Source organism: Sciurus carolinensis, chromosome 6 (assembly GCF_902686445.1).
Source record: "Sciurus carolinensis chromosome 6, mSciCar1.2, whole genome shotgun sequence".
NCBI lineage: Eukaryota > Metazoa > Chordata > Mammalia > Rodentia > Sciuridae > Sciurus > Sciurus carolinensis.
This window is the reverse complement of record NC_062218.1, coordinates 123,990,291-124,062,379: the sequence shown is the minus strand read 5'-3', so window position 1 is coordinate 124,062,379 and position 72,089 is coordinate 123,990,291. Positions and strand designations below refer to the sequence as shown.

The following is a 72,089-nucleotide window of genomic DNA, read 5'->3' as shown; positions in this document are numbered from 1 at the left end:
GACAATAGGACACATAGCTGCTGTTAAAACAAAATGTAAAGAAAACATGTAGGAGTAAGGGCAGCGTGGCTTTGAATGAACAGCCATATCACACCAGTGTCTCTCTGAGAAAGTCTTGGGTACTGATATAGCATTTGAAACCATTTCTAGATCCAAGATGGCAGACTAGAGGGTGACTGCATCTCCTGTCGCCCCAGAACTCAGGATTCAAGAAGGGGAGCTATTGAGAGACTCGGACCAACATAGAGCCGCGTGGTAAGTCTCTCCCACTGAGTGAAGCTAGGCCTGGGCGGCAGGCCCAGACAGGGAGCAGCTTCTCGGAGCAGGGCAGGGCAGCGAGAGTCTTCCCCAAGAAGCCCTGCCAGCTTCTAGGAGCAGGCCGCCCAATGAGAGCTTTTCCGCAGAGAGCCAACCCCAAGCCCTGAACCCAGTGGCGGGCCCCAACCCGCAGGTGGCTTCTGGGACCAAGGCAGGACAGGGAGAGGCTTCCCCAAGCAGCCCTACTCCCTCCGGCGGCAGGCAGGGTCCACACAGCCAGCTTCTTGGAGCAGACCTGCCCAGTGGGAGATTTTCCCCACAGAGCCAACCCCAGGCCCTGGACCCAGCGGCGGGCCCCAGCCCGCAGGCAGCTTCTGGGACCAAGGCAGGACAGGGAGAGGCTTTCTCCGAGCAGCCTGGTTCCCCCAGGTGGGGGCAGGCCCTGTCTATAGCCAGCTTCTAGGAGCAGGCCTACCCAGTGAGAGGATTTCCACACAGAACCAGCCCCAAGCCCTGGACCCAGTAGCATGCTAGGGGCAGCTTTCTTTGGAAGCACTGCATTATCAAGTTCCTCCAAGACTTCAGTCTACTGAAGGCTGGGAGGTGATATACTGGAAATTTACAGGGACACTATAAGCCAACAGAGGAAATCTGCAATATCTCAGAGTCCCACTGATATCTGACCAATATGAGAAAACAAGGGAAGAAAATGTCCCAAACAAACCTAGATACTATATCAACAAAACCAAATGACAGCACAGCAGAAGAAATGTCAGAAAGGGAGTTCAGAATGTACATAATTAAAACAATCAGGGAAGCAAACCAGGAGATGAAAGAGCAAATGCAGGCATTGAAGAAAGAGATTAAAGAGCAAATGCAGGCATTAAATGATCACACCAATCAACAGTTAAAAGAGCAAATACAGGAAACAAAATATTATTTCAATAAAGAGTTAGAGATACTGAAAAAAACAAACAAACAGAAATCCTTGAAATGAAGGAAACAATAAACCAAGTTAAAAACTCCATAGAAAGCATAACCAATAGGATAGAACACCTGGAAGACAGAACTTCAGACATTGAAGACAAAATATTTAATCTTGAAAACAAAATTGACCAAACAGAAGATGGTAAGAAATCATGAACAGAATCTACAAGAATTATGGGATAGCATGAAAAGGCCAAATTTAAGAAATATTGAACTTGAGGAAGGCTTAGAGAAACAAACCAAAGGAATGAACAATCTATTCAATGAAATAATATCAGAAAATTTCCCAAATATGAAGAATGAAATGGAAAACCAGGTACAAGAGGCTTATAGGACTCCAAATATACAAAATTTCAACAGACCCACACCAAGGCACATTATTATGAAAATACCTAACATACAAAATAAAGGCAGAATTTTAAAGGCTGCGAGAGAAAAGAATCAAATTACATTCAGGGGGAAACCAATAAGAATATCAGCAGATTTTTCAATCCACACCCTAAAAGCTAGAAGGGCCTGGAACAACATTTACCAAGCACTGAAAGAAAACAAATGCCAACCAAGAAACTTATACCCAGCAAAACTTACTTTCAGATTTGACGACAAAATAAAATCCTTCCATGATAAACAAAAGCTAAAAGAATTTATGAAAACAAAGCTGGCATTACAGAACACTCTCAGCAAAATATTCCATGAGGAAAAGATGAAAAACAACAATGCAAATCAGCAATGGGAGGAACTAGCCTAAAGGAATAGCCAAATAAAAGAGAAACAAATCATGTCAAAAAACAAAAATGAGTCAAATGACTGGGAATACAAATCATATCACAGTAAAAACCCTGAATGTTAATGGCCTGAATTCATCAATCAAAAGACATAGACTGGCAGATTGGATTAAAAAGAAAAATCCAACAATATGCTGCCTGCAAGAGACGCATCTCATAGAAAGAGACATCCACAGACTAAAGGTGAAAGGATGGGGAAAAACATACCATGCATATGGACATAGCAAAAAAGCTGGAGTATCCATTCTCATTTCAGATAATGTGGACTTCAAGCCAAAACTAGTCAGAAGGGATAAAGAAGAACATTACATACTGCTTAAGGGAAGCATAAATCAGCAAGACATAACAATCATAAATATCTATGTCCCAAACATTGGCTCATTCATGTACGTCAAACAAATTCTTCTCAATTCCAGAAATCAAATAGACCACAACACAATAATACTAGGCAATTTTAACACACCTCTCTCACCACTGGATAGATCTTCCAAACAAAAATTGAATAAAGAAACCATAGATCTCAATAACACAATCAACAATTTAGACTTAACGGACATATATAGAATATACCACCCAACAAAGAACGAATACACTTTCTTCTCAGCAGCACATGGATCCTTCTCTAAAATAGACAATATTTTATGCCACAAAGCTACTGTTAGCAAATACAAGAAGATAGAGATACTACCTTGTATTCTATGAGATCATAATGGATTGAAATTAGAAATAAATGACAGAATAAAAAACAGAAACTTCTCCAACACCTGGAGAGTAAATAATATGCTATTATATGATGAATGGATAACAGAAGACATCAGGAGGGAAATAAAAAAATTCTTAGAAGTAAACGAGAACAAAGACACACCATATCAAAATCTAGGGGACACTATGAAAGCAGTACTTTGGGGCTGGGGATATGGCTCAGTTGGTAGAGTGCTTGCCTTGCAAGCACAAGGCCCTGAGTTCAATCCCCAACACCAAAAAAAAAAAAAAAAAAAAAAGAAAGCAGTACTTAGAGGAAGATTTATTTCAGGGAGTGCATTCAACAAAAGAAGTAAAAATCAACAAATACACGACTTAACACTACAGCTCAAAGCCCTAAATAAAGAAGAGCAGACCAACACCAAAAGTAGTAGAAGACAGGAAATAGTTAAAATCAGAGCTGAAATCAACGAAATTGAAACAAAAGAAACAATCAAAAAAATTAACAAAATAAAGAGTTGGTTCTTTGAAAAAATAAATAAAATTGATAAACCCTTAGCCACACTAACAAAGAGAAAGAGAGAGAAAACTCAAATTACTAAAATTCAGAATGAACAAGGAAATATCACTACAGATAGGAGTGAAATACAAAACATAATTAGAAGCTATTTTGAAAATCTATACTCCAACAAAACAGAAAATCTCAAAGACATCAGCAGGTTTCTAGAGACATATGAATTACCTAAACTGAACGAGGAGGACATACACAACTTAAATAGATCAATTTCAAGCAATGAAATAGAAGAGGTCATCAAAAGCCTACCAACAAAGAAAAGTGCGGGACCAGATGGGTTCTCAGCCGAGTTCTACAAAACCTTTAAAGAAGAGCTCATTCCAAAACTCCTCAAAGTATTCCATGAAATAGAAGCGGAGGAAACCCTCCAAAACTCATTCTATGAAGCCAATATCACCCTGATACCTAACAGAGACACATCAAGGAAAGAAAATTTCAGACCAATATCCTTAATGAACATCAACGCAAAAATTCTCAACAAAATTTTAGCAAATCGCATACAAAAATATATTAAAAAGATAGTGCACCATGATCAAGTGGGTTTTATCCCAGGGATGCAAGGTTGGTTCAACATCTGGAAATCAATAAATGTCATTCACCATATCAACTTAAAGTTAAGAATCACATGATTATTTCAATAGATGCAGAAAAAGCATTCGATAAAATACAGCACCCCTTCATGCTCAAAACACTAGAAAAAATAGGGATAGTGGGAACATTCCTTAACATTGTAAAGGCCATCTATGCTAAGCCCATGGCCAATATCATTCTAAATGGTGAAAAACTGAAAGCATTGCCCCTAAAAACTGGAACAAGGCAGGGATGCCCTCTTTCACCTCTATTCAACATCGTCCTGGAGACTCTAGCCAGAGCAATTAAGACAAACCAAAGAAATTAAAGGGATACGAATAGGAAAAGAAGAACTCAAACTATCCCTGTTCACTGACGACATGATTATATATTTAGAGGAACCCAGAAATTCCACCAGAAAACTTTTAGAACTCATAAGTGAATTCAGTAAAGTAGCAGGTTACAAGATCAATGCTCATAAATCCAATGCATTTTATACATAAGGGATGAATCTTCAGAAAGAGAAGTTAGGAAAACTACCCCACTCACAATAGCCTCGAAAAAAATAAAATACTTGGGAATCAATCTCACAAAAGAGGTGAAAGACCTGTACAATGAGAACTACAGAACACTAAAGAAAGAAATTAAAGAAAATCTTAGAAGATGGAAAGATCTCCCATGTTTTTGGATAGGCAGAATTAATATTGTCAAAATGGCCATACTACCAAAAGTGCTATACAGATTCAATGCAATTCCAATTAAAATCCCAATGATGTACCTTACAGAAATAGAGCAAGCAATTATGAAATTCATCTGGAAGAATAAGAAACCCAGAATAGCTAAAGCAATCCTTAGCAGGAAGAGTGAAGCAGGGGGTATCGCAATACCAGATCTTCAACTCTACTACAAAGCAATAGTAACAAAAACGGCATGGTATTGGTACCAAAATAGACAGGTAGATCAATGGTACAGAATAGAGGACATGGACACAAACCCAAATAAATACAATTTTGTCATACTAGACAAAGGGGCCAAAAATATGCAATGGAGAAAAGATAGCCTCTTCAACAAATGGTGCTGGGATAACTGGAAATCCATATGCAACAGAATGAAATTAAACCCCTATCTCTCACCCTGCACAAAACTCAACTCAAAATGGATCAAGGACCTCGGAATCAGACCAGAGACCCTGCATCTTATAGAAGAAAAAGTAGGTCCAAATATTCAACATGTTGGCTTAGGATCAGACTTCCTTAACAGGACTCCCATAGCACAAGAAATAAAAGCAAGAATCAATAACTGGGATAGATTCAAACTAAAAAGTTTTCTCTTAGCAAAGGAAACTATCAGTAATATGAAGAGAGAGCCTACAGAGTGGGAGAAAATCTTTACCACTCATACCTCAGATAGAGCGCTAATTTCCAGAATATATAAAGAACTCAAAAAACTCTATACCAAGAATACAAATAATCCAATCAACACATGGGCTAAGGAAATGGACACTTCACAGAAGAAGATGTACAAGCAATCAACAGATATATGAAAAAATGTTCAACATCTCTAGTAATAAGAAAAATGCAAATCAAAACCACCCTAAGATTCCATCTCACCCCAATTAGAATGGCGATTAACAAGAACACAAGCAACAATAGGTGTTGGTGAAGATGTGGGGAAAAAGGTACACTCATACATTGCTGGTGGGGTTGCAAATTAGTGCAGCCACTCTGGAAAGCAGTATGGAGATTCCTCAGAAAGCTTGGAATGGAACCACCATTTGACCCAGCTATCCCACTCGTTGGCCTATACCCAAAGGACTTAAAATCAGCATACTACAGAGATACGGCCACATCAATGTTCATAGCTGCTCAATTCACAATAGCAAGATTGTGGAACCGATCTAGATGTCCTTCAATTGATGAATGGAATAAGAAACTGTGATATATATATATATATATATATATATATATATATATATATATCAATAGATATACAATGGAATATTACTCAGCCATAAAGAATGATAAAATTATGGCATTTGCAGGCAAATGGATGAAATTGGAGAATACCATGCTAAGTGAGATAAGCCAATCTCAAAAAACCAAAGGACAAACGATCTCACTGATAAGCGGATGATGACACATAATGGGGAGGTGGGAGGGGTTAGTGTTAGGGTTAGGGTTAGGGAGGGGGACAAGAATGGAGGAAGGAAGGACTGTATAGAGGGAAAAAAGGGGTGGGAAGGGTGAGGGGGAATGGAAAAAATAACAGAATGAATCAAACAACATTACCCTATGTAAATTTATGATTACCCAAATGGTATGCCTTTACTCCATGTACAAACAGAGAAACAACATGTATCCCATTTGTTTACAATTAAAATAATAATAATAATAAATTTCTAAACATATGTGTGCTTAATACAATTACCTATGAAATTGTAGCTACAACTAGACACTTAAAAAGCACAAAGTCTCTTTTGATATTCTTTTACTTAAATAGTCAAATAGATTTTTTTATTAAAACCAGGATTTGACATGAAAAAGATATAATGTGTTAGGATTCTTTGATTATGAGCATAGAAACTAACACCAGCTATTTAGACTGGGGGGAAGAAGTATTTATTAGAATATGGCAACAGACACTTGGTAAAGTTTAGTTGGAGAACCAGGTCTCAGTGGGCATAGGAACTAGGCTGCTCTGGTAATCAGTATAGTTGAAATCAACAGGTGTCTCTTAAAAAATGGCATTGTTGCATTTGAATGAGCGCCAGCCATGTTTTAGTGTATGTATTGAATCCAGATTTGAATCCTGAGGTTGTGGATCTGATGGACCTTCCTTAGTCAGCACTGGCAGGACAATCCCACTAAGACTGAAACCACTGGGACAGTTAGTCTCCAAAACAAAATCATGAATCTGGGCCCAGAAGACAAAAACAGGTGATGCCGGGTGGTGGTAGAGAGAGGGATTAATGCCCACTCTAGACTCTGGTGACTTACTGGTAAAGATATTTTTGTCTTTGTCATGAACTTTCAAGTATCAATTTCATGACAGTGACTAATTAATACATTACCTTAACGCACTGTGGATTGGCTTAGCAACCAGGACAGACACTTGGCATAGTGAATGTCACGAATTTGCACCACAGGGAGTGTCCTGAGTTCCACTGAAGAAACTGTCTCCATTTCCCTCCTGAGCACAGCAAATTCTTTGCATCCACTTCTCACACTGCGTAAGCCATATATTTATTCTTTTATTTATTATTTTACTTACTTATTTGCAGTGGTGGGAATCAAACCCAGGGACTCATGCATGCTAGACCCTACTAGCTAGCAACACCCCCAGCCCTATTTTGTGTTGTATTTTAACACTCAGGTGCGCCTTAGACTCTGTACTCTTAAAAATCATTACTTTTCTTTTCTACTTTAGCACTATTATTTCAGAGAGAAATGTGTATTCCACCTAATGCTTCCTCCTAGGAGTCTCTAAATAGACCAATATTTTTAAATTTGCTTTTTCATTGTGAATTTATTTTTGTGTTCCATGTAAATAAAAAAAATCATACAGAGTTCTTTGGATCTTTAATTTTATGATTCTGACAACTAAGGGAATATTTGTTTTTACTTTTTTACAAAAAATTTAAAATAATAATTTAGAACAGTTTTAAGCTTCAATTTAAAAAATCCCATCATCACTCACTCTGTTAATTTCTCGTGTCAGTCACTGACACTGTGCTTCCAAGAGGGACAGAAATGACCTGGTGCTCATCAGCAAGGCAGGTTTTGTTCTGTAACTATTAAGAACAAGACTAACATTTGTCTAGAGTCCCTGATTCCTCCTCTTCTCACACTCTGCTCATTCGGCCCCTCAGACATTCTTTAAGAGCTGCTGCTAGGCACCAGCCTATGTCCATCTTCTCCCCATTTCCCTAGTGAGTACCCTAGTCCCAACCTCCTTCATCTTTCGTCTGGACTACAGAGAGAGCCTCCTAAAGGTTTCCCAGTTTCAACTCACAGCAATGGATTCTCCAGGCGGCAGCCAGAGTTATTCAATAACACAGAGCATGTCAGTTCCAGGTCAGAACCTTGCATGTCTTCCCAACACACCCAGAATAAAATCCACTCTCCTCCACAGAGCCGGCATGACCTGGTGTAATGCCCCCGTCAGCCGCTCCCACTTGTGTTTCATGTCCTTGCTTTCCCATTCTTTGAATCATAGGCTACAGCCCATGTCAGCAGCTTGTGCATGCTGTTCCCTCTGCCACCCACACTCTGCCTCCAGAAGCCTGTATCCCTGGCTCCTTCCTGCCTCTCAGGTCTTAGTCCCAAAAGTAGGTCCTGGAGACCCATCATCTTTTCTCTACTGTCCCCTCCTATTCTCACTCACTCTCCATCCCTCTGCATTGGGATTTTCTGTAAAGCACCTAATCTGAAATTACTTTCACATATCTCTCTTCCACAGGAAAATAAGCTCCAGGAGAATAAAAGACTTAGTCTTAATCGCTATTGATTCTCTAGCCCCTGAAATGCTGCCTGTCAGGTAGTATGCTTTTGTAATTCTTGTTGAAGGAATGCATTTCCCTATTTCTGAATACAGTGTTCATCTCCACGAGCTACTTATGAACCCAGTTATCATAAGGGAGAAACTGATGTGAATATTGAAAAGGTGAGGGTGAGAATCTAGAAACGAGATGGGATAACAGAAATGAAAATGGAAAAGACTCTGGAGACTCCAGTCACTTCAGGTAGTCTCCTACATGGTATCGGCTTATATGGTCACCAGAAGACTGTAACTTCCTACTCTCGGTCTCTCCCAGATCTTCGGCAAGAGGCAGTCACATGAGGGTGTATTACCTGAACAGATTGAAAAATGACTAGAAAGTGCCGATTTGTTAGCAGACAAGAAATAAAAAAATTCCCCAGAAATCAAGGTCTTCCTAAAACCCCAATACCATGTCTGAACATTTTGGAATTTGCCCCATCACCTTTGCAATGGTGGCCTGGCTTGGACCCTGCTTTAGATTCTGAAATGGGAAGTGGACACAGGGCAAGTGTAGTGGCAAAAATTCAGCATTTAAAGTCACGAGCACTGCTGCTAGCCTTGTGACTTATTTAGGTCACATTTCAGATGAACTCATTTTCTCATCTGTAAAGTGGAAATAATAGAGAGTCTGCAAGATGTGGCTGAGACCCATGTCCAGCCCCATGCTTGTGTGGAAGTGCTGGGTGCATGCTAGCTTCCTTCTATCCTTCAGACTCTGTAGCTCTTTTCCTTTCATTCAAACACAAAAGAATGATCTAGCAAGCCATATATGCTTTTAGAGCATCAATATATAAGCTTTTAAGGTTTGTTTTCTGAGTCTCACATAATCAAATGAGTTACGTCTAATCAACCACAGATGTGGTTTTCTGTGGCTACTTGCAGCCTTCAATTTTGAAAATACATTGCCTTTGCTGCATTTTATTCTCAGTGCATCACTAAAATGACAAGCTGCTTTCCTCAGAGTGTATCAGGAATTCTGTTTCTTAGCAACACCCCTCCCACAGGCAATAAAAGACAGAACATAATTCCCTTTGGGCATTAGGAGTCTGCTCATAATACTGAAAATGGCCAATTTCCCCTTAGATGCAGAATTACTACTCAATTCTCCACTTTTGGAAGACAATACAATGAGACCCTTCAAAGTAAAGCTTTTGAAAAGACTAACACATTTCTCATCCAGGGCCTGCTATTTCATGGCTTAGTTTAAAGGATATTACAGAATCTTGATTTATTATGTCTCATGACTTTGCTTGTCATGATTCAAAATTAAGAATGAAGCTTCTCAAATTCTAAGCCTTTTCCTCCTCCTAGCTCCTAAATTCATCTTTCAAGAAAGTATTTCTGCTTACTTGTTTTGAATACCACCTGTTCTCTTCAGTTTTATGTTCTTGATTTCAGAAAATAAATATTTTACATTTTTGATCAAGTATAAAATAAGCTTATTACAGAGTAAAGTTCATTTAAAGGTCAAAATCCAAATAAATCTAGTATTTAAAATATTTTAATAATCTAATTTTCCACCAAGTAATAATAGATACTCATTTATTAAGACATTATTATGTGCTCTACTTAGCTTACAATGCCTTATTTACTCCTCATAAAAACCTTGTGAGATAAGTATTAATTCTCATCAACCATGAAATTGAAGCTTAGAAAAGTTAATTAATTAGCTCCAGGTCATATAGCTAGTAAATAAAGACCCATGTGCTAAGCCTATATTAATCTTTACTTTCTGATACTTTATTAATTCCTTTTTAAAAAATTGTGTTCTGTACATCACTGCCTTTGAGCCAGTTTGTGGGATATAATTGAGTGAATAAACAAAATCATACATAACTTTACATTTTAAAAAAGGTGTTGTTCAGTAGTTGCCCAAGGAAACTTGAACACATCCAAAATTAATACTTAGTCCTCTAACAGTCTAGTTGTGTGTCGTAAAGAAGGTATGCTAAATGAATTCGGTATAGTAAAAAGAAGCCAATGAGCTGTGAGTTATTTTCTGAACAGATAAGTTTCTTACCACCAAAGCCCAGCTATTTCTCTGCCCTTTGATAATCAGGGTAATTGACCACACCTTCTCTATGTCTGCAATTTTTGTCATGCCCTGTGGGTTACTAGGCAACTAGCAAGCAAAACAAATGTGATCACCATTATTTAAAGTGTGTTCCCATCTGATGGATCTAATTTTTTCTTTGACACCTGACACTTGAATGGCTTGCATTTTCAATGACTAAAAACAGTCTTGCCATAATAAGAAGCCATTCCATAACAAGAGCACTCCAGCAAATACACTCTTACTGCAATTGTCTCAACTAACAATATGCATTATTACTTGGCTAGACACTAAATAGTGCCTTGGGAGGGATCTCTCTCTATTCCTACATATAGAAATGTATGCATGTAAATAAATAAATATATATACATGTATATTAAGTAGATTGTCTTAGAAGTCAATATATAATATACATGTACATTAAATGAAGTGCTTGTGATGAAAGAATATATTAAATTTATGCTTCTTTTAACTACCCTGGGATATGAGTCCATTGGTAGAGGCATGCAATGTTATCTTAAAGGGCTATTTAAACATTAGATGCTTCAAATATGAGTGAATGATAAAAATAAAAGTTGTACACAAAACTAACCAATGAGTGAATTTTCCTAATAAATTATAGGAAATGCTTTGTGCAAGCTCTTACCGTCCTTTCACGTGGACCTCTCAGGAGCGTTTGCCCTACAGTCTGTGACTACAAAATGAAGATACGCTCAATGACTCAAAAGGTTCTCAGCTCCAAATCTTGGCCTCATTACAGGTTGCTTCAAGCAACTGTGGCAGAGGAAAGATAACATTTGCATTCAGAACTGAATTCCATAGGTATATCCATGGTCACATATGATTCTCAGCACAATTATAGTTCTATACTTTTCTGATCCGTTAACAAAGGGTGATTGAATTCTAGGGAGAATATCAATATAAGAATGATCTTGAATCAGTTCTAACTTATAAAACAGTCATTTTGTACTGATAACCCAGGACAAATTTAAAATGAAAATGGTGGACTGGCTTAGTTCAGGCCACTCTCCTGCTTCAGACATAGAAATGCCAGATAAATAATTTTTTAAAATTTGTTTTTGTGGCATTGGGAATTAAACTCAGGGGTACTTTTCCACTGAGCTCCATCCCCAACCCATTTTAATTTTCATTTTGAGACAGGGTCTCACACACAGCTGAGACTGACCTTGAATTTGTCAAGTCTGGTTTTGACCTTGTGATCCTACTGCCTCAGCTTACAGAGTAGCTTGGATTATAGTCATGTACCACCAAGCCTTAAATTACACAGATGAGCTTGAAAGAAAAATCCTTAAGTTTCAACACCAGCATCAATGGGGGCAGGTAAGTCTGATGGCTGACTGAGGGCTTAGTACTTATAGGAGGCAACTCCATGAGTCTGTTAGACAAGGAGCTGGAACAGAAATCCACACATAATGTCAGGAACTTGGAGAGACTTCTTCCTTCATTTTGTTTTTTTGGTACTAGGGATTGAACTCAGGGCCTTGTGCTTGCAAGACAAGCACTCTACCAGCTGAGCTATCTCCCCAGCCTTGGAGAGACTTCTTTAGGTAAACGGGGCCAAAAAACTTTAGCCGTCTAATCCCAGGGGAGCAGCAGGGAACTTACATTGTCTGACCATTACTCTGTGTTGGGTTAGAAAACAAACTGTTCCTTTGAAAAATCAAAACTTTAAGCCTGTACATTATATGGAATCCACATCCCTTTTCTTATAAGGTGCCTAAGCTGGAAATTTAATACAAAAAAACCGATTCTGGAACTCCCAGGGCTCTGGTTCCCCTGTAGGGATACTCCCCAAACCCTGGACTTACAGATTTCATACCTGAGAAATACCAACTGCTGAACACAGCTCGAAAGCAAAGTTATAACTGTCATTTGGAAAGAATTAATCATGAAATGAGCAGTATCACTAACAGGAGGGTCAGCACCCTAAGAACTTGAGATAGGACCACTAAAGAAGATGGTGAAGTGGGGATATTTAAAATGAAAAGATGTGTAAGAAATGAAAAAAAAAAATAACAGGCAACTGGAAAACAATAGAACTTATAGAAATAAAAAAATAAGCACTGAAATTTATAAACTTAGTACATGTGTTAGTAGACTAGATAGGAGAAAACAGAATTTGTTACAGAAAGATTTGAGAAAGTCACATCTAGTACAGAGTGGTGGGAGACATGAGAAAAGTTAACAAAGAATAATTGGAAAATATAGCATTGATATATAATAATAATAATAATAATAATAATAACATAACGGGGGTTTCAGAAGAAAAGAATAAAAAGGAGGAAGAGTCAGCAAAGATAATAACAGGTGATAATTTTCCAGGCCTAAAGAAAAACATGAGTGTATAGAGTAATGGAACATACTGAATTTTAAGCAGGATTAAAAAATCCAAACCTAGTCACATCATAATGCAACTGAAGAATATCAAAAACAGAAAATCTAAAAGAAAATGAGAAAAAAAATTACTACAATGGAACAAAGAATGACAGGACTCAACACGAGTCAGGCTAAAGACAATGGATTAGTGTCTTCAGATTGCTGAGGAGAAGTCGGACCTGGTGGCACATGCCTTTAATCCCAGCAGCTCCGGAGGCTGAAGCAGGACTGCAAGTTCAAAGCCAGCCTCAGCAATTTAGCAAGGCCCTGAGTAATATAGCAAGACGCTGTCTCAAAAAACAAAACAACAACAAAAAACGGTTGAGTATGTGGCTCAGTGCTTAAGTGCCCCTGGGTTCAAAAAAAGCACTCCTTGCTACACGCCCGCCTCCCCGCCAAAAAAAAGAATGCTGAGGAGAAACTGTCAGATACACAGTTTAACAGACAGCACCATCCTTCCCTGCCCTCAAAAGAAGAATATTAAAAGAAGAGTGTAGAGAGAACACCTCCTAAAAAGAAGGAATGGGATGCAAGTAATGAATGGCACCACCAACAAAATTGGTAAGTGCATTTGAGCGCAAACTACAACAGTAACAAAATGACCCATTTGGGTGGAAGCAAGGTTAAAATCAAGATGAAGCAAACAGATTTATGACATTTAAGAAATGAGGACGATGTGGTAAGAGTTAAAATATCCTAACTTGTGTATGTATAGCTCTGTTAAGCCAGCATGCATGCTATATCACTTTCCTAGGACTGTCATAAAAATTTCCCTCAAACTCAAAAGTCTTAAAACTACAAAAATGTATTCTTTCATCATTTTTGAAGCCAGAAGTCCAAAATCATGGTGTTTCTGGGGTTGCTTCCTTTTTTGTGTACTTGTACCACCTATTAGGTCAAACAGGAAGCTCCAAATGAGAAGCTGTTCTGTTCCTCTCTACGAGCTCCTGGTGACTGACAGCAACCGTTGACCTTCCTAACTCATAGCTATATCACTGTGTGTTCATGTAGCCTTGCCCTTTTCTGTGCCTTCTTTTGTTTCTTATAAGGACATTCATAATTGCATTCAAGTCCCGCCTGAACCCAATATGACCTCATCTCAAGATCTTTGCTTTAACTACATATGCACGTATCCTTACTCCAGATAAAGTTGGGTTCTGAAGTTCTGGGTGCACATATCTTTTGGGGACCACAATGCAAGCCAGTACTTGTGTTAAAAAATGTAAAGGTATGGGGAAGGGGGATAACAGAAATCTATTGGATTCGACAAAGAAAAATAAAGGGAAAGGAGAGGGGAGGGGAATAGGAAAGACAATAGAATTGGTCATGACTTTCCTAGCCTTGTATTTGTATACAAGACCAGGATAACTCCACATCATGTATGACCACAAAAATGGGAACATAAATAGAATAAGTTATACTCTATGTATGTATATTCTCCCAAAATACATTCTACTGTCATGTTTAACTAAAAATAAAAAATAAATGTAAAGGTAGCTACTAAAAAGTCTTTCTAGAAAGGTAGAATGTGAAGGTTTATTGAAAATAATATTCCTGCAAGACAGCTCCCTAAGAAAAAACAGAGGGACAATGCAGCTCAGGAGGAGGGAGAGGAAACTAGCCAAGGATTAACCTCTCAGTAAATCCTTTCCTAATAACAATGGGCCCTAAAGGAAAGGGGCAAATACTGAATGCTGGGCCCTAAATTTTCACCTTCCCCCACTGCACATTAGTCCTAAATGGAAGCACAGTAAATATTGAAACTCTGGGAAACAATGAATCCCAGAGAAAGAAAAGCAATGGGCAAGATTTGAGTACTCATTCCTCGGGATCTGGATTCCTCTCTCCCCAGATAATGAGTTTCAACCTTTTTAAAACCACCCTCTTGTTAAAGTTTTAACCTGTTCAACTACCCCAGGCTGTCCAAACTCCACGTGCATGACTTCAATCCTCATCGTACCCTATAGAACCAAAATTCCTCTGTAACTGATGGCCTTTTTCGCATCCAGAAAATGAGCCCCGACAGTGCCCGAATCTGAGAATGAATAAAAGGTTTCTCTGAATCTGTTGAGGTCTGCACTCGTCATTTTGTGCTTACAGATTGCATAAATTCTAAACAAGTGGTAGTGAAAAAGAAAAAGAGAAAACAATCTCCTTGTCTTATTAAGATAGGAAAAAGGAATAAAAATTAAATAAAAACACAGTAAGTTTGAATGGTAGAAGTTCAAATAAATTAGGACTTATTTTACATGTAAACAAGTTAAAATACAATTATTTAAAAAGCCAACTTAGATTAAAAGCAAAACAAAATAAAATACACATACCATAAATAGTTACAGGTTTGAGCTCATTCAGTACTTTCCTCAGTGTCTTAGCAAGGCTGAAAAGCAATTTTCACAGGTGAAAACAGGAAGACAAAACTGCAAAGGCTAGAGAATAAAAAGAAAAGAAAAAAATCCCTTTCAAGACAAATTTCTCCTTTCCATATAGTAAGTAGTTAGGGAGTTAATTTTTCTGAATCAGTTTCAAGATTTTTTGTTTTTAAAAAGGTTTTTAAAAATATTTTTAGCTATAGATGGGCAAAATACCTTTATTTATTTATTTTTATGTGTTGCTGAGGATTGAACCCAGTGCCTCAACGTGCTAGGAAAGCCCTCTACCCCTGAACTACAACCCCAGCCTAGATTTCTTTTTTTTTTTAATAGTACTTCCAAATGACTTAAAAGATTTAAACTGTTAAGATTTATTTTTCATCTCCCACTCATCTTTATTCTTTAGCCAAATCCATGTCTTAATAATAATAATAATACATTCTTTGAAATTTCTGACTACAAAGAATAGATCTTGTTACCAAATCTGGTAGTCTATGACTGATTTTCAATCATGGTGAGCACAATTTCTGAATGCACAGCATGGGCCAGTTTTAATGACTTCAGAATACAAAAAAAAAAAAAAAAAAAGGCACTTGCAAACACATAAAGGATAACTCCTATGATTTTATCAAAGGAAAGAAATATACGTTGCCAAATAAAATATAAAATAAAAGTTTTGAGCACAATAGTGATGTCAAAAAATGAAGAAAACTCAGTCAATAGATTGCACTTTTCTCCTTTTGATAAAAAGATGAGATAGACAGTCCTAAGAGTGTGAACAATGGTGGTGGTTGTTTTTTAAAGTGGACAGTGAAAAATTTTATTTATTGAACCAAAAAATCAGAAAAAAATCCTCTGCCTTTCAGAATATAGTTGAAAATTAACTTGGTTTGCCTCCCCTAATATACTACTCACTCTGGAATGGCAGGATTGTATTATTCATCATTACATCTTTAACTCACTGGATAGTGCTTAATGGTAAATAAATTTTTGAATATTGTGAATTTCAGGATAAATTCCCCCAAAACATTTCTCTTAGGTCATAGACTCTTTCCCCTATATCTTTACATTGTAGACCAGAGGAGGTTATGTTCCAACAGTCTGATCCCAAAATATTCTTTCCTGTCATGTTATATGTAAAAAATGTAGTTAGGGCCTTCAAACAGACAATGCCTTCAATACAGAGCACTATGAGGTATTACAAAGTCTCTTATTTTGACTTTCAGCATAAGTTAAGGTGCTTCCTTATTTAAACATAGGGAGTAATTTCTTTTTAAAAACCACACTTAAAAAGATAATTAAGACTCTTACCTAACCTCACTTCCTCCTATTCCTGATGATGTTTAAATGTCACTTTGTTTTTAAAGCCTTATTCAAAATGGCAAAATCATCAACTGATATTTTTTGTTTTAGTGATCACAATTTTAAAAAACCTAAAAAATCAACAAAAGCAATGAAAAGATACTAGTTAGATTTTTTTGAAAAATCAGTCAAGACAGGAAGAAGAGAACAGTTGTAAGGGGCAACAGGTTTCTACCTTAACTGTCTTTAATATGTTTATTTTGATGAAGTTGAGTAACAGATGGTAATCAGATTTTACATTACCCAGGGTCACTTGATTTAATGCCTATTTAAAATAGTCATTAAAAAAGGTTTGTTGGGAGAAGTTTTTGTTGATGCTGCTTTAGCTTTGTAATATTTTCACTGGGTAATATAAGATTGAAGATATAAAGAAACTATATACACTGTACTTTAATAAGCACATCTGATACTGGTGTGCTAGGTTAGCAATTTTCAAGTTACTTTATATGTGTACCAGGGCTAGAAAAAATAAGTAAATTATACATAATAGGAAGAGAAAGAAGTTACAAAGAAGGAGGAAAGCTAGAATGAATCTTATAATATTGAATTAGGAGTTGGAGAAAACAGTATAAGCTCACATTTATTTCAAATACATACAGATAATACAGAAATCATTATAGATGTGTATATACACGTGTTGGTACACATTCCCAGTTCTGTTCTCTAAGGTCTAGAAGCAACCCAATAGTAGCAACAAGCACATCTAGTACCCAAATCTTAAATTCTAAATATTGTTCTCCAGCGAAAGGAACAGGGATCTTTGGGGAAATGACTTTCTAGAGCTGGGAGGGACAAAATACAAGATGAAACTGGAGTATTTTTATGTGTGTGTCAAGGGGGCAGTGGAAGGGGAGGTACTGAATTTGAAACCAAGCCCTCACTCATGCAAACTGCCATTGAGCTACACTCCCAGCTTGGAACATCTTATGGTTCCAGCAAGTAAGCAAGGATAAGGAGAAAAAAAAAAAAAAAAGTACTCTGATGGTCAAGCCTATAATAACTTGAGCAACAAAACAAATAATTATAGAATTGGGTTGTAACAATAAAATAAAATAAATAAGGGAGGAGGGACAACCCTCATCAGAATTCCAAATATGTGTAGATAGCCCCCTCTCCAGTGGAGCTTAAGTCTTTTCTCCTTGAGTATAGTTTGGACACAGTGACTTGTTTCCGCAGAAAAGAATATGGAAAGGGAAAATCGCTTTACAATAGAAAAATCTGGCAGATACCATTTTAACCAAGTGATTGAGGTTAACATCACCAATGATAAGTCATATTGGTCTCGTGTACCACACCTCTGTGGTATTCTTCCCCAGAAAACTATAATCCCTGTATAATTATGAGAAAATATCAGATTAACCTGAATTGAGGGATGTTCTACAAAATAGTTTTAAGCAGTAATTTAAAATGTCAAGGTCTAGAAAAACAAGGGAAGATTGAGAAACTGATTAAGGAGAGATGATGACTAAGTGAAGTGCAGTGTGTTGGATTGGGTCTAGGAACAGAAAAAAGACATTTGTGGGAAAACTAGCAAAATCCAAATAAAGTCTCCTAGTTAGTATCATCCTGATGTAAACATCTTAGTTTTGACAACTGTATAATGTTTATAGGTGTTAGCATTAGGGGAAGCTGAAAGCAGGGTACATAGTAACTCTGTACTAACTTTGAAGCTTTTCTATTAATCTAAAGTTAATCCAATTTTTTAAAAAGCTTCTACAACTCTTACTAATTTGTATATTTTATCTGCAAAATAAAACATTTCTTAATCCATACATGTATTAAAAAATGTTATCAATGATGCAGAAAGAGAACTAAATGCTACAAAATACCAGCTTATTAAAAATCAGACAAATTAGAAAAGCTTAAATGTATTTTATAAGCTCTATAACTAAAAACTTTTCAGTTTCTTTTAAAATCGCATTTAGATGAATAGAGGATATCCTAATATCAGCTAATGAAAAGAAGGAATTGTTGCCTATAGGCAAAGAATGTGAGACTATTTATAATTTGTGGGTATGAGAAATATTTCTCTGAAAGGGCATGGCAAATATTCCCTCAACATAAACTTGTTTAATTTTTTTCTTAACTCTTTTCAGAATTTACCAAATTTTAGCTACCACTTGCTAATTTAGGATTTTCTATGTCTTGAAAGAACTGAAGATATAAAATGGTATAGGGCAAGGAAGGCAACATATACCTGAACATTAACCGTGTATAACTGGGAAGTGAAACAGGTGGTTTTCTTTCTGTTTTTCTTATTTTCCAGTTTTCTATAGTGGAGGATGTGGCACAGTGCAGATATTCAGGGTTCCTGACTGAATGAATACTTAGCTAGTATCACTTTTATTGAAGAACCAAAGTGAGGATGGCTTCCAGAGGTCTCCACCCAACATCTTCACTGCTGCACTGAAGATGCTGGCCCTGTGGAATGCTGCCCAGGACTCTGGGCACAAGAGGTGACGAATGGAGTTGAAGATGCTCATGATGTTTGGTGACAAAGGAATTTTTGCTTTCCCAGAGTCAGATGGTTCAAACAGATAGGGACCATCTGTGAAACAATGGCAAGAGTATACGAAGACCTGAGGTGAAAGTTCTCCCTGCAGTGCCCCAGTGGCCACAACTGCAAACACACCCACAGCCAAGTTCTTCACACCCTGCTACTATCCCATCATGTCCGCTGGTAACATCTGCTTGGATATACTAAAGAACAAGTGGTCTGCCCCATATTACACCAGGACCATCCCACTATCCAGCATGTACAATACTTTGCACACACATGCTGCGAAACTCTGAACACACCCCAAGGTCTTTAAATACCTGTAAGAAAACTGCTCCAATGTTTCCTGACCTGCCTTGCCCAGCTTTTCTTCCAGTGTTGCTTTCATTTTTTTTCTTAGATGGTTCTTTCTTTGATTTCTGTGTCTTAAGCTAAAGTGTTCTTTTTTTAAATTTTACTTTGAGAAAGGGTCTCATTTGAGTTTTCTGTCTGGCCCTAAACCTGTAATCCTCCCACCTCAATCTTCTGAGTAGCTGGGATGGCAGACCTTAGCCCACTGTGCCAAGCTTATTACTTTTGTTTTGCTTCTGTTTGTCTCCATGCTAAGCCCTTGTGAAAAATATATGAAATACATTTGGCTTAAAAAATGAATCAGGGTGGGTGTTAAGTTTTAGAACAGGTATGTAGGACCAGTAGCCTTTATAATCTACAGTCTGTAAGACAATTATGAAGATGAAAGGATTTAAAAATAAATGCCAATTCTAAAAACAATTATAATTATGTAAACAAGGGGAGAAAACTGCTTTAAGAAATTCTATTTGGTCTTCAGAGAAAAAAAGTAGATAAATAATGAATTAGCTCAAATATGTCTAAAGCAAATGAAGAACTTCACCAAAGATTGATCACTGGGACATTTTATAATTTTCCTATAACAGAGTGAATCATCTTTCCAGTTTTAGTTTTGGCAGTAATAATGTCAAATATTTTAAACCACTCCACTCCTGAACTTACGCTGAAGAATCTACTAACACACACCCTAACTGCACTAATGAAACTACCTCTCATCAAATCCCTCTTGAATGGGAATCTAGGTCCTGATTCCATTTCTTTTTGCTTCTCCCCAAGGCCCCGAGTACTAGGGATTGAACCCAGGGCCTTGAGCATGCTAGGAAAGCCCTATCACGGAGCTGCAGTCTCAGCAAATGTATTTCTTTTACAAGCTTAAGTTTTAAATTTTTTAAAGACAGGGAACTTTATTTTTTAGCTCTTGAAATCAGACATAAATGAAGCGTATAAAGAAAATCAAACTTATATAAAGCTGGAAAAATTACATAAAGCTGTAATTTCTTGAGAAAATCCAACTTAAGAGTCTTTAAACATATAAGGTAACATGGTACCCAGGAACCAATTATTTTACTTAACTCCCAAAGTTACAAAGTTCTCAACAAAGACCATTGTATCTTATAGACATTAAAAGATGAAATACAATACCTCGGAGAAATCAGAGTATCTAGAGAGCATACTAAGACTTTTTCTTATTGAGATCCTTAAAAATATAACATTCTTTCCTTATAAATTTGGCAAGATCTCCTTTTAAGTATTTGTACTGATAGTAGAGACAACCACAGACCAATGTTTAAAAAGGCCCTGTCAAAAGGATGTCAAAGGGATCCATGAATGAGGTACATTAGCGATTCAAAAGAGAAAAACTTGTTATGTTGCATTTCAATTCATGCTTGGAGTTTAGAAATAATGGTCAACACATGTTTGGGATCAATTAAAACTTTTTATATTAGGTAACTTAAGACATAAAGTAAAAGACAAGGACTACTTGAATTTTATGATTTAAGTGATAAACATAAAATTTACCTTTACTGTATCTCTATTACTATATATGCTTCTGATACTTAGTACCAAAACTACTTTTTAAAAAATGAAGAGGTAAAAGCAGTTGTTCTACACATTTCACATCAAAAGACTTCCTGTTCTTTTTTGGTCTTTCCTAGAAAACACTGGAACAAACTATATATAAACCAACTTTTTTACATAGAAGGATTAATAATACATGCTTTCTCTAAAATTCTAACTGATCATAAATTACTAAATACTTTTTGAAAAAGGAATCCAGGATTTAAAAAAAAAAAGAGTCCCAGAGCCTACTATCATATGCTTTAAGATAACACCCATCAAGTATTAAGAGTTAATAAGAAAACACTTAAATTTGGTGCAAATTTAATTTTATTAGACCTTACAATGAATGTTGTGGCATATCGTTTTCCATTGTGTGACAATTTATTGGCTGGCATCTGAATACAGTACTTCTTCTGAAAAATACACAATGGGAACTGACAAAAGGGAAAGAAACTAGTTGTTTTGTGATACATGAGGGTGGGGGGGGGAATGAAAAAGATGATGACCAATTTAGTTTCCTTAGTATCTAATTTTATAGTTCCAAGCAACAGTACTGCTGTTACAATGTACAGAATATGGTATCTCACACAGCTCCCACAATTCTGAGAAAATTAATTACAAGCATTATCATACCTGTAAATTCAGTTTAGGGTTTTTTTCTGGGCAATATGACTTTAAAGAGCTACTTTTCCAAATATAAATAATTTCCCCAAGTCACAGTAAAATGGAAGTTTTTAAAATATTACAAATTAAGGTAGCCACTTTGTAAGTGAGCAATCACCTAACTTCAGAATCACAAGGGCACCAAATTATCTTTGCTGATTTGGACTTACACTTGTCAGATTTAAAGACAAGAAAAATGACTTTGAAAATCTATAATCCATTTGTCTTCAGAAAGTAGACTGGTATCTGAGTAAAATGACCTTTTACAGAAATTATCAAAACCATGGAACATCTAAAATTCAAAAGCCCCAACAGGGTATTTTTTGCAGAAATGCAATCAAACTCAAACATTAACTTCAGCCAATACCACCATGCTACAGTTTATTTTGGCTCAAATGAGTACAATTAGTTCAAATATTTACTTATCTGTTCTTAAAATTTAAGAATTTTATTTTATTCAGTCTTACAATTTTAAGAATACTTTCTGATGAAGGCCTTAACAGTATCTGAGGTCGCATTTATGAACCAGCTTCCTCTAAAATAAAATCATGGACAACTGTGATCCATTCAACTGATTTTTCAAGAGCTCCCAATGGCATTTGTAGAGAGGGAGAATTGTACCCTAATTGAAATAAGACATTACAGTTATAAAGACTGAGGACTAGTTCTAAGTTTATACCTATTTTTAGTGATGGAAAAATGATATTTTAAGAAATCCTTATTTTGCACTGGAGTTGCACAATTCAAGTTCACCTGTAAAACATTAGATGTGCCTTGCTCTAAGAATGTGTAAAACCCAATCCCTCACCCCTGCCAAAAAAAAGGAGGGGAAAATATTAAATCACTGTAAAAAATCCAATTGTCATCTTTCACCTCCAAACTGAGATCACTTAATATAGATTCACTATACTGGTGAAGTTTTCCTTTTTTAAAGAAAGTAGCTCATGCATATAATTTATATTACAAGGTTAGAGGCAGATGATTTAAAAATATTAATGTCTGATATTTCTAGAACATCTAAATCATAGATTATTCTTAATAAATGTGACAATTGAAATATTTCATCAAATTTGCCCAGAGTAGTAAGAGACAGTAAAACCTCTTCATCAAAAAGTTGGAGAGTGGCCATTGACATCTAATCCTTTTCCAGTGGTGAAATTAAATTTACAACCTAGTAAATGAGTAAGGATACCTTTTAAAAAAATCAAACCTCAATTATTTAACCAAAAAGTCTAATGTTCTTTTATTTATTAACTACTCTTCATTACAAGTTTCTACTGAATTAAAATGAAGATAAATCTAATGTGACTGTGCATCGAACCTAATGTGACTGTGTGCATGATGACTCTTTAAATAGCATTACATCAACCCTCAGAATAAAATGTCAACCCCAAATCCAGCTCATTTTAACTCACAGGTAAACTGAATTTTTCTCAAATCAATAAGGAGTTTTTTATTCAGAACAGTTTCATTAAGACATTTTCAGGGCAAATATGCCACCATAAAGTTTATTCTGAATAACAATAAAGTGCTGAATGATAATTACCTGAATCTTTTTTAGTAGTTTTCACTTATCTTTTCTTAAAAGAGCCCTTTCTGTAGAATTAGCAAATCTGTGAAAGGAAACAAAGGGAGGGAGGAAAGGAGGGAGGAAGAGCAGAAGGGAAGGGCTAACTTTCAGTAAAGGAACAGGAAGCACAGCAACCTTTTGTGTTTAACTGGGGTGACAAATAACTGAGACCAAAGTAATTCATGCAAGTTATCTTGAAAGGTATACATAAGCTTGAAGAAAGAAAGAACACTGTTACTGACCTTTGATACTACGGCAGTAAATTGCATAAAATACCTTAATTACCCTAGATGCCTAGATCTGGCTTGGCAAGCATCATGCCACCGACATGCTTTAGCTCTTTTTTGTAACAAAACGTGATTTGCAGTTCAATGACTGAATATCTCAATGTGACTTATTAAGCTGTGTGATAAACTTTGAGGTTAAATTTAAGCAAATTTTCTACACCTAATCACACCATCAGCACAAGCAGGACAACGCTGGAGCAGCATGAAAGGTGGGTCACTTTGGAGTCTTCCTTTTACTGCATGATATATTAAGATGACAGACCTAAATTTCAACTGGGTTAATGAGTTAGAATAGATTTGTTTCCCAAATTTAGCACACAAAAATTTCTGTGGATTAGAGAAAGAAATCTCAGATGTGAAGGAAAAAAAAAAACAAAAAAGCTTGAGCTGAGATAGCAAACCTGCAGCTCTAAAAATTGTCATGCTACAAGAGTATTTTCATAAAATGAACTTTGTAACAAACTTAAGAAAATGGTGTTTTGAGTTGAAGTTGACCAACTGCTGCATAGAAAATATGCTAACATACAACAGTCAAGTTTAAGCCGGTGCATAGAGAAGATAAAGCACTTATGGTAACTGCAAATGGTAACAAGTCCATAAGGTCTGTACTTTGTACTACCTAGCATGGGTCCATAAGGGGAAAAAATGTATTAGAAATGGTTAAGAAAAAATAAATAAAGTGGAAAAGGAAGAGAAGCTTGGAGGAGAGAAGAAAGAAGCAGGAAAGAGACCTTCAATTGTATAAAATTCACAAACCAGTAAAGTATAAAGACACCACTGAAAAACAGTTAACTCTGTCCCGAACAACCAACAGCAAACAAAACCAAAATAGAGAAGCCTTTGGTGGACAACTTTAGAAATTTGAACATGACATTACAATTTCTCAATAATTCACAAACAATATATTATATGGTATATTTATATTAAATACTGGGAAACCAATCCTGTAAATTTGATGCTTACAATGCTTTAGCTGATGAGAGCACAATAATATCAAGCTAAATGAATGCTGGTGTTGTCACAACAGTGCTCATTTATGAAACAACTGTTACCAATTCGTGCTTTAACAGTGCTTAAATACAGTCAAATTATCATCTATGAAGTGAAACAAAGGTCTCTAGCTTTTCTGGAATATGCCCTTTATAATATATTCTATGATTCACGATGACACGAGCAGCCAGACACTGTAATGTGGTATGATTTATGGGCTGGATCAAATTCTTAGCTATTTCCTTCTCGTCCAGCAAGTCACTGGCAGTTTGTTTGTGCAAGTTTGTGGCATCAAAATGTGCACCTGATTTAATAAGGAGATTCATGATGTCTGGATGGTTGTTCAAAGCAGCGATATGTAGGGGGCTGTTGTCATCGGAGTCTCTGACATTCACATCAGCACCACATTCTATCAGTATCGCAGTAACTTGCAGAGATGGAAATTTACAAACAGGGTACCGCCCTACACATGTAGTATTCTTGTCCACAGCCAGATGAAGAGGGCTGAAGTTATTCTTTCCCCTTGGATGCAGCTTAAGAAACCTATAGATAGTCTGCTTTTTGAAATGGTCCTGTTCTAGAGTACAAGGTACTTTCTCTAACAAGCAAATTAAGTGCAAAATGATGGAAAGAGCCTTATTTAATTGTAATGGGTCAGCTGGACATTGAGTTTGTTTGATAGCTCGCTCTATTTCAAGGACGCTCTTGCACAGTATACCCATAAGATCATCAAACGTAACAGTAGTACCCAGCAGGCCTTTAGCCCTATCCTGTAGCATAAAGGAGAATAGTTCTGCAAAAGATAATAAGCTGCTGGCGGTCATGGGACTTAAGGGGTCCAAATTGTTCTGTTGCATATCCAAAGCATACTTCCATAGGTTGATGCATCGTTTGAAATTTCCAGAGTCTGCATAGACAGCGCCTCTATATCTAATATAGTAAGAGGTATCAGGATGAGAGGGACCAAGAATACGTTCTCTAATTAACAATGCCTGCATTCTCATCTCATCAGGATCAGCAATAAGACCTTCTAGCTCTTCTGCACTATTTACCTCCTTGGCATAATCATAAGCCATTATTAGTGTCTGCGGTACTGGTTTACTAATTATATTAGTCCTATCACTGTACCTCATGTTCATTGCCTTTTTCCAGTATTTCAAAGCCCCCAGGAGATCTCTTTTTTTGTCTACAAATGTAGCTCCGAGAAGCTCTAGAGCATTAATACGTTCTGTCTTGCTGGTCTGTGCATGGTGTGTCAGAAAATCCACAATGTTTGTGTGACCAGTCACACTTGCTGAGAGAAGGGGAGTCATTCCATAACCATCTTTTTCCATCTTTGCACAATACATAAGAAGCATCTTCATGATGTCCAAACTTCCAGATTCTGCACAATCATGCAATGCAGTATTACCTTAAAGAGAGGAAAACAGAAAGTAATCTACTTTGAGAGAAAAGGATATCAAGTAATACATATATACACTTTACAATCTAAAGAAAAGCAGACAACACCAAGCCACCCTTAAGTAGGAGACATTTTGATTACAAAGAAAAAAACAATTTTGCTCAGTGCCTCAAATTAAAGTCTGATACACAGCAGTAGCTGAAGAAAATATTTGTTAACCTTACTGAATAAATAACATGACCAAATTAGGTATGAAAAGCTATGCAGAGTCAACAGATAAAAGAAAGTTAATCTAAGGCCTCTTGGTATTTTTCATTAATGCGTTAAGTGAATATTCTATGATTAAAAACAGATGAAATAAAATTAGCTATTCAGTTTTGCTGACAGTCACTTAACTTTCTGGATCAGCTTCCACATTTCTTGAGGAGAAACCTAGTATTTAACATCTAAGATTATTCTGTTTCTTCTAATGGAAGTCAGAAAAAGCCAAGTGAGCTTCAGCTATTTTAGCCAAAACTTGTGGTTACAAAGTACTTTCCCTAAAAACCTCCGGTAAGAAAAACAAATCCACTAAAATTTGAAAAATAATGTGGGTGGTTCAATATGAACTTTAAAAGGAGACATCTGAAGCGTCCTTTCGTAATGAAATATTTCCCATTGTAATTTAATTTTTTAAACGTTCTTTTTAGATGTACTAAATGTTCTAACACTGTCCTGTTCTTCCCACACATGAATTAAAACTGACAACAGGCACTGACACATTAGGAAAAGCCTGTATGAAGCATATTAAGATATAAACATCAGGTATTTTAGCTATGTAAGTCTAATGATAAATATCTTATTAATTATCAAAAGAAATTATCATGCAGATCTTTGATATTTACATACAGTGTTTGCAGAAAATTCAACAGTGAGTCATTCTGGGCATGTCTATAGAAAAACAGTTAATTAACAGGATGCTGAGACTGCCATCCTCAGAAAGACCTATTTACAAGGTTGACCCTTGGCTGGCATCTGAGAATTTTTAACAGTTCTCTACATTCATATAAAATCCTCCCTAAAGGATAAGGGTGGCTCACTGTGCTCCCTGTATCTGTAATGCATGTCAAATACCTGGTTTCTTTCTAGTCTGAAATTTTAGGTGTTAGGCAGAGTGCCTACATGACCAGACTCCCAATAAAACCCTAGAACTAAATGTCATGGATTTCCTTGGGTGTATGTTCACTGCTGGGGAGGAGTATCCTCTGAGTACCTCTTCTTGAAAGGGAGAAAGCACAAAAACCTACACACAGATTCTTCTAGATCTTAGCTGCAGCTTTTCCCCTGATGATCAAGTTCTGCGTCCTTATTACATCATTGTAATAAATCTTGGCCATGAGTACAATTGTATGGTACGTCACCTACAAACATTGGGGTGACTTTTGGGACCCCTGACATAGCACATGTAGCAAGAAGTTGTTCACACCTTAATACTTCAAATAACAAACCTACTTTGTTCCTAAAATTAGAAAAAAGAGTTATTATCCATTAGGACTTAAAACTTTCCATATGCTTGTCCTGTTTTGTCTTCCATGATATCTGTGAAGACAACATAATTATTCCAAATATGTTAATTCTGACACAAAATTTCATGATCTACAATGAAATTTGAAAAAATGTACTGAGTGCCTAGAACTTCTGACTATTGATGTTCATTTGTTTGAAATAATTTCTATTAAACATATCTACTATATCAAATATATTTTTAAACTATTTTGTTTTGTTAAACTATTTTGAATTGAGAATTATAACTATTCCCATTTCCTCCCAAGACACAGGCAATAAGCAAAAAGAAATCTCAATAGAAAAAGAAGGCCTAGATGGCATTCTTCTCTATTCAGAGTAGCATAAAATCAAAATAAGAATGCAGTAAAAGGCGGTTTTTAAATTAACTAAATTTCTGCATTTCTTGAAATAATACAGCCTATGTGTATTTTGAACACAACCTCATACAGAAAGGTGAGGGGGCAGAGGAAGGAATACTTTAGCATCCAGTATTGGTGATAATGTAATGACCCACCCATTAAGAGCTAGGGAAGATGAAGAAGCTCTTATGGTATAATTGGTTAGCAAGTACTATTCCTAAGAACTAGGAAGGATGAAAAATGTAGTTTTAAAAATCTCGGTGGTAGTGCATGCCAGCAGTTTAGGAGGCTAAGGCAGGGGGATGGCAAGTTTGAAGCCAGCCTCAACAACTTAGTGAGAGGCCCATTATATTTTATAATGATATAATGAGTGAGCAACTCAACAAGACCCTGTCTCAAAATAAAAAAAAAAAATTAAAAGGGCTGGTGATGTGGCACAGTGCTTAAGCACCCCTAGGTGCAATCTCTAGGACAAAACAACTTTTTTTTTTTTTTTTTTTTGCTTGATAGCATTTATGAGACAACAAGGGGACAATATCCAGAAGTGAAAAAAACTAGAGAGAATCCAGAATTTAGGATGACTTTCACACAATGGTCTCCACCAATTCTAGAAGAGACATTTGAAAACTGAGCAAAACTTCTGACAGCCTTGCAGGGTCTAGAGGCAAAAACTCAAGTCCACAGTCCTCCAAAAAAAGGAACTCTAAAAATTCCTCATACTTTGGGTTACAGCTCCAAAGGATGGAACCTTAGGGAGTTGAGATAAATTACAAATAGACAAGCCATCACAGGAACTCAAATAGAATTTAATAACAATCCACGATGAGTAGTATATATAATCAAAAGCTATAAGCAAATATAAATACTATTTAAAGGAAGATATTATCATGCTAGGACTCAAATCATTTTTTATGTTGATTATATGTAACAGTTGTTATACCTAATCAAAAAATAATGGACATAAAACACACAACCAGAACACAAAAACTAAGAGAATTAAAGAGCTGAGAGCTAAGTCTATCATGACATCCAATTAATATAGTTATCAACACAGATTTAAAAGTAATTATGCTTAGCATATTCAAGAGTTTTTTTTTTTTTAATTGAGAATTCAACAGAAATTCTGGAAATTACAGAATATAATCAATCAAATGAACATACTAAAAGTGAAAAACTCAGAGGGTAGCTTTTAAAGGAGGTAACACACAGCTGAATAGAAGATAGGTCTGATGAAATTATACAGAAAAATGCAAGAATGGAAAAGCAGGAGACTCTTAAAAGACAGGGAACAATGCCAGAAGCATTAACATACATAAAACCAAAATTCTAGACAAAGAAAATGGGCCAGGGGGCTAGGGAGATAGCTCAGTCGGTAGAGTGCTTGCCTTGCAAGCACAAGGCCCTGGGTTCGATCCCCAGCACCCAAAAAAAAAAAAAAAAAAAAAAGAAAATGGGCCAAAAACAATATTTAAAAAGATAAAGTTGGAGACATTTCTGAGGCTGATGAAAGGTTATACTATTAATTTAATAAGTTTTACAAGCGTCAAGAAGGATAAATAAAAAGAAAACTACACTGAAGCACAGCACAGCAGAATTGCTGAAAACTAAGGAGAAAGGAAACCTTAAAACTAGAGAAAGGGGGGGAAATTGCCTGCAAAAGAACAACAGAAGCCAGGAGATGTAGAATGGTACTTAAAAGCACTAAAGAAAAGTAAACTGCCCACTTAGAATTTTATACCCACATCATGAATAAATGTGAAATTTTAGGTTAGAAAGAAAAACCAGAAACTAAAATATTTACTACTAGCAGACCTATTATCATGGGAGTATTCTTTAGACGATGATGACGATGACAAAGAATGCAAAACAGGTAGCACAAATAAAAATGAAAAAGGTAGCTAGATTTAAATTCAGATATATCAGTAATTACATTAGACAAATGTCTAAAAACACAAAATCCAAAAACTCAAGAGATGCTACATGTAAGACACGTCTTAAATATAAGGGTAAAGAAATGATGGAAGTGAAAAGGTGGTAAAAGTATCCCTGTGTAAAAACTAACCACAAAAATATAACCCATATAAAAAATACCCTATGTAAAAACTAACCATACCTCTCTGATATTAAATTATTCAAGTAGACTTTAAAGCAAAATACATGATTAGACAAAGGAAATATTTTATAATGATAAAATTCAAAATACAAAGATGCAATAACCCTAAATTTGTTTTCACCTAATAATATAGGTTTGAATTATATAAAGCAAGAGTCAAAAGAACTATAAGGAAAATCATACAAATCCACAAACAGTACAACTGAATATACCTTTCACTATAGAAGATCAAAATCGGTAAAGATAAAGAAAATTTAACAATCATTAACATACTTGATTTAAGGACTAAGCAGCTAAAGAATCCCATTTTTTCCAAGGCTATATGAAGTATATACAAACACTGGTCACATTTTGGACCATAAAAGGAGTTTCAACAAATGTAAAAAAAAAGACTGCAACAAAGTTAGATATCAAAAACAAAAAGATAACCAGAATAATCTCTGCATATTTGAAATTTAAAAGTTCACAAAATAACCTGAGTCAAAGGAAGACCAATAGAAATTTTAAAATATTTTGATAGAATGACAACGTGAACATTAAATAACTAATCTTGTGGGATATAAAACCTGAACTTAGAGGAAAATGCACATACTCTTAAGGGCCTATATTAGAAAAGAAGAAAGACAATAAGTATCCATTTCAAGAAGTTATTTGGGGAGTGGGGAGAACAAGCCCAGAAAAAGAAGCAAATAATAAAAATTAGAAATGAATGAAAACGGGAAAAGTATGCTAGTACGGTATTTTTTTACTTTCTTAACATTTTATTAGCTGTTGCTACATACAACATACAAATTCTACATACAAATAAAATACAGATCAGTGGTAAAACATAAATTCATGTCACACAAATGCCACTTTGGTGTAATGATCATTTCTAAGATCATATGTTAAATTCCAATCACACTAAACTCCAGTGAATAAGTTACATATAAGCCAAACCTATCATAAAACTTGAACCAATCACAAAACTTTACAACTGAAAAACTTTCATACAAGAATTCTTCTAAGAAAACACAACAAAATCTTTAAGCTGGCTTTCAAAATTCTACAGCATTGATTCTCAAAGCACTATTTATGTGGAGAAGAGGGCAATGGAAAGAAATTTATAGTTCAGAAAGCATGTTATGTGAAATAAAGATTACATCTTCATTAGCCTAGATACACTTAAGATACGCTTTAGTATGTGGATTTTAAATGACAGATATATTTCCCCATCCCAAAGCCTTCAGCCTCATTTCTCATTACCACTGCTGTGAATGATTCATCATGCATCTAGCCAAGGGGATGGCAAAGGTTAGAGTACTTTAGGAATTTTCAGGCCATAAGATCTCAGTAGAACTTTGCCAAGTAGAATGAAAGTATCCACAGGCAATATGTTAAATTAGTAAACACAACTGATTTTCAACAAAACTTTATTTATGAACTTTGAGATTTTTAAGTATCATGAAATATTTCTCATTCGACTTTTTTTTCAACTACTAAAAACTGTAGAGCTAAAAAATGTAAAAAAAAAAAAAAAAAAAAAGGAAAAAAAAAATCTATTCTTAACTCTCTCAGGTAGTAAGTACTAAGTAGAGTTGACCCATTTGCCAAGACAATATCATCACTTGCTCCACACTTTAACATATTCTACATATGCTTTTATATTACTCCATCCTATTTCTCCCAGCACCAGTTCATTTCTTCCTCCATGCCTCTGCTCTTGATTTTCTATAATGTACTTTTTTTCTTTACCTTTCTAACTTCTTTTATTATTATCAACTTCTTGTTCTTCAAGTGTCACCAGAATTTCAGCTACTCAGAGGCCTTCTTGATTATACCATATCAATTTGTCATTCTGGAAATGCCTGGTGACTAATGCATCTCTCATCCTGGTAGATACTCAATGTTAACATTTACTATTACAACATTACCTTACACTAGTGTAATACTGCTGCTTCACAAATAGATTTTCTTACCTAACTGTCTATTCCTCAAGTATAAGATCCTGTATTGTTTCTATCCCAGGAGCAAGTAGCACACTGCTAAGGCTTAGGTACATTCTAAATTTTTAATACTTGATATCACCCAAAGTGATTCAAATGTAGCTTTTGAGGACAAAATAAGCTCAAGAAGTACAATTAAGAGATCTCAATTACACAACAGATTAAGCAGGTAATACTACACTTTCATGCCCTGAAAGACCCTAACGCTCCCCCTTGTCCCGCCCCCCCGACCCCCAGGGAGTGAACCAAGGGGCACTTAACCACTGAGTCACATTCCAAGTCCTTTATTGCGAGATAAGGTCTCACTAAATTGCTTAGAACCTCACTGGCCTCAAAGTTGCAATCCTCTTGCCTTAGCCTCTCCAGTTGCTGAGACACCACATCTGGCAAGATAAATTTTTAAATTATATCCCTGGTCCACTACTTAAAGTTTGGAAAAGAAAGACTTAATTTTTTTTTTTAAAGCACAGTTTTAAAGCTAATGTAACTTTTGTGTCGTCTCTCCAAGTTGTACTTTAAAAAATAACATTATTATTGTTATTATTACTATTATTATACTGGGAATTGAACCCAGGAGCATTCTACCACTGAGCTACATACCCAGCCCTTATTTTTTCAAGACAGGTTCTCATTAAGATACCTAAACTGGCCTCAAACTTTCAATCCTCTTTTGCCTCAGCTTTTCAGGTAGCTGGGATTACAAGGCATATGCCACCGCACCCAGTAAATTAATTTCAATTTAATTTGATGATTTTATTTATTTTTTTATTTTTGCAGTGACAAGGATTGAACCCAGGACTCTGCATATGTTAGACAAGTGCTCTACCTCTCAGCTACACCCTCCAGCCAAATTGATTTTCAACTAATACACAAAAACAATAAAATTGTACATATTGCCAGGTGTGGTGGCACACACCAGTAATTCCAGCAACATGAGAGGCTTAGGTAAGAAAATCAAAAGTTTGAGGCCAGCCTCAGCAACTCTGGAAGATCCTATCTCAAAATTAAAAAAAAATAAAAAGGGCTGGGGATGTGGCTCAGTAGTTAAGAACCTTTGGTTCAATCCTTGGGGGGAAAAATGTATATCTTAATGAGGCAACATGATGTTTCCATATATGTATACTTTGTATAATGTTTAAATCAGGCTAAAAACCTATCTTTTCAAATATATATCATTTCTTTATGGTAAAAACTTTAAAAATCCTTTCTTCCAATTTTTTGAAACATATTTTATCTACAGTATATTGTTTGTTGACAAAGTCTTAATCTGTACATATACAACTGCTTCCTGCTTTTCACCAGCATCTTGGGCATTTTGTCATATTAATGTTACTACATGGTCTGGATAGGCTCTATAAACTACAAAGATACTACATAATTGTTCTTAAATGTTAATAGTGAAAAATTAAGGGAATGTGCCAAATTTATATAAATATTTTCTTGTCGATGGACATCTGCATTGCTTAGAATTTTCACTATTAAAATTAATGCCTAAGTCGGGCCTGGTGGCACACACCTGTAACCCCAGCGGCTCGGGAGGCTGAGGCAGGAAGATTAAGAGTTCAAAGCCAGCTTCAGCAAAATCGAGGTACTAAGCAATTCAGTGAGACCCTGTCTCTAAATAAAATACAAAATAGGGCTGGGGATGTCGGCTCAGTGGTTGAGTGACCCTGAGTAAAAAAATTAGTGCCTAAAAAACAGTAAGGACAGATAACAGGCCAAAGATGGCCAGAGAATGGGGGAGGAGTTAAACATAAAAGGGGCTAGAAGAAAATTTTTGTTATTGTAGCAGTACAATATTTTGCTCTATCCGTTGTTTCACGTGAAAGTGTTAGATATACTTTAAGTACTGAATACAATTTCTTGTGAAAAATTATTTTAACACCCAAATTTAAAAAGTTACTATGTTCTTGTGATTGATCTGGGTTGTTACACATCAAAGACTGTCAAAGTCATGCTTATTTTTTAAACTTTAGGTTTATAGCAATGTATGCCAATTACTATAGATTCAACTCAGGCATTTCTCAAGTTTTTAAGCCCCTTAAAAATATTCCTTTAATAAAATGACTGTTCTTCCAAAAGAATTGCATTAGCACCTCAGTATGTCTTCCTCTTGTGTTCTAAAAGACAATTAAAAAATTGAATAGAATTCAAATATAAATATTATCAGGTATCCTAGATGAAATCAAGGATTTAATATTTAATAAATTTACCTTTAACTAAGGCAAAAAAGAGTGAAAAATAAAAACACAATATTATACTATTCTCAATACCTGTTCAAGAAAAGGTTCATTTGGAGAAAAAAAATTTAAGGCACTGATTTTACAGTGGAAGTTTTTATGATTTCTCAAAAGACATATTTGTTAAATGGACATCCCTTTAAAATCAAGCTAATGGCACAACATAAACTATCAATTCAATTAAAGCATTTCTGTAGAAAGCTAAAATAAAATTATGTAAATACATTAATTTTCAACTATAAAAGAACACAGAAACTGTACTTAGTACAGCTATTAAGTTTGGAAAAATGAAAAGTAGCCATATTTGTTAGAATGTTTGGGGATGGCTATAAAGCACAGAAAACTATCGGAAAAGCTCATGCATGAAAGCATAGTAATATTCCTCAAGAAGCGTCTTAAGCATGAATCTTCAGTGATGTTCATTTTAAAGACACCTGTTTTTTTGATAGCAGACACATTAAAAGAGAAATCATGCTCAACTGTGAAAAGTTTCCTAAAATGAGGTGAATGTTTTCTCAAAGTAGATAAGCCAGAAACATACCATACATATTTGGATAAGAAATAGTCTGAAGCTTAAGATTCTCTTTATCCATTCTAAATGTTTTGATTTGACTTAATGATAAAGGCATGCACTTGTTACACCACCTAAATTGTATAAGAACTTCTGAAGGGTTATGGAAAATAATATTCCTACAAGACAGCTCCCCCAAGAAAAATGGAGTGACAGTGTGGCGTGGGAGGAGGGAGGGAAATTAGCTAAACATTAAACCTCTCCCAGTACATCCTTTCCTAATAACAATGCGCCTTGAAGGAAAGGGACAGATACTGAAAGCTGGGCCCTGGACTTTGACCTTCCCCCAGTGCAAATTAGTCCTAAATGGAGGCACAGCAAATATTGAAACTCTGGAAAACAATGGATCCCACAGAAAGAAAAGCAATGGGCAAGATTTGATTACTCATCCCTTGGGATCAGGGCTTCTGTCTCCCCAGATTTACAACTACTTTCCTAAATTAAAGTTTAACCTGTACAACTAGCCCCTACTTATTCAACTGCATGTCCGCAGTCTCCAATGGAACTATAAACCCCAGATTCCTTTGGTAACAGGGGTGAGGGTCATCACCATACCCAGAAAATGGACCCTCCACTGCCTGATTGATTGACTTCACCCCAGATTAAAGGAAAGCTTGCTAATCCAAGGTTTGTTTCCTGTCTACTGTCACCATCATTTGTGGCCCAGGAGCTTCCAACTTCAATTTAGCAAATGTAAATATCTCAATTTGCATAAAATTACTACAACTCACCAGAATCACAATTAAGTTTCTAAGTTATCCCCAAATTAATAGAATTAAGCAGGTTTTCAATAAAACAGAAATGTTCTCATAAGAATTGCAAAATATTTAACGAAGGCAAAATGCCTATTATAATTTAAATTGCTTTTCTATCAACAATTCAACAGATTTCGCTCTTTGTAAAGTCCTTAAAAGTTCACAATTTTATGTATGTGTACATATGTATGTGTGTGTTTTAGTACAAGTCAAGCTTAAAGTTGTGTTTTTCAAACTTAAATGTACAAAATCAGAAGCTGAGTAAAATGTAGATTGTACCTCAGTTGATCTGGGGTGGTTCCAAGTGATGTCTATGGTGCTGGTCCTTTAGAAGCAAAGAGTTAAAGGAGGAATCTTATATTCTCATTTGCTACAGATATATTTGTCTGTCGCTGCCTGCGGCAACAATTGCGCAGGTATTTATCGGAGGGGCCTGGAAATAAACTATTTTTCCTATATTCATAATTTATAGAGGAAGAGAGACTTTGAGAGAAAGATAGGCTTTGCTTAGAGGAAGAGAAACTTTGCTTAGAGGAAGAGAATTGCTTAGAGAGAAAGTTTTAGAGAAAGAGAGGCTTCTACGCTTATCAGAGATCTATTTCTTCTTAGTTCTGCTGCTTCTTCTTAAAGGTGCGTCCTGCATCCTGTGAACTAAGGGTGCGTCTATCTGAGGTGCTTCTTAGTGATGCGTCCCAAGTACTGCGATCTACCTATCTGTGATCTAGAGGTGTGTTCTCAATTCTCCGCTCTGTGATCTGCCTTCCCCCGCTGCCTGCTGCTTTTCTCTGCGAGCTGCTTCTATCTGCTTGCTGCCTTTTCTTCCTCCTTTCTGCTAGTGGCTTCTACTCCGCTTCTTTCTGCTAGCTGCTGCTCTTACTGCTGCTCCTTACTGTCGCAACCCCGCTCACTGCCCACTTATATTCCCTCCAGGAGGTGGAGGGCGGGGGCCACGCCAGTTGCAATCAGGCAAGGGAGCCAGCTGCCCCATCACCGCAAGGGTTAAAATGAGCAGGCCCGAGCAGGGGCGCTCGGGAACACCTGTACAACGCATTGTGCGCATGGACTTAACTGAATACGGCCAGTGATAAATCACCTGAGTGCGCTTATGTCAATTAACCTCCTCACTGCCAATGTGATCAGGCGCTGTTCTGGCTGGCACAGCCCCCAACATTTGTCATAGCTAACATACCCAATAGCTACATCAAGTATATAAGTTTAAAAGGAGGGCTACGATGCAGCCCTGTTTTATACTGTACAGAAATGAAATGCTAGCAGCGCAGTGGCACATGCCTATAATCCTGGAGGCTCAGGAAGCTGAGGCAGGAGGATCTCAAGCTCAAAGCCAGCCTCACCAAAAGGCACTAAGCAACTCAGTGAGACCCTGTCTCTAAATAAAATACAAAGTAGGACTGGGGACGTGACTCAGTGGTTGAGTGCCCCTGATGAGTTCAATCCCTGGTAACAAAACAAAACAAAAACAAAAAAAGTCAACCTGTAAAATAAAAATCCAAATTTCTATAAATAATACCATCAAAAGTGAGAAAACAATCCACAGAATGGGAGAAAACTATTAGCAAATCACATATCTTATAAAGATCTTTTATTCCAAATAAATAAACAACTCTTGAAACTAGATAATAAAAAACCCAATTTTAAAAAAACATAAAAAAATGAAGATACTTCTCCAAAGAAGATACATAAATGCTAAATATGCATATGAATTAAGTACATGAAAAGATGCTAAACATCATTATCCACTGAAAAAACATGAACCAAAATCACAGTGAAATACCACTTCATATTTCCTAGGATGGCTATATTTAATAGAAGGGTAATAACAAGTGCTGGAGAGAGTGTGGAAAAATTGAAACTCTCCCACATTGCCTACAGAAATCCAACTCATTTATTCAACAAGTTGCTTTGAAAACAGTTGGGAGTTCAGTTCCTCAAATGGTTAGAGTTACCAGATGACACAACAGTTCGCCTCCTAGATGTATGCCCAAAAGTAATGAAAATTTATACATAAATGAATTTATACATAAATGTCCACAATAGCATTACTCATAAAAGCTAAAAAGTAGAAATAATCAAATGTTCTTCAATTACTGAATGGATAAAAGTAACGTATCTATACTAATGGAATATTATTCAGCAAAAAACTAGGTGCAATGGCTTATGGCTGGCAGAGGCCAAGGAGGCTGAGGCAGGAAGGTCACAGCTTCAAAGTCACTCACTCAGTCACTTAGTGAGGCTCTAAGCAACTCAGCGAGACCCTGTCTCTAAATAAAATATAAGATAGGGCTAAGAGAATGTGGCTCAGTGGTTAAGTGGCACTGGGTTCAATCCCTGGTACCAAAAAAAAAAAAAAAAAAAAAAAAAAAATCACAAAAGACTACATATACAAGACAGAAGATTAGTGGTCACTTAACACTAGTACCAGTTTTGGGATGAAGGGCAGGGTAGAAGTGGTAATTGTTACGGATTTTTTAGGGAGGATGAAAAGTTGATTTGAGGTGATGGGGGCACAACTAAACATACTAAACATACTAAAAAAGTCATTGAATTGTTTAAATGAGTGAGTGGCATATGAATAAAGCTATTTATTATTTTTATTTTATTTATTTATCTATTTACTTATTTTTTAAATTTAGTTTGGTACCAGGGATTGAACTCAGGGGCACTCAAAACACCAAGTAACATCCCCAGCCCTATTTTATATTTTATTTAGAGACAGGATCTCACTGAATTGCTTAGCATCTCACCATTGCTGAGGCTGGCTTTGAACTCTAGATCCTCCTATCTCAGTCTCTGGAGCCACTGGGATTACAGGTGTGTGCCACCATGCTCAGCACTATTTTTATTTTTTATTTTTACAGTGTTGAGGAACAAACACAGTCCAGTACATGCTACGCAAGCACTCTACCACTGAGCTATATCTCTAGCTCATTCAATAAAGCTTTCTAAAAATTCAGTTGAATTTTTAACTTGTGGTTTTGATACTTGTGGTTTTGATAAAAGTGCATTTTGATTAACAAAGAGCAATTAAAGGATCTTATATTGTAATAGATTTGTCTGGAAACATTATTATCTCTCCTCTTCAACCTTTCTTCACACCAACCTACTTTTCCTCAACTTTGAAGACAGACTGAGCTGAAGTGGGTCTAGAAGAGGCCCACTAATGGAGATGGAGGTTGGTGTACAGTTCAAATACAGGGCAATGCTGATCCAAGTATTTCATTCCTGCATGACTATAAATTATATGCACTGAGAGAGCTGAAAAGAATATAGAGAAAGAAACAATGTAGGCTATCAAAGCAGTACTAGAATATTTCTCTACTTTTGAATGTTTCTTTTCACATCTATATTCTATCATGTGAGATACTCAAGGACAAGAGTTTATATATTAAAAAAGAGAGAGAGAGAGAGAGAGAGAGAGAGAGGGAGAGAGAGGGGGGGAGCGCCAGGTGGAGCAACTTAGGGAGATCTGTCTCATAAAAAAAAAAATTTTTTAGAAAAAAAATTAAAGGGCTGGGTATGTATGGGTATGTAGCTCAGTGCTAGAGTAACCCTGGGTTCAATCCCCAATACAACAAAAAGAGAAACAAATTGTGCCAAGGTACTTAGTGCTCTCTTCATTAATTCTTTGTATAAGGCACTAAACTAGAAATGCACATAAATTTTATAATATAGGTCCTGGAACTCACAACAAAGTTAAATGCTAAAAGATATTTGCATCCACAAAGGTAAAATGCAGGATGAGGACTTGGTTTTGAAAAGGGTCTTGATGTAAAGTAGAATTTTCAAGGCTAGGTAGAGCTAAGGGATGAGGACTCAATAATTTAATATCTGTAAAAATCTCATCTAAAGACTGAAAACATTACAATTCAGACTTCATGGCAATCTTTCCTGGCCAACGTAGTTCGCCAACTCTCTATTCAATTACAACTCTTCTCAAAAAGAGGGGGGAAAGGGAGGAAGACAGATATTTTAGTCTGGTTAACATTCATGGAACTTCTTTATCTGGACCTCGCCCTACCTTTTCACACCAATCTTCTATCACATGTATTATTTCTGTTACCTCAAGATCATAAAACTAGAACATCAAAGACTTCCTGAATTTTATTTTAAGCAAACAAATTTAATGAATCGACATAAATCTGATAAACAAGAACCCAGTGAGGGGGCTATATACACCTAAAGGTCAAAAAGCAAAACTTAACCTTTGTCTTAAATTAATGTTGCTGCCACCAACTCAGAAATAGCAGCAGTATCTGGAATTACTCATTCTCATCAATTCAATTCTCACCTTTCAATTCTGTGAGGATTCACAGTTCAAAATCCAAACTCCATGGACAGAGGACTTCATGAATACTTCCACAGTGAACTCGATCTAGCTTACCCAACTAAGATGTTAAATCTCCCTAAGGATACAGACAAATGTGCCAGGAGATACAAGAGGGAAAAGAAATAACATGGAACTTCAAGATTTGGGATTAAAATGTTAATGAATTCAGCTTGTATTATTTAAACATTATTAAATCAAAATAAAATCAGAAACTAGGAAGACTTGGATGTTGTAGAACTCTGATTTGGAATGATAATCCACGTAAGTATGGCAAGATGAATGTGTGAAAATAAGTGCTAGGGAAAGTTGTCTACACCAGTAAAAAATCTTTAAAATTTCATATTTTTACACACATGAACACACACACACAGAGATGTCACTGAGTATAGAGAAATTTTTAATCCATTCCTACTCCCTTTTATTTACCTCTCAAGTAGGTGTTTTGAGATAATAAAAGTTGAGTTTTCAAAGAAAACAGAGAACTTGTTTTTGACACTCTCAGATAATATTAAAGTACACTAAAATAAGCCTATATACCATTATCTTAGTCTATATCTTTACACCAAAGTTTTTAATTTATAGGGGAAATTCTCTTAAAATTTATGTGCATTTACGATGAGGGAAGAAATAAGATTTTAAAAAAATATTTCCTTGACTAAAATACAGCCATACCCTAAAATGACTATATTATGGGAGATAAGTCCTAGAATGTCTTGGATTTGCTTTGAACTACTTCAGAGAACAAAAGAAGGGATAAACCACTTTTTTAAAAACTGGCATATGTAGATAATTGTTGAAGTAAGGTGATAGGTACAAATATGGTTCAACATCATACATGTGATTCTCTCCAATTATTTATATTAGGAAATTTCCATAAGTAAAAGAAAAAAAAGCCCAAATTAGCTCTTTCTCAAATCTTTCTTAATGCTAACTATGCCTGTCCTATACCTATACACATTTCTCTTTTCTAAACCCCTTCGAAGTTCCACCTACACTACTCATTTTTGACAACTACTATCTTACTTTGTTATTTCAAGTCTTCATGAATCCATTTATCTCCATACAGAAAGAACCACAAAATACACTGCCATCAAGGAGCCTACAATCTTTCCTCTCTGAAATCCAGCTCATTCATTCAATAATCTCATTTACCAAATACACACTATGGACCAGATACTCTTCCTAATGCATGTAACAAACATCAGGTCTCTGGCCTTAGAGAATCACAGTGTAGTAGAATGCAGTTAAATCAGTTATTTTTCTGCTGAAAAACTTGCTGGCTTACTACCATGGCAAGACAAATAAAATTAACTCCTTTATCTAAAATTCATTCATCCAAATATGCCTCCTTTCCAATTCCTGGACCCTCTAAGCATAATTCTCAATGTCCCAAGCCTAGAAAAGTACCCAAAACTCTCAACAGATGTGAACACAACAATACTTTCAAGGCTCATTTGATGATGCATTCCTAATCAGTACACTCTTCTTCCAAAATCCTACAAGATAACTTGTTTTTACCATTTCTTTAGCAGATGACAATTATGATACCCTGAACATCCCCCAACATATTCAACATAATGCCTTGTCTACAGAAAGTGCCACCTTAACTATTATAAATTTACTTAATTACCTTTAGTATCTAATATGATTGACCCATGAATAAACAGTGTCTTCTAGGCTTAATCTCCTAATCCCAACATAGAAAGTGATGTTACTAGCATTTTCAACTGCTCAACTGGAGGGTTTAAAGTAACTTCATTTCAGATCTGCAAAGTCCTATTGAGTTCAAACAAAACAAAAACAAAACCAAAAATCCCAAACAAACAAAGAAAGCTAATGACTATAACCCTGAAGTGCTAGGAAGAACTCTAAGAAAGCTAACTAATGCTTATCTAATTACTTCTGATTTGGAGTCCTTAGTTTTAAATAGAAATCAACTCTTGCCTCAAAAATCAATTGTGATGAGTGTTCAACTATAGAGGTATTCCTGAATATCTCAAAGATTTTCTCCCCTTTTAGAGCACTATGGGGAAAAAAAAGGAACCCATTGTTCCCCTGGATAATAATATTTTGCTAGGGATAAAATATTTCCAATATCTAATAGTCGAAAGCACTTCTATTGCACTTACCATATTGTGGTTTAAGTATCTACTTATGAACCTGTTTATCCAATTAAACCTCAAAAGCAGAAAATCAAGGACTGGACATCTTGTCTTACTCATCTTTGTATACCCTATGTCTAACAACCTGGCACACTGAGGGATTCAAGAAATGCTCAACTAATGAATGAATTCCACCGTAAGTTAAAACATGTTCAAAATGCTAACAGCCTGTTAAAAAGTAATAGAAAGAGTTTAAATAGTATATTTAAATGTCAACTACCTGTTAAAAAGTAATGGAATGTAGAAGTCACATGCATTTTGTATTTAAGCAGACCAAACACAATCTATTGGCATTTTCTTTTTTCAGAGTATCTCTATGGATGAAATGTAAAGTGTCCTAAGAAATTGGCCTGGGGATGGAGCTCAGTGGAAGAACCCTTGTTTAGCATGCAGGAGGCCCCAGCACAGCACCACACACACACCATTAAAAAAAGAGATAGACATTAGTCCATTTTATCCCTAGTCATATCAGTATTTTCCACTTTTTGGGTGGAGCTTCTTTGCTGTTATCTCAGATCCTTCTCCTGAGTCCCTACCTCAGTTTCAAGTGGTTCCTGCTTTTACCGATTACCATTGACCAACTAAAAACAAACAAAACCCCCAAAGAGTTAATGAGAGAATAATGACCAAAGAATCAAAGCTTTGGGATCTAAGTGAAGGAGGGTGTATATTCATGTGAATCTGCCCCCAACATTCATAAAGAATCATTCTTGAAATTAAGTGCCACCATGAAAAAAGAAGTGCTGTACAAAAGTGATAAAAATCTCTATAATATGCATCTATATAATGCTAAGGCTATCTGAAACAACTTCTGGTATGCAATTGTCTTCTCATATGTACTCTATTTTTTTTTTTTTTTTTTTTTTTTAAGGAGTACAAGTTAGATATTGATCCTGGGGAAAAAATGACTCAGAATTAGCAGACCACTTGACAAAAATGGAGCATTCACAACCTCACATACAAAGATTAGGATGGTGATAAAGGGAACATTCTTTTGAAACAGCTTAGAGGTAATCAAATATTATTCAGTTTATTAGGAGGAAATGCTGATAAAAATGAGGTATTTATATTCTAGCTCTCTCATACACTATGGCTCCAGAAATATACAAAGCAGCTTAAAAAACAAGGGAAATAATACCAGTCTCATCTCTCCAATGAGAGGAGTTTAAAACATACCCAGATTTGACTTAAATATGAACATCATTAAGCTGTTTTAAAAACAGCCAAAAGAAACAAACAAAAAAATCCAACAAGCTTAAACAAGCAGCTATACCTTTTAATCCTTCCACTTCACCAAATTCAAAAGCATTCCTAATATTAACATGGTTAGAGTAATTTGTTCTCTTGAAACAAGCGTGATGTTCTTCAAAAGGATGACATTTTAAAAAGCCAGTTTGTCTTTTGACCCAACGACCTACCTCTAATCAGAAATAAAACATTTATAAGAAAGAATGTTTACAGAAACTTTGTCATACTGAAAAAACAGAAGCAACATAAAACTCCATTTAAATTAGAGCTATAATTAATGACATTAAAGATAACACATTAAGCTAAAAAAAGGGTTACAGAACGGCATGTAAAATTGCACACATACATATGTATGCAAAATTAAAAAACATCTTTGGATTAACTGAGTGCTGGGAGTTTGTGAGATTTTCATACTTGCTCTGAAAAAGAATTTCTGAAAATCATTATTTTGTATCATTTTTACAATAAACCTTTAAAAAAAAAAAAAAAAAAAAAGGTCATACTATCTTCAGTAAACATGCTCATTCACTAATGTAGTGCCCTCAAAATATGTGGTTTAACCTCTCTGAAAGGCAATCCAACACTACCACAATTATAAACACATCACTTTGATTCAGCAATTCCAAATTCAGGTATTTATACTTCAGCTATTCTCATACAAGTATACAAAGACACATTTTTGTTCAAGAATGTCCAAGGTAGCACTGTTTACATTAGCACAGTATGGGATGTGACCTAAACATCTATTAATAGTGACTGGATAAATTATGTACATTCATACAATGAAATACTGTACAATTGTGAAAGAAGATTAAGGTAGCTATGTGTGTTGGAGCGAATAACAGCCAAGGTAAATTACGACTTTAAAAAAAAAAGACAGAATAGTGAATAGAAAGACAGGAGAGGGATGTACAGACAGTATGCTTATATTTGCATAAACTAGCTAGAAGGACAAAACAAATAGTGGTTTCCTGTGTGTTGAAGGTCCAGAAATCAGGGGTAATAACACTTATTTTTCACTGTAAACACTGTAATCTACTTTATAATATTTGAAATTTTTTAACAATTATTTATGCTTTTAAATTTTAATAGTTTTGCAAAATTAAGCAGTGAATTATTGTTATTGGATAGAATTATTTAAGTAAAATATAGTTTTCAAGAATCAAAATTATGCAATGAAAAATAGTTGCTTTTAAATGTTTAAAAAGTTCTAAATTATCACTTGCTCCTTGTGGTTTATTAAAATAGATGAAACTTAAACACAATTGTAAACCTAAGCTCTTCTCTGAACAAAGGTCTTTACATTGTTGCTAGTCAACAAATTCACATTTAACAGTCCTTGTTTTGCTCCCTCAGTACTGAAGCAGTTTTTAAAAATCTGTTTTCTCTTTTGCTATATTTAACATATGTTCTACATAAAAGATTTTCTATTGACCACAAGTAAATGTGGAATCAGGGAACAGATATTCTCCTTTTCCACTGATATTAATCCTTTCAGGTCAGTTTGGCCTAGCCTTCCCGGAGAGAGTAACAAATGAAATGCCTACCTAGAACAAACAAAATGATGACTCACTAACTATAGTAGTTTCTACAACAAGGATGTTCTTAAAAACAAAAAAATAAAAAGCTTGCAGAAAATTATATTACCTTTAACTACAGTCCCAAACAGATTAAATTATAAACCTAAAGGCTTAGGTCAATTACCATTAACATGCTCTGTAACTTTGGGGAAAAAATTCTTTGGAAGTTATTCCAAATAAAAGAACACACTACTTAACATAGTGAAAGAGATCTTTTATCACAATTGTTCAATGTATTATCTAGTATTAGAGAAACACTGAACAAGGTAATACTAGAAGAGTTATCTAATCAAAAAAAAAAAAAAAGGTCTGTCAGTATTGGCTTACTCAACACCAATGCTTATAATTATATACCAAACTTCCTTAAAATAAGTGGTACACACATTAAAAAATTAAAAACAAGGTTGAACTCACCTTTAACACTTTTTCTATTAACATCTGCCCCCTTTTCAAGTAAATACTGAGCAATCTCTTTATGTCCTTTGTAACATGAAATCATCAAGCAGGTATGCCCATGCCGGTTTGACACTTCCAAATCAGCTTTGTGTTCTACAAGGTACTTCACTATTTCCAAGTGGCCATCAAAACATGCAGCTCGAAGAGGAGTTGAATTGGTTAGAGTCGTGTTGTTGACAGATGCTCCATGATTTAACAAAGACTGGACCACCTTCAGATGTCCGGCTGCAGAAGCCGCCCATAAGGGGGGAGCCCCCTCAATGGTTTCGCCATCAAAATTGACAGAGCCCCCGACTTCTATGGAGGCACTGCATTGCTCTAGGAGAAATTCCACCATGTCGAGATGCCCATACCTGGCAGCCATCAAGAGTGGCGTGGCCCCATTTGTTTTTTCAGAGATCAAGGAGGAAACCTCCTCTTTAGATTTGCTTGCCAACAATTTGGTAAGAAGCCGGAGTTTGCCATCCCGCGCTGCGTTAAACACTGCTGTCTTTAGATCCATTTATGTCCAGTTGAGAGACTGTGCTTTATCCTTCAAAGCAAAGCTCCGGCTTAGCTCTATCGATGCAGGCAAGAGTTACAGGAACCAAAGTTCAATGTTAGTCACTGCACCCCAGAACGGATATAAAACCACGGAGAGTATGTTTTGTCCTATTGCCTTCCAACATCTGATAACCAGAGCACCAAACTAGAGAAAGAAAAAAAAAAAAAAAAAAGCAGCAATTTTGAATTGTCCATAGGTAAAGGGAAAAACAGTTTTCTTAAATTCTAACTCTGGGAAGAAACGGGGGAGAAAGTCATACGTTAGAGGCTATGGTGTCCCATCCTATACACACACACACGTGGAAAGGAAAATACAAAAGGGTTCACACAGAGACCCAAATGTTTTAGTGGGAGGCCGTCTCTTTTTCGTGTGCGGAAAATTTAAATACAACAGGCAACTGGTTTTCTCCAGCTCTCCAGAGCCAAGCTTTGTTCTAGTTTTGCTTTGCACACACCCAGGGAAAGTACAACCAAATGAGACAAGGAGGCGAGACAGGTTCAGAAATGTTTCTCTTTCTTGCATCTGCAGAGACGGGGCCAAGGGCGCCAGGCTGGAAGGCCTCATTGTGGTTGGGATGGGTTTCGAAAAGGAACAAAAAGGTCGGGCACAACAGTCGTTGGACAGCTAACGCCAAAACCCTCGCTCGAAGGTTTCTTTCCTTTAAAACTCGACGCTCGCATGAAATCCAGCTGCGTTTTAGCCATTAAGTTCGCCCGCCTCATTTTGTGTCCCCCCCCACCATCTGCGAGTTCCCCAAACCACAATCGCCCCTGGGTAACCCTTGCTCTACCTTTTCCAGACACCGAGAACCCCTCCCTAAGCTATGCGATCGATCACGACCCCCTCCCAGGGTCTGACCAGTCCGTGGCCTCCAGCCTGCCGCCCGCCTTCCGCTCCCGGGGGCGCCCTCCTTCCCGCCCAGGCCTCCCAGCGGGCGCTCAGGCCGCGGCCCGGGCCCTGGCAGGCCGCCGCCGCCGCCACTACCTGCCCGGGGGTTAGTCCTCCCCGCTGCCGCTGGCCGCTCGGGCTCGGGCCGCCCCCTTCAAATGGAAACCGTTGTCCCCGCCGCCGCCCGGGCCGCCCTGCTCCGCCTGCGGCCGCACAGTTCCTCCATGCCCCGCGCCCCACAGGAATGAATCCGGCCGCGCTTCTCGCCCCGCCCCGCCGAGCTGCCTCCCGCCCTCCCAGCCTGCTCGGGCTGCAGCGGCTGCAGCGGCTGCCGCGGCGGATGGTGTAATGGGCTGCGGGCCGGGGGCCGGACAAGCCAGAGCAAGGCTTCACATCACTGACGCGGCAGCCGCGCCATTGGGCCGGGGGAGGGCGGCGGCCGCCGCGAGCAACCGCCTAGGGGCGGGGCGGGGCGCCGTGGCTGAGGCGGGGCGCCGTGGGAGGGGAGGGACCGCGAGCTCTCCGAAGGACGTGTCTGCGTGCTGGGGGCGGGGCGCCGTGAGGGGGCGGGGTCGTGCCGCAGCGGCCCTAAGTAGACCGAGAAGCTGCGGAAATCTCGCGTACTCCCCACTTCTCAGATTCTCCCTGCGCTGCTTTGCGGGTGTTGGGTGCGGTCCCAGGGCGCGCGGAAGAGTAGCCAGTTTTACTGTCCCACTCACCTGAACACTTTCAGGCTAATCTCTTCTCTGCTTTCTTTGGTGGGCCCTCAATATACCGAGCTCATAATTACACGTCAAAACAAACACTCAAGACGGAAATTTCAGAAAATGAGAATAGCTTTGGAAGCTACCAAACAAGACTGTTTTTTTAAAAATATGGTCTCTAAAAAATATAAAGGCTACAAGTAAAACCTATACTAAAACCTAAGAACAGTGTAAATTCAACAAGGTCTAGTCCTTAAATTCTAGATAATAAAACTGTACATGGATGAAAGGAATTACTACTTCATACAGCAGGAGATAAACTTCTGGAATTTGTGACGTTAAGACCTGGGATGTACAGTATTGAAACAAGGTCGAAGAGGAGTTTAAATGTTAGGGGAATAACAACCCACAATGAATCATGAGAAAACAATTTTTGAAAATGGACCTTCAATTTTTTGAGCACTATTTGACGGGGTTTAAATTCACAACATTCCATAGTACCACTGGGAAAAAGAATATTAGCATCATCAAAGTGATCGTCTTTCTGTTAGAAGCCATGCAACACTAAACACATTTTATTTTAAAAAATCACAACTTCGTTTTGCATATTATAATGTTATCTAGGAGTTTATGTAGTTTTACATAATTGAATCAAGATTTTCATACAAATATGTATTTTGCTTTTTAACCTTGGCACACTAAATATTGCTCATGTTTTACAGTCTTAGTAATGAGTTTTAAGTGAAACACAATATTTCTCTTAGGAAATATTAGCCATTATACACTCAAATTGCCCAAATTGAAGTTTAGGTTACTACCACTAAGAAGAAAATACAAAATAATATAAAGGATGAGGTCAACCATCGAAAGAAATTAAACAACCAAGAGAACTGACTGTTTTATCCCCACCATACAGATCACAGTTCTATATTCCTAGGATATAGCTACCAGGTATGGAGGCCTAACCTGACTTCTCTCTCTCATTTAATTCTATAAGATGATCTGAAACTTTGTATCAGTGGTCTTCAAACTGAGGTGTGTATCCTCCATAGGCTTTTTAAGGCATAAATTAAATACAGTTCCTGAATCTTCAACTTAAATACCTAATATTCTTTTCTAAAATCCTTTGCTGGTGAAGAAATACAGAGTAAGGTGTCTTGCTGGTTCATTTCCCAACTCTTTCACAACAGCTGTATCTTTCTCCATTTGCAAAAAGAAAAGCATATCTTTCACTCATTGAGAGTCTTAAAATGATGTGTCACTCTGAGGTAAAAACCTCAGGGAATCTTTGCCAGTTCTTTGTGAATTTAAAATACTGAGTTGTATTGAGAAATTATATACTTCTAATAGCTGGGTTACAAATTCTTTTCCAAGTCAGATGACTTCCAAATAACTGCTTTCAACAGAGTATGACCTAATGATCACTAAGTAAATTGGAAAGACTTCCAAGAATTGAGTGACACTGATATACTGACAAAAGTCCTTATAGACCTATATACTTATTGATGCAAAAACGTTTTCTTGCAATTTATAAAAATAAAAAATTGGGAAGAAGACATTGATGTGGAACTGTTTCATTCTAGTAAGAAGTAGTATTTAACCATAAAAGCCTGCACTAATTTTTTAAAAAATCACTTTTAATAATTATAATTTATAATTTATTTTGTATTATTTTGGCTACTTCATTGTTACTAATAAGTATAATGATGCTTCAATCTAGAAGAAAATTTTTACTTACATTCTTACAGTCATAGAAAATTTAAAAATTTTAAATGGGTTTTCACTGCAGAGATATAATAGTGTGATTGATAAAAAAATTAAAAAATAAAAATACATTAATTAGGATTTGCTCCTGAGGGATGGAGATATGAAATGGATTTATGGGTGTGAAAAGAAAAAATAAATTATGTAAAATATCCTATGAGTTTGCTCATATATTTTTAAATATTTGATGGAAAGCATAATTGCTATGGTTTAGATTCATTTATAAGTACAACTATTTCACTTTTAAATTTTTAATTTTTACAATATGTGGGAAATTGCATCATTTGCAACTACTTACACTTAGAATTAAATTTCTTTCAATGTCAGATGAAAATATGCAAGAAGGTAGCTTGTGCATATGGACAGAAATATTTGAGGACCTCTGATTTATTAATCAACTTCTCTTGGAAGTTGTTTCTTTTCTAAAGATCGCAGCAATGTCTGTTCTTCCCATTTTTTTTTCCCTTTACAGAGAAACTCAACTAAATTTTCTTTTATTTTTATGCTGAAAGTCCTTTCACTAGGTTTCTAAATATCCACCTCTTCCTTATACCATCACTGTTAAGTCCAGAGGAGACACTGCCCCCCATACCTGCGAGGGTGGTGGGGAGGAGGAATTGGATCAGCAAAGAGGGGGCAACCTTGTTACTAGAATAATGAACATATTCAGATATCTAAGTGTTTTCTTCTTCTCACACTTGGCCTTGTGATAAGTTTCCAGGAACTGGATTACAGAATGTTTTCTCCATGATCAAAAAATATATATGTATATTTATGTATGTGTAATATATGTATATATACATTACATATATATAAACATGCAAATATATTTTTGTGTATATTTGTGTATGTGTAATATATGTATATATACATTACATATATATAAACATGCAAATATATTTTTTCATACTGCTTTCTGGAGAGTTAGACCAGTCTGGCATATCACAAGCAAAGGAATGTCAGCTTTACCAAAACCTTCCACAATTTTTGAAAATTCTTGCTTAGTATGTGTAAGATGGTATGACAAAGTTTCCAAAATTTGCCTGGTCACTCGTTGATTTTTTTAATGTAATTTCCCATAATTAGTAGAGTATTCTATCTACATTATTCCTTCTGAGAATTTTCAGTTATTTAGTTCCTGACAGTCTATGTTTAACCCAGAATCCTCAGTGACATAGTCTGTTTGCATGGTTTTGGTAAACTTTGTTAACTTGGTCTCCTTTGGGGAAAAGCCAGAAATACCTCTAATTTTGAGAGACTAACTGAACAGCAGTTCAAGTTAGAAGAGTATGAAAGGAATTACTTTCCTACTTTTGAGAAATTGATAGTCTGCGGGAGATTTGCAACTATAAACAGATTAGAGCAAACTATGTATCAAAACAACAGTGAGAGCCCAAAGTACAGAGCTGCTAACTCTGAGGAGTTGGTGTTAAATTGAATCTTAAAGGATTAATGAGAACAGTCCTGCCACCAGGCAGTAGGAAAAGGGAGGAAACACTACTCAGAAAGCAGGAGAGTTGAGAGAAGCCATGAGGTGACCCCTTGATTCTTCTTCCTCCCTCCTCTCAGCTAGATAGTGGTACCCTAATCTACCTTTTGAATGCATAGAAGCCCCCACTCCCCTGCATCAAAGTGCATCCTAATACACCTTTTCTTATCTCTGCAGCTCAACCATAATTCACATTGTCTCATTGCCACTGTTCTCAGCGCTTTTAGGAATGGTGTCTGATTAAGGTTATCTCCTTAAAGCAAGAATAGTTTCCTGAGGTACTAGCATTTTTAGAAGGAAACTTGTGAACCCAGATGAATCATTAAATTAAGAAATATGCAGGGCAGCATTTGTTTAGCAGGGTATCCTATTTCTAGGGTATCCCTGGATATTTTGGTCTAGTCTCTAGTTCTCTGATTGATATAAGATGAAGAGACAGTAAATTAGTTACAAATTCTGATCATTTTCTCTTGGCACAGTCTCCCTTTTTGGTATGGTGCTATTATTTTATTCATCATATCATTACAAGCTAGAAATCTTTTTCTTCTTTTTCTTTCTTTCTTGTTTCCTTCCTTCTTTTCTTTTCTTTTTTGCTACTGGGGATTGAACCAGGAATGCTTAACAACTGAGCCACATCCCTAGTCCTTTTTAATTTTTTATTTTGAGACAGGGTCTCACTAAATTGTTTAGGGCCTTGCTAAATTGCTGAGATTTGCCTCAAATTTGTATTCTCCTGCCTCAGCCTTTTCAGTTGCTGGGATTATAGGTTTGCTCCACCACACCCAGCACAAGCTAGAAATCATGTATCATTGTAAAAGCATCTGTTTCTTTCCTTTGTTATCTATTTCCTGAAGTTGTCAGGGCCCTGACTCTAGTTTTCCAGGAGTAATAGATAAGAAGGAATCGAAAGAGTCTTAAGAATCAGCTTCTACCCATTAGTAGCTCCCCACTCCACATTCCAACCAAGCCCATCCAGTGACTGGTCAAGCTTTCTCTCATAGACATCCAAGTTTCTTGGAAAGATGAGGATACAGTTGGTAACTTGAGAGCAGAGGATCTGTTCTAAGAAGTTCTAAGGGTGAGACAGATGAAGGAGGCCAGAGTCACCTCAGATATGAGGCCACTGTCAGCAGCAGGCTCTGTGTAGTGTACCAAGAGCAACTGGGACTGATCCCTGGGTGTTGATGACCTTGGCTGCAGCTTCAGTCTCAGTCCTTCCTCCTGCCCTAACCTCTGCCATGACCCTGACTGGCTGCTCACACCTACATAAGTGTCCATCCAGTCAACCAGGAATAGCTCCAACCTCACCAGTAATTCCTTGGCTTCCTTCCCAGGTTGCCTTAGGAATCTAGAAATCATCTGTCCACAACACCTATCCATCTTATTTCATTTTTATCAATTATTGTATAGTCTGAATGACTGCCTATCTCCTAGATTCCTCATAATCACATCTGGGTCATTATGCATGTACCTAAAGAAGGTATATTTTACCCAGTCCTTATAAAATGAAAAATCCATCTCTGCTTGCTGCAGCAGAATGGGCCTCTACATTATTGTTTCTTTAATATGGTCCACAGATCTCAAGAGTGTTAAAAAGGAACTTTCCTGAGATCAACTTGCAGAAATTCAGATTCACTAATTCTGATGGGAAGCACAAGATTCTGCATTTTTTATGAAATCCTAAAGATAAGTCCTGTACCTACCAAGTTTGAAACTCATAGCCTCATTGTCCCTGTACTCTACTTTCCAAAGAGAAGTTACCATCACAGTTGTAAATCCCTATCACTTGTCCAGCTGCTGTGGGTCCCAGCCATCCTTCCTTTAGTTAGGACCTGCTGGCTAGGACATGTTAGGCAGAAAAATCCAGGACTGCTACAGAGTTCATTACCCCAGGCTAGCAATGTATGACTTTATGGCTGATGGACTTCACTACCACTGGTAAGACTCTCTTATCAGAGAGTTTATCAGCCTGGTTCACAGCCTGATGAGCCACACCCTAAATGAGGAACTCTGGTCTTGAGTTCTCTCTCACCACCCAAACTGATGTCAGATGGAGACAGACTGTTATCACTTAAAGACATATGAAACCAAGCCCAAAGTCATAGGAGTCACACTGTATTGGAGAAGGAATAATCAGATGTCTTCTAACTCAATCTCTATTGCCTTCCCTGCCTGGGTCTTGGGCACTCCCAGGACCTCTCTCTGTCCTGGGGAGAAAGCCTCAGGCACTACCTCAAAGCCCCTGCTGGCCAGACCCCAAACATCTTCTGATGCTTTACCTCTTTCGGAGCCTACAAAATGAACTTTTCTTTCACAATCTCACTTCTTTGGTGTTTTCACATCTGCCCTAGTTCCAGACTCTAATTCAAAGCTGACTTCCCACCACATCCACCAATACTATCCCTCCCTACACAGGAGCTCCCAGGCACCTCCTTGGACTCTCAACTTGAGGGCCTACTTCCACCATGTGTTGGGATGAATCATTATTGATGATTCATTTTCTGCCAAGAGAAGCTTCTTTAGTACCCCCAAGGTGCTCACAGATCTAGAATTCTCATCCGTCCCACCAGCGAAATCCATTGTTATAGTGTAGAATTTAATTCAGTAAGATGATTCTACCCACTTCACTTCCTATCCCTCTGATTTTCTGAACATCTGGTTATTGCTGCTGACTCTGTGCCTTTCACTCATCTTCAGGTCCTTCCTGCACATGCCCAGTGTTTTATGCTGACCTTGTGGAAAAAACCTAGTGCCTCAGCAGGGTCACTTTCCCTGGCCCCAGTCCTACCTGCTTCCGATTTCTTTATCCTATCACCAGTTGGCAATTCCAACATGTCATCCCTACCTCAGTACTGAACTCAACCCTGACTGTAAGGATTGATTCTTGTTACAGCCAGCCATGAACATACCTTCAGCTCCAATACTTCTGATTGGAAACCTCCTTGCCAGTTGTTCCCTGATTGTGACTGAGGCTGCTATGCCTCTTGTTTATTTTCTATTTTTTAATCTTATTTATTTATTTTTTCAGGCAGGTCTCACTAAGTTGCCCACTCTGGCTTCAAATTCACGATCCTCCTGGCTTGGGCTCCCAAGTAGGTGGGATTACAGATGTGTGCCTCTTTATAAGGATGACTCCTTTCTGGCTCTTCTACTGGCATTATTCTCTGCCACTAGGTTAGAAAGTTGGACTTATGCCAAGTCTTGGCCTCTCTTCCTACCACATATGTCCAGAGTAGCCCATCATACTCATAACCAACTCTTGAGTTATACTTTCTAACCAGAAGGGAAGAGCATCTTAGTACCAGTTCTGTGAGTTCAGTACTCTAGTGGAGCACCCTGGGTAACATCTGAAGACTGACAGAAGATCTGTGCTACAGACTCAAGGTTCTCCCCTTGAGAAGTATAGATCAAATCCTCAGGAGCAAACTGGCAGGTGTGACCTTGAAACTGAATACTGCTATACATCCATTCCATTTGGGTTCGGTGCAGCTTACCAGTTAGTCATTATTTATTTTATTTTGATTAAATTAATATTTTATTTTTGTTGATTCATTTTATTTTACTTTTGCAGTATTGATAATTAAACCCAGAGTGTTATACCACTGAATGCATCCCCAACCCCTTTTATTTTTATTTTGAGACAGGGTATCCCTCAGTTGCTGAGGCTAGCCTCAAACTAGCAATCTTCCTGTTCCCATCTCTCAAGTGGCTGGGATTAAAATTGTGTGCCATTGCACCAGATTATTTATTTTAAATAGTAAGTGTTTACCTATGTCCTTCAGACAATCAATTCCTTAGTCTGAGGTACGCAGTCCAAAGTCATCAGACTTAACCTTGTAAGTCCCTCTTGAAAGTACCCTGTGATTGGTCATTGGTGGAGGACAGTCATCCTTCATCCATTCATGCATCTGTCCATTTGTTGATTCATTCAGTCTGTCACTCATTCTTTCAGGAGACATTTATTGCTGACTGCATGTGCTGCCCATGATGAACCTGGAAACATAGTGTGCACGAGCAAGACAGTGTTGTCCATGCCCTCCTGGAGCACTAGACCTGCTTTACCTGGGTTGGGCATGGGGTGGGGGAGAAGGCTTTCCACAGGTAGTGTTTTCACAGACAAAGAGGCCATGTGAAGAAGGTTCCAGGCAAAGAGAATTGCTCAGAGGCAAGGGAGGGACTGGCTGCTGAAGACCTGAAAGAAGTTCTGGAAAGGGCTGGAGAATAACCTGCAACAGAGGAGCAATGAGAAATAAGAAAATTTTGAAGGAGGCAGGTCATGGAACATCTTAGGAAGCCATGTTCTATCATTTAAACCTGATGCTATAGCAATAAAACTTTCCTTGGGCAGAACTCAAACCTGAGCAAGTGGGGCAGGGCCAGGCCTAGCTCTTGCTAACCTTGAGGGTGCCAAATAAAAATTTATGGCTTTCCTAAGAGCAGGCTGAACATGATGCTGAAATCTGGCTAAGTATCCACAGCCAAGGGGTCCCAAAGGACTACTCTTTTATAATTCTCAAGGACTGCCTTCTGATAAATGCATAAAAAATAATTTGCCTGTGTTCCATCTTGTTCTCAAAAATAAAATCAAAACATAAACAACAAGAACAAAACATATAAGGTCTCAGTGTAGAATGCTTGCCTAGCACATGTGAGGCACTGGGTTCGATCCTCAGTACCACATAAAAATTCATCTACAACTACATCTATAACTAAAAGTATTTTTTTATAAAAGAACAAAACATAAACCCAAACTAATCCACTGGAGCTAGGAGCTATTCAGTACCTTCTGGCATTAGAATCCTGTATTTTTCCTGACTAGAAGAGTCCTTCCTGCTACAGTTCTGCTTCATCTTGACATCAAAATAAACAATAATATCCAGGGTGTGTTTGTTTTGCTAAAATTACTAGCCTGGGTCCCTAAATTACAACAATGTAAAATACCCCCCTAGTGTTCCTGGAGAAACCCGAAGTTACTAAAACCCTGAAAAAAATAAAAGAGAGAGGGAGGGAAAAATGGATGAAAAAGATATTGGGAAAGTAAAATCTTTTGAGCAGTGCCCTGGTTCTGTGGTTAGGGAAGGGAGAAAGACCCAATTTTCAGAAACCATCTCTGGAGGGAAAGACAGATCAATGGAAGTATGACATTGCCTAAAATGTCATTTGTTCCTAAGTTGGTTTTGACTTTATTGGCATTTTTGTTTTTGGAATAGCTTATAAGGCTTGATGGAATTAGAGAAGTCATAGGCCTTGCTTTGATGAAAGATTTTGTAATCCTCACTTTCTAAAGAGAATATTAGGCTGAGAGCTACAATCTCCCCAGTTGATCTTTAGCTATCTTTACAATCTATGTCCTGGGAAAGCAAAATGGTGAAAAGTACTTTTTACTTCTGTTGGTTGAGCCAAGCCTGTTTCCATCACCAACAGGATGCTGACAGTGATGATGATGATACATTTTTGAGAACTGATTGTTTTCTAGGTCCTGTATCTTATTTTCCATTCATAAATATTCTGAGAAATATGTATTGCTTTGTTTTATTTTTGCAGTGCTGAGAATCAAACCCAGGGCCTCATGCATGTAAGCACTCCAACACTGAGCTACATCCATATGCCCTAAATATATATTTTAAAATTCTGTTTGTAGAGGAAAATGGTCACAAAACATACTTGCAAGATTTCTGCTGTCCATTTCATGGTGGTGGGTGATATTAGCTTTTTCAGTGATTCTGTATACAAAGGCTATGCAAATACAAATGCTTTTTTGTTGTTGTTGTTGTTACTGGGGATTGAATCCAGGGGTGCTTAACCACTGAGCCACATCCCCAGTCCTATTTATTTTTTATTTATTTATTTATTTTATTTATTTTTTTGTGCGGTGCTGGGGATTGAACCCAGAGTTTTGTGCTTGTGAGGCAAGTACTCTACCAACTGAGCTATATCCCCAGCCCCTATTTATTTTTATTTTGAGAAAGGGTCTCACTAAGTTGCTTAGGACCTTGCTAAGTTTCTGAGGCTAGCTTCAAACTTTGATCTTCCTGCTCCAGCCTTCTGAGTTGCAGAGGTTATAGGAGTGTGCCACCGTACGTGGCTTGCAAAAAGAAAAAAATAGTAACACTGTAAGAACTCTTTCATGGATGGGGAACAGAAGGATAGAGAGGTTGAGACTTGAGCTAGTAAGTGGCAGGGTGAAATTTGTATCCAATCTGACTCCAGAATTAGGTGCTGCATAGTCCCCTCCGTACAGCATATTTTACCTTGGTGATGGGTACTTACTAGTCAAGTTGTAATTTTCCCTGCCCCCAAAGTCCCTGGATCCTGGGGCTGAGTTCCTTGGAGGGGTCTTGCCTTTCTGGGACTTGCCTCAAAGCTTGTAGCTAGCAGACCCACATCCCCATCACTGGGAATACACTAATGAGAATGGCCCCTCCACGTTGGTCTTACTCATGGTTTCTGTCCTGAGTTTTTCCCTGAGTTGTTTCCTACCTACCTTCTACTCCCATTCCTGACTTGGAGATGCTTAATCCCTGGATTCATTGCCTATTTGTAGACTTATTTGCCCTTTTGATTTGACATGTGACCATGTTTCACTGAATATCTATAAATGACTCGTTGATTATGGTTTGCACTTACCACTTTCATTTTGCTGTTTCTGGCTTAAGTTAATACTTCACCCACAAAAAAACCTGCCTCTGAACCCTACTCAGGACAGGCATCCATGAGGATGTCCATGCCAGCATGAGACACAGATATTGGCCTTAGTCTTTGGTCAGGGTCACTCTGGAACATTTTGTGCCCAGTTGACTGTACTCCTTTACCCAGAAGACCTTACAAAGGGTCTAAAGGTGACATTAGTGAGCTGCAGGAATTAGATGGTAGAGATTATGATAGAGGTACTTGATCTTTTCTGTGCTTTGTGAGCCATTCAATGAATCTTTATTGTCCATTTTCTTGTATGCCAAACAAAGTATTAGACCTTAGAGATTTAGTTTCTGCTTACATAGAGGGGAATGGACTTTCATGTTGAATGAATCCTTGTCTCTGTTCTTCCCTTTCTCTACTTCCTAACAGTACCAGACATCACTATGAGAAATGCTCCGTTCTTCATTTTGTGTTATCCTTGCAATTTCATTAGGGTAGACCCTATTCTCACCTCTTAGAGGTTAGGGAATAGTAAAGGCCCAACTAGTCTATGCTACTAAGGGTAACTGAGAACTTCTGGTACACTGTGGAATACAGATATGAAGTCTAGAAATGCTTCCACAATTACACCATGATAATGGAAGCCCAAAAGAATTAAGCTTATACAAAAACATCATCCTAGTCAGTAGATTATATAGCCTAAACCAACTAACTCTGAAACTTGCTGTACCTCTAAACTTTTCAATTGCAAAATTCAGTAAGTCCCCTTTAAGTTTTAAGAAAATTGAGTTTAGTTTTCCATTGTTTGAAACCGTGAAACCTAACTGATACGTGGAAGTTAAATCTGAAGGCTCAGTAGCATTCCCCCTTCTCTATATAATAGCGTTCCATTTTCTTTTGGGAGATACTCTCCCTCATGAGTCGACTAGTTATCTACCAGCAAGGGAAAAAGCCTGCATGACAGAGATGTTAGTTGTCATTCAATATTTATTCACTTTCTTCCTTAGTAACACCACCAGTAACTTTAGCTTCACACACCTTACCTTGCAGTTAGGAATGACCATGTGATTAAGTTTTAGCCATTGGTATATAAGCAGAGTCTTGTGTTCAATTTCAAAGAAAGGCCCTTAAAGGAACAGATTGTGTCTTTCCTTTTTCCCCATCTGACTGAAATACAGACTGATGGCTGAAACTGAAGCCACCATGTTAGGCCATAAAGTAGAATTCATGAACTGAGGAATAACTAAAGGAGTTTGGGACTCAGGCACTGAGGCGCAACATACAAGCTAAAGATTACTTAACTATGGATTTCTTTTATGTAACAGAGAAATATTTTCCACTTATTTATTTATTATGGTAGTGAGGATTGAACCAGGGGTGCTCTACCATTGAACTGCATCCCTAGACCTTTTTATTTTTTAAGACAGGCTTTCCTTCAGTTGCTGAGACTGGCCTCAAACTTATGGACCTCCTACTTCAACTTCCCAAGTACTTGGGATTACAAATGTGTGCCACCATACCTGGTCCCATTTTTACTTTTGAAAACAGTTTGGAGACTTTCCGTGGATCTGGTGATAAAGAGAAAGTTTTCCCACTGGATTTAAAGCAGGGTAGATATGACCCTGAAGCTGCTGGATTCCACCACATGGAGCAAGCCTGCTAGAAACCGAAGTCAATGTAAATGAAGGAGAGATGGAATGATGCCCTTGTTTGAACCCCTGGATCCTGCCATGTCAGGATCCTCAGCTGCTACCACTGTGTTGCTTATCTCCAGAATTGCTGAATGATGTTCCCTGGAGTCAAGCAAGGTGTTAACCCTGTCCCTTTCTCTCAGTTATGGGAGTCAATGCATTGTTCTCCCCACCCTTTTTTGTTTTTTCGTTCATGAGTTTGAGTTGGGTTTCATTCATTGCCATCAAAAGAGTCCCAGAAAACTGTTCACAAACAAGCATAATATATATGAAGTGAGATAAGCAATGGGAAGGAGAAACACAGGACACTCTCAAGGGTGTACAACAAGAGGCCATTTAGATGGGATCAGGATAGGTTGCTTTGAGGAAATGACATTTCATGAGAAAATTAGAGGAGGAGCAGTTATCTGGAAAATGAGGAGAGCAGGAAGGGAGGCAGAGTGGTGCAGGTGGAAGTAAACACCATTTCCCGAGGACGTGTTGTGCCTGGAGCAAATAACTGAGTGCACTTAAAAAAATAATAATAATAATAAAAGAAAAGAAAGTCGATGTGTATGGAATATGGTGAATGGGAGAGGTAAGAGGTAAGCATGGTCAGACCTAAAGTCCACAGCACTCTGTTCTCATGGCATTTCCAGACTTGTGATGGATGCAAAGTATGTTTTGGATGACAGAGAAATAACTTGGTTGGGAATGTAATAGTGGTGGTGCCAGGGAGTGGGATATTTTAAAGAGTGCTCAACACTGAGGCAGTAGTCTCCTATGTGATCATTCTACAAGTGTTCTTTAACTAATTTTCCACTCAGTTACCCAGAGAAAAAGGCACTATGTCAGGCTACCCTCTAAATTTAGTGGCCTCTCACTGCTTCTAGGAAAGAGTTACAAATGTCAATATGGATCCTAAGGCCCTGCTGAATCTGGCATCTTTGTTCTGCATCTTTGTTTCTTACCACTCTTTTCCTCCATGTCTCCTCCTCTGCCCTATTGGTATTGCATTCTGCCTCTTGCCTCACACATAATCCTTTCCTGGCTAATGCCTTGTTAACCTCATTGCCTTCAGGATTCCACATAAATGTCCCCCCATTTGCTCTACTCCTGGAGACTTAGTTGCACCCCCTAGTTTATTCTCACAACTCCTGGGCTCCTCAGTGTTGTCATGCCTTGTTTACTATCTGCAGTTCTGTGAGTGACATGGGTCCTTTTCTAGTGCTGAGCAATAGTTGCAGAAACATAGGAAACGTGCAATAACTATTTGTCGAATTTCTATTGTTATTCTGTGTACTCTTGGGTAGAGGAGAGAGGAATTTGGAGGAAGAAAGACTTTTTTTTTTTTGCCATGCTGGGGATTGAAGCCAGGGCCTTATGCTTGACAGGCCTTATGAACTGAGCTATATCTCCAGTCCAATACAAAACATTTTTACAATGGGTTCTATGTGCTTTTCATGGAGTCCGATTTCTCATCACTGAGAATTTGCATAAACAAAGAATTTTGAGAATTAATTTTTCTAAAGAACAGTCATTAAGTCATTTCTAGAAGCTTTCCAACAGTAAAATCCAGAGCTGTCCTTATCTCTGGGCCTAATCCTGTTCCTGCCACATTTTTACGTAATTAGCACATCAGGACAGTTGTTAATAGCTCATGCATTAGAGGCAGACAATTCAGTTCGACACAGGTGCATTGCCCATACTGGGTTCAGAAGAAGTCAGGGTCCCTCTTCTGTTGACCTCCCAGTCTGGTGTGGGCAACAGGTGTCAACAGGCAATCTCAATCAAATGGGTAAACCATGAGAGAGTATGCAGAATGCTACAAAGGCAACTACCTCTTACTAAATATGCTTGGGAAAATTGATATTTTCTCTTTCAGATAAAGTTCTTCATCTTTAAAGTGGGACCAAGAGTTCCTACTGCCAGAGGATTGCCATGAGAACAAGATAACATTTACAAAACACACAGCATGTTGTCTTAAACACAGGAGGCACTCGAAAGTGGTATCCATTAAATTATCTAATAGAGCCGGAATCCAGAGTTCTTGTTCTATCTATGCTGGCTAAATTTGTGTGATTCTACCACTACACACTGCATTTTCACATAACCCTGTGCACTGTAGTGATTGCAGCAATAACCCACTATAATCTTTGCCCTTGTTCACAGGAGAGACTAGACAAGAAATTATGACTATACTAGCACAATTCCATGATTGCCACTTGAAAAATGCCTCAGAAAACACTCTGTACTGAGAGTAGATTAGGACTATTGTTTTCATACGTGAAGAACAAAATGTTCACATTATCTCTAGAATTCCTTCCATCATTATTTTCTCACTGCTATCTGCTAGTCCATTTTCTAATATGTTGCCAGTGTTATCTGTGGCTTGCTGTTCCAACAGTATTAATCTCTTTACTCCCTCTACCAGAGACCTCAAAGATTCCCTCTGAATGAGAATTCATGCATAATCACTTCAAGTCTCAGGTGGTCCTTTTTTTTTTTTTAAATCTTTTGCTCATTATCAGATTACCCTTAACATTGGATGTTTCTTACTTCTTTCTTACTTCTAGGATCACTGCAGGGGAAATGACCAAGGGACTTAATCATAATCTTGTACATGGTGTTTAATATTGTGCTTACAAATTGGGGTGCCATCTCATTAGTTTTATAAATATTTGAGTTATATTATACTTGTCATTCTCTCATGTCTACTAGGGATTCCTCAAGATTTCTTAAATGTGGGTTACACAAAAAGTCAAGCCATTACTGCAGTAGGCAGAATTTTAAGAATGAATCCTCAATGCCCCTGGCCCACAGGCAGAACCAGGAACTGGTGTGGGAAAACATTACAGTCTAGAGGGGGAAGCAGAGAATCAAGGAGAAGTACTGTATTCCCTATCTCAGAACCAGCTGGATGTACAAACTGCTGTGGACTGATGACTTCTCTCTATCTTCTTTTTGAACTGAAATGCTTGGCACTGAGACTATGACTGTTTCACCATTGTTTGTTGACAGTGTGGAACAGGTAACTTGTCTGTTTAGTTTCATGGGTCTATGAAGAGAGAGCAATAGTGGTCACAATTAATTATACCCAGGAGCTTCGTCAGCATCTGATATAGATGATGATATTTTGAACTTTTGAGCTGAAGATATGTAGATGAAATTTTGGACTTTGAACTGATGCCATAAAAGGAAGAGGTTTTTGTGAACCTTTGGAAAGGAAGCATGATTTTTTAAATGTGGGACAGATGTGGGATCATTAGGGTCAGGGAGTGGATTCTAGAAATCAACATACACTCCAATGACCCTTGACCTTATACACCAGTCTCCCCTTCAGGTGTGGGCAGTACCTGTGAATATAATATCACTCCTATAATTATGCTGTGTTATGTGGCAAAAGAAAGATTATCTAGCTAGAGCCTACCTGATCTTATTAAATGAGTCCTTTGAAAGCTGAGCATTTTCTCTGGCTGGTGACAAAAGAAGTTGGAGTTCCAAGCATGAGAGGAATTTAACCTGAGGGAGATTCTCCTACTGGCCTCAGAGGATTCTGTTACTGCCATGTTGCAAGAGTCTGTGAGATGGATGGGCATCTAGAAGTGGAAAGTGGTCTCCAGCTGACAGCAAGAATATGGGACCCCAGTCTTATTGTCACAAGGACCTGAATTCTGCCAACAACCTGCAGCTTGCAAGCAGATTCTTCTTTAGTTGAGTCTGCAGAGGAGAGTGCAGCCAGCTGATGCTTTGACTTCAGCTCCAAGGCAGAGACTTCAGCTCTGCTGTGCCATACTCTGACAGACAGAACTGTGGGCTAATAAATGGATATCATGTTAAGCCACTAAGTTTGTAATAATTTATTACACAGCAAGAGAAAACCAGCATCATTCCCAAATATTTATTGACTATGTTCAGTGTAATATGTCTTTGTATAAGTGAAGCCAACTGTTACTCAAACATTCAATTGCTCATTTTTCTATTAGTTATGATGATTCAACTCACTAACAATTCATATAACCCTGCTTTGAAACTCAATCAAATTAACATTTCTATTTCCCTGGAACCCCCAAGGGAAATTCATGTTTATTATATTAATCATGACAGTGGAACAAAAGTAAATCAGAGGTTCTATAGGTAGTAAGTTTCATGAGGAATTTAAGGATAACAGAACAGGGCAGGCCAAGAGTGGTTGGTACAGGAAGAGGAGGGACTAACAAATCATATGGGAGCAGGGTGCAGGCTGTGGATAAGGCCAAGAGACATGTCAAAAATCCAGAACTCAGACTAAGATCTTCAAGAAACAGAGGATGAGGAACGTGACAGAGACTCACTCAGGAATGAGCAAACTGGTTTTGAAAACTAGCTTCGCAAACTAGTTTTGCAGGCCCTCTGCTCATGTGTTTCTCAGAATAGTGGGATCAGGAGGATAGATACAATCAAAGCAGGCTATATACATGTATGGAAATGTTACAAAGAAACCCATTAATTTGTATAATCAATATGTACTAATAACTTAATAATAATAATAATAAAGCATACTGGGGTTCAAAGACTAGGGCTCCAAACAAGAAATGCAGAAAAGAGATTTGGCATAACAACAAGAGGGGACTTAAAACTAGGTCATAGAAAACGAATCTCAGCATGTTGAAAGATGGGCCCTAAAAGAAGGCCCATACAACCCACCTGGTTGGGGGCTCAACAGGTAGAAATATAAGTAATTCCTTCTCCATAATGGTTTTTAAACTGCGGATCTTGTACCACTGTATGAGCAGCAATGGGCAACTTAGAAATGAGAATTCTTTTTTTTTAACCAAGATATCAAGATGTATTTTATGCCCTCAATATTTTTCCACATTTCTCATTAGTACATTATAATTGTACATAATGGTGGGGTTTGTTATTACATGTTAGTGCATGCACATGATCTAACAATATAATTTGGTCAATATTCTGGGAGGACCCCAGTTTTTCCCCTTGCCTTCCCTTCTCTTCCCCTGGTCCCTTTCCTGTATTCTACTAATTCCCCTTTGATTTTCATGAAATCCCTCACCTATCTTTGGAAATGCAAATTCTGGAGGCACCTGAGATCTACAGTTTAAAACTCTCAGGTGGTGCTTAGCAAGTTGTGTTTTAACTTACCATCTTGTTCATTTTGATGTGCAATAAAGTTTGAGAACCAGAGCAATAATTAATGTTTTCTTTCTTCTTCTTCTTTTTTTTTTCTGTAACAGTGATTAAATCCAGGGGTGCTTAACCACTGAGCCACATCCCAGCCCTTTTTTATATTTTTTTTAGAGACAGGGTCTTGCTGAGTTGCTTAGGGCCTCTCATTTGCTAAGGCAGGCTTTGAACTCACCATCCTCCTGCCTCTGTCTCCAGAGTAGCTAGGATTACAGTTGTGTGCCACCATGCCCTGCTAGCAATAATGTTTTCACACTTATCTCCCATTGATGAGCATCTTGAGACCCAGCTTCCTCTATGCCACATAAGACCTTTTCCAACAGGACATATTGGGTCAAAAGCCTCAAATTGCTGCTCATCTTGATTTTCCATCCTGAGCATGTCACAAAGCAGATTACTGTTGAGCTGCATGTATGCATATTAATTCAAGATTATTAATTAAAATAGATTTTAAATTATTACTAATTAAACAAGTCCAAGTGGAATATGATCCAGAAGAGAGGGGGTGTAATACAAAGCCGATACTTGGCCCTTCCAGGTGCAGCCATTTCTCCTCACCTCCCAACCACTTGTCAATCTGTGCTCCGCCTGCCTCTTACGTTACAGGAATTTCTGGACTATTCCACAGCCATTTTCCTGCTTCCCACGTTAAGTCCTAACATGCTAGCTAGTTATTGGTTCATCAGTCAGCTTGCAAGTATTCTCCTCTGCTATTGGTTCCTTCCAGCCCAGGAGATTCCAATATCTGGGAGAAGCGCCCACGCCATCTTTCTCTTTTCCATTCTTTTCATCTTGGAGTGGACGTGCTAGTCTTCCACATAATAAAGTCTCTTGCTTGAGGCCCTGTGTCCCCCGTGGATTTTTCTGGGAGCTATTGTCGAGCTGCAACTGAGACGGGCGTGCGCAGCGGCAGTTCCCGGGGAGGACCTGGAACCGCTGCGGGTCCTGAGCTGAGCTGCATTTTTTCTTATAGGGGAAAAACCTAAAAATCAGTAACTTAGGATAGCCAGAACAAAAGGAGAAAAACAACACTGAGAGGGCTCTAAACTGACATGCACAAGAGTTTCCTCGGGAAAGACAAAACAATTATAAAACCCAGGTGTTTAAACAGATTTTCTGTATAAGAGAATGATTTTTGCAATAAAAATGAAATAAGATTCTAACTTGGAGTCACATATATTAGATGTGTTATGAAAGAAATATAAAGAGTTTTATACCTATTTTGGTCAGTTATTAAACATCTAGTTTATCTTCAAAATACTATCTTAGATTTTTTTCAGAAATGACATTTATTAAAATATTTTTATTAAATGTCTACCTGACTTTTTCCTATGTGGCTTATTTTCCAACTAGTATTCTAGACTAATTGTAGCTTTCACGGCATTAAAAAATTTCTAGAACTGAAACATAACTGAAGTTCATCTATGTACATTAATCCACAAGTTATTACCAAGATTTTTAAAAATCTTCTTAACTTTACAAGAAAATAAACTAAGAGAAACTTAGGACAAAGAATTTTTAAAAAGTAAACAATGGGTTTTCTTTCAAACTAAGGATGATAGCTGGAATTTGATTGCTGGAAGATAATTGTGAAATGATTAAAACAGAATAGAAATTCCTTTTGTATGTTTTGCACCAGGATGAAGAAATGGTTAGTCTGAGGCTCCACCCTTTTCAGGAAATATTTTTCTGCTGTTGTTGAAGTCCCTGACTTCATTAAACCAGCCTACTTAAATAAGAACTGCAGAATTTCCCCAATGTGGACTATTAATAGAAATGACAGGGTTTTGCTCCCTTTATAATAATATATCATTACCTTATTGATTCTCATTGTAAGACGTGAAATGCAGTTACATGTAGAAAAGTCGTGTGCATCTTACAGTGCTGTACTTTGCACTGAGAAGAAAACAAAGACAACAGCCCCTGGCATTCAGAAGCTCACCTTACACTAGCTGTGCTATTCTCCCACTAGATATAAATCAGCTCAGAGATTATCAGCCTCCCCCAAGGTTACTCCAAGACCTTGACAAAAGAAGGCTCTTCATGACTGTTTTTGTACAGAAAAATAAAGTCAGTGTGTCACATGCAAAATATCAAACAAGCGAGGGTCTCTTGGCTAAAGCGATTGGCTGCTATTTATTAGCCAATTTTTACAACATTATTCTCTTTCTAATCTCCCCTCACTGTAGATAAGATTTATTGAGAGATTCAGTCATAGAAATTGCCCTTGCTTTCATACAGCATCCAGTAGAGAACAACTTTTTACCAACTTAGACCCTTCCCTAAATTACCCAACTAAAGCCCGAATCCTATATAAGTTTGTCTAACACCCTTTCACAGAGATACCTCTTGGTGTCCCTTGATACATGTTCTCTCTGCTGTGAGTAATAAGTCCATCTTGATCATGTTCTTGTTCTTGCCAGTTGTTTGTATGTTATTGATACCACCGTTTACCGGTGACAAGTCCTGCTGGCTCAGGTGTTGAAGTATAACGCCAGAGAAGCACGCTGTGTAGAGTAGAAAGTAAGATTTATTAAAGAAAAGTAAAAGCAGACTTCTCCAGGGTGGAAGAAGGGGGCCCAAAGGCGGAATCGATCGGATTGAGCAAATCTTGTCCTTTTTATAGGTTTTATTCTCCTGTTCTTTCCCCCTTATCTCTTTCCTCCCTGCCTACGTGATTAGGCCCAGTTTTGCATAAAGTGAGAAGAAATGGGCAGGGGAAGGGCCAAGGTGATTCAGGCAGGTAAGGACCCAGGGGGCATTAATTAGCAGCTCCCTGCACAGTCATAGTCTGTGCAGTCCTTGATAAGGGCAGGTAAATTTGGTAATCAATGGGCTGGGGAGATCCTTGGCATTCCATTCTTCCAGGGCAGTCTCCAACTTCCAGAGGCAGATGGCTTTCATGGCCTCCATTTCCTCTATCTGACCTGATCCCCTATTTCTACACTAACTGCCTGTCCCCAATTCTGGCTTCATTACTTTAACTTAAAAAAATGAAAATCATTTAATGTTTGTGTCTGTGATTCTTTAACACAAGTTGTAGACCTTGAATAATAACTTGAATGGATTTGAAAAACAAATTAATTATTGATCCAGCAGTTCATCTAATAGTTTAATGCTCTGTGCTAACCCATTTGTTATCTTGTTGTATGTTTAATTTCTTGAGAAGTCAACCAGCATCAACTATTTGGTTTATATGTTACAGCTATGCATCGCATAATGAAGGTGATATGTTGTGAGAAAGTAGTAGGTGATTATGTCATTGTGTGGACACCATAGAGTGTGCTTGCACAAACCTAGGCAGTTTAGATTGCTTTTTTTTTTTTTTTTTTGGTATTGGGGATTGAACTCAGGGGCACTCAACCACTGAGTCACATCCCCAACCCTATTTTGTATTTTATTTAGAGACAGGATCTCATTGCGTTGCTTAGCACCTTGCTTTTGCTGAGTATGGCTTTGAACTTGTGATCCTCCTGCCTCAGCCTCACTGAGCCATTGTGCCTGGCTTAGATTGCTTCTTAATGCAATCAAGAGGCATAGTTATCATGAAATGTATGAGGCTGCCGCTGGCATAGCACAACACTGTTTCACAATTAACAATTTCTTTTATCAGTAGAAGGAACACACTCTAAAACAATGATTAAAAAATACGGTATTACAAAACCTGTAACATAGTCATATATTATTAACTATCATATACTCCACATAATTGTATGTGCTGTGCTTTTAACTGGCAGTGCTGTAGATTTATTTACACTGGTGTCACTGCAAACACCTCAGAAATGTGTTGTGCTACAATGTTGTGAAAGCTACAGCATCACTCAGTAATAGCAATTTTTTGGCTCCATTACAATCTAATGGGATCACCATGACATGTACTATTCCTTGTTGACCAGAATGTTATTCTTTGGTGCAGGACTGTACTTATGAAGACAGAATTGGGAACAGGCAGTTGGTGTAGAAATAGGGGATCAGGTCAAATCGAGGAAATGGAGGCCATGAAAGCCATCTGCCTCTGGAAGATGGAATGTCAAGGATCTCTGGAGCCCTTGATTACCAAATTTACCTGCCTTTATCAAGGACTACAGGCAAGGAGCTGCTAATCAATGCCCCCTGGGCCCTTGCCTGGTTGAATCACTTTGGCCCTCCCCCTGCCCATTTGCTTCTCACTTTATGCATCTCAACTGCAAAACCAGGCCTAGTCACATAGGCAGGAAGGAGAGATAAGGGGGAGAGAACTGGAGAACAAGAAACCTTAACCTATAAAAGATGTAGGGTGCGCTCACTTCTTGGGACTTTAGAACATCAGCCATGGCCTGCTTCTCCCTCCCAGGAGAAGTCTTTTATTACCTTTAAATAAAACCTGCTTAATATGCTTGCCTTGGCGTGCTTCTCTGATGTTATATTTCAACACCTGAGGAAGCAGAATTCGTCACTGGTAAACAGTGGTGTCACTTACACACTTAGATCTGGTAGATATGGAAATAGTTATTAAAAAGAAAGAAATCTTTCACACCTTGTTAATGGTCAAAAGCTATAAAATGAAAGCCATGCTTAGATAACTTATCCAAGATTATAATAACCTCTGTTACTGAGCACTCTTTGCCAGTGTAGGGTTAGGGGATTTATACCATTTAGCTTGTTCAAAACTCAATAAAGGGCTGGGGATATAGCTCAGTTGGTAGAGTACTTGCCTTGCAAGCTCAAGGCCCTGGGTTCAATCCCCAGTACCACAAAAAAAAAAAAAAAAAAAAAAAAAAAAAAAAGAAAAAAATCTCAATAAAACTGGTGTATCTATGAGTTACAGGATGTCCAACTAAAAGTAGTTTAAATAATGAAGAAAATTTACTGCCTCCTATTTCCATGATGATCTTGCCTTAGCGATGTCAACAAGGACTCTTCTTTCTGCAGCTATTCTTATTTTATCCATCACAATCTCCTTTTGGATTGCAAATTAGCTAGAATAATGTCAGGTTTCAGACAAGCCTATGTAATTAATTCAGGTTCCTAGCAACTCCTTTTTATTATGGAGGAAATGTTCCTTTCTCTGACTTCCCCCTTGTGTTTCATTGACCAGGACCAAGCCATGTGTTGCTGCAAGGCCAGTTGAGGGCTTGAGGAGCTGGAACTTTCGGGAAGTTATTGGAGGTGGGTTGTATTCATAAGGAAGAAGGAGGGAAGGAGGGTAACTATTTGAGAGGAACTGGGCGGTATCATTCACAGATTTTATTACTATCCTTATTTACAGAGGAGAAAACTGCAGCTTATAGAGGTTAAGTAATTTACCAATAGTTATTTAGAATGTGTGGTGCTGGGATTAAAATCTAGTCCTGTAGAATTCCAAAGCCCCAACTCTTTATTAAGGGCTCAGACAGACTCCAAGTCAAATGGACCTGGGTTTATATCTCAACTCTTCCTGTTTTTAATCAGTGACCATGTTTCCTCATTTGTAAAAAGAAAACTGAACCACTAATGTCATTGGGCTTGTAAATATTAAGCAGCTAATGTACATACAAAGTGCTGAGCACAGCGCCTGCTCTAGTAAGACTGTTGCCATCATCAATAAGCAGCAGAGACGCCATCCTGCCTCTCAACTGAGGAAGCCACCCCGTGTGGGACCTCTTGGTGACGCTCAGAGACCAAGTGTTCTTCCTCTATTTCTCACACTATTTGGCATGTGGAGTTTTCTCCATCTTATGGCCAGACTCTTATTTGGCTTGTGTTTTTCACTTTTCCAAACACTCCTTAACGGCAGGACCAAGTAGTATTTATCTTTGTATTTTAGACCTCTTGCACAGCATATGGTGCATAATGTGTGCTTGATAAAAAATTCTGAGGGGCTGGGGTTGTGACTCCGTGGTAGAGTGCTTGCCTAGCATGTGTGAGGTACCGGATTCGATTTTCAGCACCACATATAAATAAATGAAAAAAAATTTAAAATTTTTTTTAATAAAAATATAAGTGAGAGTAGGAATAGCCCTATATTGGAACATTAGGAAATCTACACTTTCCAGAAAAATATTTGATTACAAATATCTCATACAGAATAGTTTAATGATGAGCTTAACATTAATAAAAGCTAAATATTTTTAAACAAAAAATTTATTTTCCCCATCCTCTAAAATAAAGGGCTAGTGTTATGTAAATATTCTTCTTTCATTTTAAACCTTAATGTATTTTCATTGATTAAAATTTCTAGTAAAGTGTCAACAAATTTCAGCCAAAAGTTGCTCATTGTCCAGTCTCAAGAAAAATCCATGTGTACTACAAATTGTGGTGCTTAGAAAATTCAGAATAACATTTTAAAACTGCAGTGGAAATACCCTTTGGATGAAGGGGAAAATGCATTATAGAAACAATTCAAATAAAACAGAACTTAAGAAAAATGTTCATTTCTTAAAGTTGATTCCAATTATCCAGTGTCCCTGTGTCTAAAGTATTAAACAACTCCCCAGCACAGATTTAGTAACAGAAAATTTATGGCACTCACCCTGAGAGCATATAAACACACTGCTGGAAGCAGATGCTGCTCTGTGTGGAACTGATATTTCAGTGGAAGTAAACACAGGGCAGACATGCCGGCATCCTCACCTGCTCATCGTTCTTATCGCAATCACAGAATTAGACGCCTCACAGAAAAGGAATTCCAAAAGAAGTTGCTCAAACTCACTTTTTAAAAAATTCTAATTAATAGCCAGTCATGGTGGCACACACCTGTAATCCCCGTGACTTCTGAGACTCAGGCAGGATGATTGCAAGGTCAAGGTCAGCCTGGGCAACTCAGCGAGATCCTATCTCAACATAAAAATATAGCAGACCATATAGCACATCTCGTAGAGTGCCAGCCTCTCATGCTGGAGGCCCAGGTTCGAGTCCCAGCACTCTGGGTTTCTGGAAATAACAAACATAAAAATATAAAGGGGTGTGGTTGTAGCTCAATAGAGCTCCCCTAGTTTCAATCCCCAGTGCCACACACACACAAATCCAATCAAAACTTTAATGGTATATATTTTTTGAGATATCATTTTCTGCCTATTAGATTTAGCAAAGATTAAAAAGTTTGGCAGTGTGCTTTCAGACTAATTTGGGAAAACAGGGACTCATGCTATTAGAAATGAAAATCGATGTAATTTTGTGGAGTATCTGTAAAAGTTTCATATGAACATGCTTATTAATCCAGCAAGACCTTTTCTAAATTTTTATTGATACACTAACTCATCTCTAGATTACTTATAATACCTAATTTAATGTGAATTCTATGTAAAAAGTTGTTATAATGTGTTAAGGAATAATAACAGGAAAAATAGTCTGTACACGTTCAGTACAGGCTCAATTTAAAAAAATATCTTTTTCAATCTGCAGTTTGTTGAATCCACAGATACAGAACCCATGAATACAGAGAGCTGATTCTATATGCAGAAAGTATCTTTGGAAGAACTCAAAAGGAACCAGTAATACTAATTGGCTTTGAGAATGGAAATCAGATCACTTCATCATATCCTTTGAATTTTGAAGCATTTGAATTTATTGTCTGTTTTAAAAATTAAATGAAACAAAATTTAATGTTTTAAGTTGAGTAGGTTCCTGTAACGACAAAAAAATAGGTTGAGTCATAAAGGGGCAGTCCAAAGAAGAATAAAAGAAATAACTCAGCAAAAGGTTAATAACCAGGACCCATTGTTCCCCTAAATACCCAATTGTTAGGTAGTCTGGATTATCTACTCTCTATGCCAATCACGTAGCAGAGCACTAACCAGTGCCAGAATTTCCATGGCAGCTGAAATCAGGCCTTGAGCTGCCCACCCCTCCCTCCCCTGGCTTGTTAGCAAGGAGGCCAACTCCTAGCCTTCTCATTCTTCAGTAAATGTAAAACTTAGTGGAACAAAGTATTGGGGCATATATTAGTCAGTTTTTTGTCTCTGTGACTGAAAT

At 37.4% G+C, this 72,089-nt stretch overlaps 1 protein-coding gene across 1 annotated transcript; it reads right to left on the bottom strand.

Annotated features, from left to right (window-relative positions):
• Window positions 1-20,869: 20,869 nt before the first annotated feature.
• Fem1c (fem-1 homolog C) lies at window positions 20,870-47,144 on the bottom strand. Its single transcript, XM_047555572.1, has 3 exons — window positions 46,807-47,144; window positions 45,237-45,966; window positions 20,870-25,928 (listed from the first exon to the last, which is right to left on the bottom strand). Exons 2-3 carry the CDS (start codon window positions 45,778-45,780, stop codon window positions 24,619-24,621), a joined length of 1,854 nt encoding a protein of 617 aa, XP_047411528.1. The 5' UTR covers window positions 45,781-45,966; window positions 46,807-47,144; the 3' UTR covers window positions 20,870-24,618.
• Window positions 47,145-72,089: the final 24,945 nt, after the last annotated feature.

Coding starts and splice junctions, on each gene's coding strand:
- Fem1c (XM_047555572.1), bottom strand. CDS start 45,780: ATGGATCTAAAGACAGCAGTGTTTAACGCAGCGCGGGATGGCAAACTC. Junction 25,929..45,236: donor TAATAGAAAAAGTGTTAAAG/GTGAGTTCAACC, acceptor CCTCTCTTTAAG/GTAATACTGCATTGCATGAT.